This window comes from Drosophila serrata, unplaced genomic scaffold, assembly GCF_035046125.1.
Source record: "Drosophila serrata isolate PLE 108 unplaced genomic scaffold, ASM3504612v1 contig_37, whole genome shotgun sequence".
In the NCBI taxonomy this organism is placed as follows: domain Eukaryota; kingdom Metazoa; phylum Arthropoda; class Insecta; order Diptera; family Drosophilidae; genus Drosophila; species Drosophila serrata.
In genome coordinates, this window is record NW_028256935.1 from 4,175 (window position 1) to 75,676 (window position 71,502).

Consider the following 71,502-nt stretch of genomic DNA (forward strand, 5'->3'; position numbering starts at 1 on the left):
TTTTACGATGCTGTGGTACAGATCACAGACTGTCTAACAGTTCCCATGCCAGAGAAAGATCTGGTAGAAACTCTTCGCCGGAACTTGCGGCCGGAAATAAGGCACGAGCTGTTGAACGTAAGCGTAGACTCAGTCCAAAAGCTTCGAGATATCTGCAGGCGTAGGGAAGGTTTCCTTGAAGATGTGAAGCGTACTTATGGGTATCAGAAACCTGTTCCTTTTCGGAAACAAGTATCTGAACTTGTGCAGGAGTATCTGTCGGATGATGCAGCTGAATTCTCGGACGTCGAGCAGGTAGCAGAGGTAGATGCTCTAGCATTGGTATGCTGGAATTGTAGAAAGGAAGGGCACCGGTATCACGATTGTGAGGAAAGACGGAAAATATTCTGTTACGGTTGCGGTACCCCTAATTCTTACAAGCCGTCCTGCTACAAATGCCAAAAAAACGGGAAGTTGAACACACGACCCCGACAACAGCCGTGTGTTCTCCGAAACAAGCCAGCGAATTCCGATGTCAGTCAGCAATGAATACTAGCTTAGAGGAGGCAGCTACTGATGCAACAGTTTTTTGGCATCAGCAAATACAGCACAGACAATTACCGGACTTATCAATAAACCCAGTTAGAACTCATTCTCGAAATGCAAAAAGAATGAGAGACTTTTGGCGAGCGGCTGAAACGATAAATGCTATCAGATACAAAAACATGGATAGACGGCCGTACGCAGAGGTTCAAATTCTAGGCAGATTGGTGCTCGGTCTTTTAGATACTGGTGCATCTATGAGTGCCGTCGGTGGGAATTTGGCCAACCAAATTATTAAACAGGGAATAGCGTTCAAAAGGGTGGCAACTACAGTGAATACAGCCGATGGCCAACAGCAAAAAGTGGTAGGCCGATTAAAGACTCCAATTCAGTATGAGGGAAAGATACATGAGCTTGATTTGCATATTATTCCTTCTCTGAGTCAAGACCTGTATTTGGGTATTGACTTTTGGACCCATTTCGAGCTTTTGCCCCCTGAAATGAGTATAGATGAATTAAGTAGCGATGCCCATGTTTTGTCTGACATCCAGCAGTCTAAATTGCAGTCAGTCATTAGGCAGTTTCCATCTTTTGCGGTTTTAGGTTTGGGAAAAACGAGCATACTTTCTCATTCTATCGATGTTGGAGATGCCAAGCCTGTGAAACAGAGACATTTTCCAGTTTCGCCAGCTGTGGAAAAGTTGCTTTACGAGGAAGTCAACCGTATGATTCAGCTAGGCGTAATTGAGGAATCAGATAGTCCTTGGTCTTCACCCGTCGTTTTGGTGCAGAAGCCAGGAAAGGTACGACTCTGCCTCGATAGCAGGAAGGTAAACGCCGTAACTAAGAAAGATGCGTACCCTTTGCCACAAATTGATGCTATTTTAAGTCGTCTTCCCAAAGCAAATTTTATTTCAAGTCTGGATCTTAAGGACGCCTATTGGCAAATTCCATTAGATCCGCAGTCGCGCGATAAAACCGCGTTCACGATCCCTGGCAAGCCGTTATACCAGTATAAGGTAATGCCTTTCGGTTTAACTAATGCTTCGCAGACGATGACCAGGTTGATGGATAAGGTAATACCCGCAGAACTCAGAAATGAAGTCTTTGTATATCTAGATGATCTCTTGATTGTATCAGATAGTTTTGAGGGTCATCTAAAGGTTTTAGAAACGGTTTCCAGTCGCATAAGGGCCGCTGGATTAACTTTGAATGTGGAGAAGAGCAAATTTTGCATGAAAAGTGTTAAATATTTGGGCCATATTGTGGGCGAGGGAGTAGTTCGAACAGACCCCGAAAAAATATCGGCAATGACGGATTTTCCACTGCCACGATCTTTGAAGGCACTGAGAAGATTTCTCGGAATGGTCGGATGGTATCGGAAATTTATCAGTAATTTTGCAGCTGTATCAGCTCCTTTGACAGACCTTTTAAAGCCTAGGCAGAAGTTTGTAATGACTCCGGAAGGAGAAGATGCGTTTGCTAAATTAAAGGAAATGCTTTGCTCGGCTCCAGTGCTTCGTAGTCCTGATTTTAGTAAACCATTTTACATTCATTGCGATGCTAGCAACTCCGGAGTGGGAGGAGTTTTGGTTCAGAAAGCTGAGAGTGGTGAAGAATGCCCGATAGCCTTTGTATCGAAAAAGTTAAATAAGGCTCAAAAGTCGTACACGGTTAGCGAAAAGGAATGTTTGGCGGCAATTATTTGCATAAAACGTTTTCGAGCGTATGTGGAGGGCCACGACTTTACAGTCATTACGGATCATGCGTCCCTCAAATGGTTGATGTCCCAAACGGATTTGAACTCCAGGCTTGCTCGGTGGGCGTTGAAACTTCAAGGATTCACGTTCAAAATTGAGCATCGGAGTGGTAAGCTGAACGTAGTCCCTGACGCGTTATCCCGAGTCAATGAGGAAGAGATAGCTGCCGTAGATGCGAGTCATGGATTGTTAGTTGACTTAGAATCTGCACATTTTCTTGATCCTGACTATATAGAGCTGATCAAAAAGGTTGAGGCTAACGCTAGCAGTCTGCCAGATTTAAAAGTAGCGGACGGATTTCTCTATAGGAAGACAGAGCATTTAACAGGAGATCCTATGCATGACAGTTTTTGTTGGAAACTATGGATTCCGGTGGGCTTGGTGCCCGAAGTTCTTAAAAAGTCTCATGATGATCCTTTAGCGTCACATGGAGGTGTCCATAAAACTCTAGAGAGACTAAGGAGGTATTATTATTGGCCAAGACTGGTGAAGGATGTGAAGGAATATATTCAGGCGTGCGACATCTGTAAGACGACCAAGGCTCCCAATAGCACTTTAAGACCACCTATGGGAGTAGCACCAGAGTCCGCGAGGCCTTTCCAAAAACTTTACGTGGATTTTTTGGGCCCGTATCCTAGGTCAAGAAGTGGAAATGTGGCCATATTTATCGTGCTAGATCACTACAGCAAGTTCGTTTTTCTGAAGGCGGTGAAGAAATTGACAGCGGACGTGGTTGTGAGATATATGCAGGATGATTTATTCCATACTTTTGGGGTCCCAGAGACCATTGTTTCAGATAATGGATCTCAATTTAAATCGGAATTGTTCCAAAAGCTATTGAGGGAGTACAAAATTTCACACACTTTTACCGCCGTTTACTCGCCACAAGCTAATGCATCCGAGAGGGTAAATCGATCGGTGATAGCTGCCATACGATCGTATGTACGCAGCGACCAGAAGGATTGGGACGAGCAGCTAAGCAGCATCTGCTGTGCGCTCAGATCAGCGGTTCACTCTAGTTTAGGCACTTCACCCTATTATATGATTTTCGGGCAGCATTTCATCTCATCTGGTGCAACGTATAAGGTGTTGAGAGCTCTTAGTTTGCTTGAAGATAGGTCTTTGGCATTCACGAAAGAGGATTCTTTAGAACTTGCTCGCAGCAAAGCATCGGAGATAATGAAAAACCAATTCGAAAAGAATGAAAGAAGATATAATCTGCGATCGAAGGTAGTATCTTTTAGTGAAGGCCAAGAAGTTTATCGAAGGAACTTTAAGCAGAGCAACTTTGCAGCTGGTTACAACGCGAAGTTGGGTCCGTCTTTCATTAAAGCTAGAGTAAGAGATAAGATTGGACAAGTTTACTATGATCTTGAAGATTTGCAGGGGCGTTATGTAGGGCGATTTCACGCCAAGGATATAAAGCAGTAGCCTCGCAAGCTGTTTATCAGTCTTGGAGTGTTGATCCCCAAGCCTGATCTTGCTAGGGGGGTATTTTGTAGCGCTTGCTCGGTATAAGATACTTTTTATTAGCGCCATCTGTTGGTCGATCATATGTCGAGAGGCGGCTTTGCCAGTGTAGCAAGCGTAGGTCGGCTAGGGCACGAAAGATCGGGTGAGAGAGTAACAGAGGCATTTGTCAACGGTCTCCCCGTTTCCCCCACTTTCACATTGGGTTACCGCCACTTTTCCGGCGTCATCTTCCAGCATTCCATTTTTGGCTGCTGAAGTGTAGTGACTCCTATATTTGGCGACTGGCGACAAAAATTCGAAAAAAAAGTAATCGCGAGTATTCAAAAGTGTTGAGAATATAATTTTGCTTATTGGCCACTGAGCCACGAATAGAAAGGTGAGCGTACAGATAGGGAAAAGCATAGGCAGCTTGAACTTATTTATGAATTTTAAAGGCTGCATTTGTACCGCTCGAAGGCCCCAGGAGAGGAGAGGGGCAGGCAAGATAAACGACGCCGGCGCAGCTTCTTGGATTCTTTTAAACGCCAGGATCTGAATTGTAGGAGGAGGACTTCCCCGTCGCCCCGCTCACCAGAGCTGGGGAAAATATTACTTTTTTATATAATTTTATGGGGGTGAAGAATAATTAATTGCCGAATGCATTAGAACGACCTTTGTCCCCTTGGCGAACAGCTCTAGAGAGCATAACTAAGCAGAGAATTCGGTAGCAGTCGTACGAGCTTTCATGCCAGAGTCGGTGTAGGCGTAGGCTTCGGCAAAGCATTGCGATTAGTTTAATGTAATTCTTTCGGGCGTTTTGAACTCGCCGCCGCAATGCGATCCCGGCCAGAGTGCATTTAATTCGAGCCCCATGCCTCATCGCGATGAGCTATTGTAAAGAAAAAGGGAATTTTCGACCCCCATTTTGTTCCAGGGTCAGTGAAGATAATATGAAAAATTAGTGTAAGAAAAAAATAGAAATTTTAAGTTAGGTTAAATTTCGGAAAAATTGCAAGGGAAAAAAAGAATGATGTGAAGTGAACTTAGGCATATGTAAAGAACAATGTGCGGCAAAGAGAAATGTTAATTCGTTGCATTCCGGTGAAAGTTAATGAGAAGATCGATTTAAATAGCGCGGGCCGTATGCGTCTTTTTTTTTAGTTTCCCCCCCCCCATTTTCGTAATCTCTTTTAGGGATGTGAATTTCTTCTTTTTTTGCATGTATCATTTTCATCCCAATTTTCAGCTAGCTTCCGAGGAAAGCGCTTTCATCGGTGGAGTTAAGAAAATGGTGAGTGTCGAAGTAATAATTTGAATAATTTCAAGTACAAGAAAGAAAGAACAAGAAATAAAATGAGAAGAAAGAGAATGCCCCAAATTATGAGCCGTTAATATAAAAGAAAGATCGAAATTCAACCGAACCAACGGCAGAAAACGAAGAGGGAAAGAGAAAGAAAAGAGGAACGCTAATACATAAGGCGTTGGCGTTTAAGGCTATTTATGCTGAGAGCTTTTATGATTCTCCAAATCCAATTATTATTTTTGTTATTGCAACATGTAAATTTAACTTCAGGCGGCGCGAATAATATTTTTCTCCAACTTGCCAAAAATTGTTTTGCCATCATTTTTATTAAGGCCCGAAATTGAGTCGAAGGGCGTATATTCATTTATCATTGGTATTCTAAGTTTTAATGTTTAATTGTCTATCTACGTTTTCTAGTTTAAGTAATGAATTTATATTTTTCTAGTTTTAAATAAAATTATTATAATGTTTTAAAATGTCGAGTATTGGCCGCAGCTGGCATGCGTTGTGAGGTAGGGTAGCACTTGTCGAAGGGGTCGCTCAAGCTATATAGCTTTGAGGATGGGAGCGACCATAGGAAGGGTGGGCAAACTAGAGCCTCCAGAACACCAGGAGTGCTAAAAAGGGCAAGTAAGCCGAAGAGAGTTAAATTTTCCTCAACTTTTATTTATGTGTTGTCTGTATCTCTGTCCCGGTTTAAGCTTGTTGTAGCACGCAGTTATTTCTGTTTAAAATTATGCAAAGGCAACCCGAGATCTGAGCAAGACCATCACTCCCGTAGCCGACGAGCCGAAGCCGGAAAAATATCTTGCGTGCGCTCCGATCTCGAGCTAACAACTTGCCTGTGACATTTGTTTTGAGTGTAGCGATTCGTTACACTTTAACTATTTTCTAAACTATTTACTATTTTGAAGGCAGGAATTTCATAAAACATTGGCGAAACATTTATTCTACGTTAATAGCAAAACTTTTAGAATGAAGGATCAATAAAAATGCAAAATGTTGTTTGTATATGGTATTTGAATTGCTTTGCTTTTCTAACCAGGCTCAAAATTTAAGAACTCAAACGGTTCTACTGTTCGACGGGTAAGCTCTTCGGTCATTCTGCACGGCCCGCAGACATCAGATATGTTACCAACTGTTGCACCTTAACCTCCAAATGCGATTGCGAAAATGTTTGAGCAGTTTCAAATGCTCTTACAGGTCGAGTCTCTGACGTCCGCTGGCCAGTCACTGCTTAGGCTTCTGCCGATTATGTTCCGGATAACTGTTGAACACTTGATGAAGCAATAATAGTGCAGAGCTCAGGCCGGAAACCGTGGCCAATCAGTCGGGAGGCACGGCCAAGTTTGTGCTCTGGTAACGAGGTATGGCAAGCCGCCGCTGATTTCGGCATATAATTTCGTCCATTACCATAAACGGCAACCCGATCAGTTTGGACACAGATTATTGGCAACTATTTAGTCGGGACCCAAAAAGGCGGCAAGCTGCCATCCGAGGCGAGTCTTCACGTCAGATTGGGCTCGATGTGCATGCGGCTGTCCCAAAGCCATGTTTCCTGGTCATGCCCAATCTGCGTTCTGGTTAGCGATAACATGGCTCTCGGCCTGTTCGTTAGCCGACTAGCCAACAATGTGTGTATGTTCTTGTTGATTGGCCAGGCCGGAGACTGTCCGCCAGCTCGTCCCGTCCAGCCAGTTCCGTCCTGCAGCCTATCTCTTAGTTAAACTCCTTGTTTTGATTGCAAAGTCGTAAAATGATGGATTACCGAGTTGGGATTTATTTCTTGTTACGGTCATAATAGATTATCTTTGCTCACTCATTGTCAAAGCTGCTGCTGCGCTTCGGAGCCCCTCCCAACTGCAAATTCCATCCTCCGCCATCCACTGACTCTCCTCCGAGCCATTCGTTAGGCTCTGACAGACAGTCAGAGCCTACCGTTTGGTAAGCAGCCTTCGGCCGGCATCAGCCCAAGATTTGCTGTCGTATAGATTTGGCTTGTTGATGGAGCATGCCTAATACCATGGTCATGGATCGCGAGGAGCCAACGAGCAGGCGCGCAATTAAACGCAGATGCATCTGCAGATGTGCCCGAACCCCGAACAGTACTTTCGGCCGTAACAATCAACTTTTATTGCTCAAATGCTTAGCTCTAGCCAAAGTAGGCGGAGTAGTACTGGGGCGTGGCCCCGTAAGCGGACACCGGTTCCGGTGCGGTGACGATCTTAGCGAATGTCGCTGGGCGGACGAATCCTACGGCTCCGGCCGGATAGTAGGCAATGGTGGGAGTCACCGGGATGGCCGGAACTGCAGCAGGGACCGGAGCCGGAGGTGGAGGTGAAGCTGGAGCGGCATTGGGTCGCGGCGTCAACTCCTCAGCGGCGTCGTCGAGATCCTCCTGCGCCTCGCTGTTCGCAACCAGGCGAGCCGGCTTCGGCTGATCCGCCGGCAGTCTAAACTGTCTAGTTGGCTTGTAGCCGGCTGCCGGGTAGGAAGCCACCAGCCGGTGTTGCCTTTGGGGCAGGCCCACCTCCGCCCGCACCAGGCCGAGCAGAAAGAGACCGGCGAGCAGACAGACAACCGTATAGCCGAGTGCCATTGCGTTGACTACATGGCGCTGGGGCGGTGGGTCCGGAATTTATACGATCCGCTTAAAATGCGAGTTGTGTGGCCATCCGAAAGCCAGGCTGACATTGACCCCAAAAGCAAAGCAAAAACAAAGGCTGAAGTTCGGAGCAATCACCTGATGCACTTGCGGAGCAATGCAATAGCCGCCACATCAATATGCAGCCAATGTTCTAATGTCGCCTCTCGAATTACACACATGGGCATTTTCCAGTGGTCAGTGGATCACGCAGATGGTGGCAGCAGTTTAGTCACGTCCCGATCGAAGCCGTAAATTAAGCCATTTGCGAAGGGGAGTAAGGGCACCTGGCATAATTTATTGGGTCAGTCCATACGGCCTGCCCTGGAAAATTGCTTAGATCGTTTGGACCGCCGCGGCTGCTCGCTAATCAATACAAAGCGCCTCAATTTGGACTCTTGCCGGGGGATACATCCACGTATATGTATAAATGTGCCATAAGTTAGGCTCTGCGCCAGCGAACGACGATGGGAAATACTCCATGGCCCCAGGCGAAATGGCTGCACAAGTTAGCAATATTAACAGCAATTTCAATAAAAATGCAGCAACTAATTGATATAATCAATTTATTAAATTACATTTCCCACTGTTTCCCGTCACCCGTTTCGACTCTACGCTCTCCTGCCGCGTATCGGCATTTACGAGTGGACAAGTGGAAACGGTACACTGAAAATAGTTCAGACTCGGAAAATATATTAATTAATCTGTGTGTGAGATTTATTGTATCTGAAGATAAGGTGTGTAAATATACCTTGAAATTTTTGAACACAAGCTAACATTTTAAACTTTAAGTAATGCCAAATTTATTCAAGAAACTTTTTTCTGTTAGCAATTAATCCATTAGATGTCTCTTTATAAACTACCGCTTTTTATAAAAATCCTGTATCCTGAGATAATAATGGCGTTTTGTAGAGTTGATTATTTAGTTTTAATTTAATTTTAATAATTTATAATTTTTAATAATTTAGGCATATTTGCATTTTAACTTAAACTCAGTGATAAATATTAATATTTACAATGTATTAAAGTAATGGAACTAAATTCATGAAACTACATTTGAGTTAGAAATTTGATTATTAATACCTAAAACACTCGGACAAGGTGAATTTGTGAAATTATGCTGAAAATATTGAAAATAGTGGCAAAGGACTAATGAGGTGGGTAGGTAGTAAGGTACATGGGTACATAGGTACATAGATAGGTAGGTCTACCTTTTGTAGTCTGGATTCACACAGACGGACGGGCGGAAAGAACGGCATTAGCTAAATCGTCTCGGCTGGTGATGCTAAATATATGTAATATATTTAGGGGGTCGAATTTGCCTCAAGCTTATTTGTACCTTAGGAATTCCGGGTATAACAACTGACTTTTTCTGATTTTTCTAGATTGCCAATTGGAATATTACGTATAGGAATTTCTTATACCAACTTAATTTAATATCATAATACTTGATAACTGCATCTTCAAGAAATACCTTATTTGGTAAGAAAATTGGTACATCCAACCAAAGATTATATGCCAAATCGATTTACCCGTTGATGCTGATCAATATTTTTTATGAAAAGACTTCTTCCCTGATTGGGAAATTTAAATTAAAGAATTATTATTTGGTGAGTCAATAAAACTTCTCCATTTAAGCATTTTTGAAATTGTATACTTTTCTACCGTATTTTTTATGTGTAGCACATGAGTAAACAAGAAAGTAAGCCGAAGTTTATATCATTTCATTTCATTCACCTATATCATATGATACATATTATATTTGCAGTTTTATATTCACAGATTTGCATTTATGCTTCACATCTAACGATCGTTTGTATGACACCTATATGATATAATCGTCCGATTTTCATAAAATTTGACACAAAATTTAAAACTGATATAAAATGGCTATATCTCAAATTTGACGTTAATCTGCTGAAAACTGAAAACGTAATAATTTTTAATTGTATTAATTTTTCGATCGTTCCTATGGGAGCTATATGATATAGTTGTCCGATTTTCATAAAATTTTACATAAAATGGTAGAATAATAAAAAATGGCTATATCTTAAATTTGCTATATGTTAAATTTAAATTCTGTTGAAAACTGAAAATGCTATAATTTTTTTTGTAAAAATTTTCCGATGATTCCTATGGCAGCTAAATGATATAGTCGTCCGATCCGGCCCGTTCCGACATATATACGAGTGAGAGTATATAGAAGGCTAACTACAAAGTTTCTTTCAGATAGCTTCAACACTGAGAAACTAGTTTGCGTAGAAACGGACAGACGGACAGACGGATATGGCTAGATCGACTCGGCTTTTGATTCTGATCAAGAATATATATACTTTATATAGTTGGAGGTGCCCCTTTACTGCGTTGCAAACTTCTGACTGAAATTATAATACCCTGCAAGGGTATAAAAAGAGTTTATTTTTCCTCAAATTGAGTTAATTTTCGCTCTCCTCAATTCCCTCTGTGCATAAATAATTTTTTGCCAGAGCAACTGCGTTTGGGCCGAGAAAGGAAGCAGGGAATGCAGCTTCAGCATCATTAGCATTGGAGCCGGTAGCCCAAACGGGGACCAACTGTTTTAGAGGTTGATTACCGTTTTGCCTTTGTTTATTGGCCAAACTAGCATCCAATCTACTGTCAAGAATTGGTTTTCCGTGGCATTGTCTGAAGTTGGAGCTCGTGCTAGAGCTGTAGCTGGAATTGGAGGTGCGTAATTGCGTCAAATTCTAATCTGGTTCGCATGCAGCTATCTGGCGCTCATTTGCACAAATCGAGGCTGCCGCCCATGTCTGCGGCTATTCTCGAAACTACAGCGGTGTCCACATCCATATCCATGCTGAAAACTGGGCGTCATATTTCAATGGCAATCGGAGGCCGCTCCAGAGTCGTGGCAGGCGTTGCTGCTTCCAGCTCCAGAGTCGTGGCAGGCGTTGCTGCTTCCAGCTCCTGCCCAAGCTCATCCGCGGGATTTGTGTGGACTCTGACTCTCGGAATTGATGCGACCGGTGCACTCACAATTAATATTCGCGCAGGCCAAGGAGACGGTAGTTGATAGTTGGTGGCTGGAAGCTAGCCATGAGATTTCCTTGTGCCCGCCCGGTTTGCAGGAGCTGCCTCGTGATTTATTTTCGCTTTTAGTGCGTTTTATTTTATTATTTATAATTTATGCAGCCTCAATTTTTACATATACTATGAATGTATGTATGTATGTATGTATGAATATGCACTGCATACACACATTGCAATTGGCGCGTGGGACTCGATAAAGTGGCTAAGAGTTATGCCTTTGCACTGTAAGTAGTGTGAGTAGGGTATACTTGTGTTTACTACTGTACTCTGCCGATCACTACTGGTGATCATCACCGCAACTCCCTGATTGACTTCCATTGTACTGCTTGTCACGTTCCTGGCTAACGCCGATCTGCTGACTCAATATCCCTCCGCACCTGGACAAGAAGTGACAGAAATAGACAAAGGCGGCGTTAACGGCAATTGCGCGCTAATTATCGCCTTATGCGCGTCTCCGGGATGCGGAGCAGCTGCTGCTAAAGTCGGAGCCAGTGTATTGGGGCTGGACCTGGGGTCTTTTGCAGACATTCCTGGCGGGCGTGAATCAAATTCCCTGCATCATGGCGACGATGATGGTGATGAACTACCGCCTTTTGCCTGCAATTCAACTGGTAACTACTTCATTTGGAGTCGACTATGGACAGGTGTTGGCGGGGTCGCGATTTGATTTATGGCGGGGAGAATAAAAAGTGCTGCGCACACTTCTCCGGCCGTGAGTTGCAGGAATGCGGCTCACTCATTAGCCAGACAATGCGTTGGTATTTGGGTCCGTCATGGTAACTAACGGCGAGGGCTGACACGGAAGCGTGTGGCTCAGGATAATTGCATTTGAATGGGCTGAGGGCTCCGTCTCCATCTGAGCTTTCTGCAACTACATTTCCATCTCTGGATGCACAATCAAATGCCCAAAAAATAGGAGAGAGGTAAAATAGGACTACATGAATACTTGGGCTGATGTAAGGTGTCAGTTATTCTCATTGGCAACTGTCAGTACGATAATACCACACATGTACCAGCTTGGATCTTGAGCCCAATCCCGATCTCGATCGCCAAGAAAGGTCTCATGTTCCGAAACAAGCCTGAGACACGCAGCTTTTCAATTAGTTCGCATGCAACGGAAGGCGGGGAAGCGGATTGACTGGAACTCGCAGGTACATAATACTATTGTAGAAAGAATTACCACAGCCAGTGGAATTGTGCACCACATACTTGAAGAAATAGTTGCCTTGGTCGACACGCCACAAGCTCTGAAGCTCTTGCTTCAGGCGAAAAAAAGGTGATATGCCTTTTCTGAGAGAGTGGCTCCCAGAGTGGGCCAGACCTAATTAGCCACTTGACAGGAGGTCAATAGAGCGTGGACAAACCTGCCTGCCACGTGCCCTTTTCCGGCGGCGTGTTAACTCAAGTGTTGCCACCGTCCCCGAGGGTTGTCACTTGAGACCACAGGCATCATGCGGAGCCATTGTCACTGCCTGGATTCGTACTATCCCAGTTTTAAGCTCAGCTTGCTTTGGTTAATTTTCTGGTTGTTTATTTCCTTTTTTCCTGGAGTACATATATATAAAATTAAATTGTTACAAATATTTTCAAAATTAAAACGTAAGCTTTTGATTAAAATTGGATTATTATTTCATTAAGAGGTTTAAATACAAACTTGGAGACCTAAGACATGCCGAGATTAACCCATTTCTTCCTAAATAACGATGTAACCCATGAAGGCAGTAGGCAACAGGATAACAATTAACAATTGGCCCCTTACATGAACTTTTTCGAGTCCAAAGATTTCAATTTGGAAAGTTTCAATTTGTTTTATTTGGTTTCACATTATTGTCATTTGGTCGACCGGACTTGAAATTTGATCGCAACTTGTTGACCGTTACCTGAGCTAAAACTGGATTTGAAGAAAGCTTGCCGCCAAACTTTGCTGTCCTGCCCACTTGGTGTCACGAACTTGCCTATTCATTTTGGTGAAAACCAACAAGGAGAAATGCCTGTGTAAAATGTGTTAATAGCGCATCTAAAACTTAGAAAAGATAGACCACCAAGAGAAATCCCTTAACGAAGTTCTATACTTTCATTTTAGATCCGAGGCTATCAATAATAATTCGAGATCTTTCTAATCTATGTGATTATGGAATATCGATTTTTTTTATTCCTTTCGTGTATCTGTATCATTTCAAAATAGGGTACAAGACTGGTTTTTACTCTTATTAATATATATATTATATGTAAATATAATCTACCAAATTTGGTAATGCTTATTTGTTACATCAAAATTTTTTTGTCATTTTGTAAAATTTTCTTTCTTTTTATTATACCCTTGCAGGGTATTATAATTTCAGTCAGAAGTTTGCAACGCAGTGAAGGAGGCACCTCCGACTATATAAAGTATATATATTCTTGATCAGGATCAACAGCCGAGTCGATCAAGCCATGCCCGTCTGTCCGTTTCTACGGAAACTAGTCTCTCAGTTTTTAAGCTATCTGAATGAAACTTTGCAGTTAGTCTTCTATATACTCTCACTCGTATTTATGTCGGAACGGGCCGGATCTGACGACTATATCATATAACTGCCATAGGAAGAAAAATTATGACATTTTTAGTTTTCAACAGAATTTGATCAAATTTAAGATATAGCCATTTTATATTAATCTACAATTTTGTGTTAAATTTTATGAAAATTGGACGACTATGTATATCATATAGCTCCCATAGGAACGATCGAGAAATTAATTTAATTAAAAAGTATAACATTTTCAGTTTTAAACAGATTTTCATTAAATTTGATACAGAGCCATTTTATAAGAAATAAAAGAAATTAATAAAATGAAAGATTATAACTTCTTCAGTTTTCACCAGATTTTCATCAAATATCAGATATAGCCATTTTATTTTAATCTACAATTTTGAGTAAAGTTATAAAAAACGGGACTACTATATCACATAGCTGCCACAGGAACGATCAAAAAATGAATATAATTAAAAATTATAACGTTTTCAGTTTTCAGCAGATTTTCATTAAATTTGAGATATAGCCATTTTATATCAGTCTTAAATTTTGTGTCACATTTTATATATACGACTATATCACATAGGTGCCATACAAACGATCGTTAGATGTGGAGCAAAAATGCTAATCTGTGAATGTAAAACTGAAAATATAATATGTATGTGTGAATGAAATGAAAGCAGGTATCACTTCATTGTTTTTTAAAATTACTATATATATTTTATATTGTATGGATTCCTAGTCATCGAAGTTCTATCTGCAAGGGTATATAAACTTCGGCGTGCCGAAGTTAGCTTCCTTTCTTGTTTTTATCATTATTTTTTTTACCCTTGCAGGGTATTATGATTTTAGTCAGAAGTTTGCAACGCACTGAAGGAGGCACCTCCGACCAAATATCTTCTTTTCAAATATTGTCATTCTTATCTTTTTTTCAGTCAGTATCTCTGACCTTCGCCAAGACTCCAATAGATGTCCGAAGTTTAAAGTACTATATGGCTAATAGGATTCTTCTACTGGATATTAAATGCGGTTTCTATGAATTGTGTTTAGAAATGCGATGACACGCGGAATGTGGGGCAGGCAAAAACTAATGATGTTAAATGTCTTGGAAGAAAAATTATTTATAATAGCTGTTTTAATAAAATTTTTCCTGTTTTTTTATCAATGAGCCATTGAATTTATCAATTTATTATAAACATTCTCAAAGTTTTTCTTAATTTTAAAGTTAAATAATTTAACCGACCTCTATTAATTTATTCTATACAAAATTTAAACAATATTATTTTTATTAAAATTGTTTAGTGGCAAGCCGTATTCGAGTTTACCGTTGAAGGACTGGTTTTAAAGATATATGTTCCAAAAGAATCATTCCTTTGACTATGTCCTAATTCTTTAATTCACAAAATACTTTGCGTACAGCTATAGCGATGACAATTAATGGAAATAGATAAGATGAAAATTAACAATATCCCTCTTATGCAAAAGTTCAGCATAGTCCTTATAAGTCAATGTGTCTTGAAATATCCTTCGTAGATAATGACCTACATACATATATCTGATTCTTTTTGAGCACAACAGACTAACTCGATATATAGGTTAGGCAAGAAGAAGACCGTTAAGTGCCGAAGAGCGGTAGAGAAATGCGAAACGTTTTCATCACAGGTAACAATTGCAGGAAAGGAGAAGGGGAGAAGTTGGCCACCGGCAAGTGGCACTTATCTCGAATACGCCAAGTATGAAGAAAATGAAGCACCGGAGAAAACGCTGCGTATTTAATGGACTGTAATTACTTCTTGCTGAAGAGATGCTTACCTCTTGTCTTCTGCAGAAAATAAAGGGCTGACTTTGCGAGTGCAAAATTTACGACGTGTTTACGATGGCACAAATTATTGGTTGTGCTAATGCGATGCAGCAACGCGAACTTAATTAAACTAACTAAGCTCCCGGGTCGGCTATCACGATCTCAGACACACCACAATCACGGCCCACCGACGGGGGCTGGGAGAGAGCAAAGAGCCCTGGGTTCGAGCTTGTGATCTAAGCAATATATCAGTTATATTTCGGAGCTGATTTTGGTACGCACGATCGTTGTTAATAAATACTAAATTGTCTGTATAATGGAAATGAAAAGTGAACTGCCTACCGACGATGCCTCCGTGGAGTTAGATGGCGACGGCCCGAGGGGGGATGCGAAGCCATCAGAAAGTCTGCTCACCCTGAAGCCGACCTGGAGCGAAATGACTTTGACTGGTTCCTCTGATCTTTGCTCAGATGCCATCCACCTTGATTTTTTAGTGGAGGTTAGTACACAACTTTCCAGAGATCGCTAATCTGTAATCACGCTCCTCAGAAGGGTTGGATCGACTACGACTCTCTCGATCAGAAAGCTGTGGATGAGACGGGCGACTGTTCGAGATGCTTAACTAGTGCTTCAGATCTGGGGGGAATCGCGGAAATAGTCAATGAAATGCGAAATGAGTTTATCGGCAAGTTGAGCACAAATGTCAAGGGCCTTAAGAGAATCCTGAAAAAGGATAATGAGCTTCGTTTACGAAAGAGCATGACGAAGCCAGGAGAAGGTCAGTCAGTTTTTCGGGAGCAGGGTGTTGAGCCCAAGAATGTCTCTGACGTTGAGTTGGAGGTTCCTAAATTCATGAACGACGAAGAAACCCCTAAAGAGGAACTTTCAACCGAAGACGACAATCGAGTTGATGATCAGCTCATAGGCGACATTAAAGAATTTGCTAGCGATGTTGGGAGGAATCCTGATAGTGTGGACCGTAATAGTGAGCTCGCGGCTAAGATTATTTCAGAGGTTGAGTTAAAGATTCCTAATCTCATGAACGACAAGGAAAGTCCTGAAGAGGAACTTTCAACTGAAGTCGGCCATCGAGATGATGAGATTATTAAGCTAATAGGCGACATTAACCAATTTACCACCGAAGTTGAGAAGGATCCCGATAGTGTGGACTGGTCGAATTTTCGATCTAACCTACTTAAAATTCACAGGCACTATGTACAAAATCCAGAGACTAAATCGCAATTCCATGTTGAAGTGCCTTCTTCTGACATCAGCGTGCCTGTATACGACCTTAAAAGTCAGTCTAAGTATCTGCGCAGAAAGGTTCAAAGCCTCGAATCTAAGATCCTCAACCTGGACGAAACCTTAGAAGAGTTTTCTGAAAATTTTAGACGTAGTCTCGTCAGCAAGGAGAGTGTGGAACACGAAATGGTGACCCTTTCGGTAATGCGGGATAGAATCGGGCATAGGCTTAGCGAGTTGGAGAATGAATTTCGTTGGGCCCGGAGACAACTATTTATGGCGGCTAAAGACGAAGACAAAAATAAGCAGCGGGCTCATTCCTTCCACAACTGAATGCACCACGAATTCCAAGTCTTTTGTGGTGTAAATCCAAAGTACATCAGCAAATATATATTGCTAAAAAGGCATGCTCCATTTATTTTTAATTAAATTAGCAATAAAAAGTATTTTCGTTTCGATATCATAAAATTGTAGTCATATATATAAAGATATATGTGACCTCGCAGGATGTTATAGTTTTAGTCTTGATCAGCATCAACAGTCAATTTGATCTAGTCATGTCAAGTCAAAGGACACGAGAAATTGTAAGTAACTTAGTGCAAGAACTTACAGAAATATTTTCTGTATTTCAAATTTGGTAGCTTATCTTATAGCATCACCAGTCAAGTCGATTTAGCTATGTATTTCCTTCTCTCTATTTGTACATCCGTTTATGAAACATATCTCATAGATTATAAGAGCCTAAGCTACCGTATTCGCTGACAACATTCTGATCAGCTACATAATTTTGCTTTGGTCACACCGACTGCCTTACCTATAAATGAAAATTAAAACTAACCGTAACCGTAAAATAGTAAAATATATATATGTAAACACATTTTTTATGCGGCGTATATTTGAAGCTATCTATCTATAATAAAACTTTGCACTCTCCTCGTATATAAGTCGAAACGGGCCGGATTGGACGACTATATCATGTAACTGTCATTGGAACGATTGCAACATTTTTAGAAAAAAATATGATTACTTTTTAGTTTTCAACCGATTGTTAAATTTGAGATTTAGCCATTTTGTTTTATTCTACTGAAAATAAAGTATGCTATGGGGGAAGTGCCAATTTCGATACCAGTTAGGAGTACAACCTCCCAAATTTCCGGAATTGTAGGTCCTCTTGAGGGATGTACCCATCGCCAAGACCCGATCCGTGATCTGTCTCTGGAAGGTTACTAGACAAAAGGCGGAGAATGAACAGCGAAACATGCGACACCAAGGAAAGGGTCTTACGACTGTTGCAAGAGTCTGTCCCATTGACGGCGGGCAGTGAATCGATAACCTGGCTGACCCCGAAAAATTCCTTGCCCTTCTGGAGCCGGCGATTAAGCTCCAACCTGGAGGGCAGCCAGCGGTATCGCGGCAGTAATCGGTATCGAGAGTTCGACGTAGAGATACCGGATCGGGTATGGTCCCTTTGGGGTGGGCTGCATCCAAAGGCGCCTATATTCGACAAAAGGTTGCAGGGCCGTCAGGCTCTAGGTTGCTGCGTGGTGGCGTGCTGCGTGGCCAGCACTTTCTGCCACCTTGGCCACTGGAGCGGGAAGCTGCTCGACGCGATCGTACTTAATGGGGATCGCTACTACCGCGCTAGTGTGGAGAAGAGCCAACAATGGGAGCTGCCCCTGGGTGTGGACGACATGTGTGCCCAGTGCGACTTTCAGGACCTTCGCTACCTGGTGCAGATGGAGCTCGTGGCCTTCGGGTACATGTACAGTGACCCAGCCAGTGCTACCATGAGCTTGCTCGAGGGCTTCAAATACTTCTTCACACGCTATCAATCTGGCGTGCTGCAGTGCGAGGATAGGTACTACGCCTTTGGATATAGCTCGAGTCTCGACGGCGGCTACTTCTTTTTTGATTGCTACGCATGGGGCAAGCCTCTTTTTCCCGATAATATGGGTGCCTCCTACGTTCTTTTGATTAAACATCTTCAGGGGCTGCTCTACTGCGTTGTGGGAACGCTCAACGTGCGGCGCCGAAATGTTGAGTTCCGGATATATAACGTGGATTTAGCTCAACTTCCCCCCAGTGACCCCCAAAAAACAAAGAGGACTTCGCTAAAAAGACAAACAGCCTAGATGTCAATGAAAAGAAGCTTTTACTCTTGCGGGGCATCATCATTTCGAGCACAAATATATTCCGAATCCACCTAAATAAAACCTTGTCTGAATGAACTTGATGATAAAAGAAGGCTAGTGGGAATAGTGTAATCTACGACAGGGCCGTTCTGAGTAGCTCAAACTAAACGGCCTAGATACTTGTCAGCCACAGGATGATCAACCAAACTAAGAACTGATATGAGGTAGATTTTCTCTAGCAGTTAAATCTATAAGATTCCTGATCTGATGGTGAAAGTAAAAGGAAACAATGTTGACGATACTTTCCGAATTTTCCCAAGAGATCTGGAGTTTCCTGTTCACCTGTTTCCTTCATCTTTGGGCCTACTTTGACCAGCAAAGTTTCAATCTTCTGAGATTATTCTTCTCCAACCATTTCTTTACAGATGTGAGATCTGTTCGCTAAATCAGAAATGTTTTTTTAGGGGATAGTGCTACAGGGGATCTACACTTCAATTTGAGAGCCTCTAGCTCGCTATTACGACGTCAGGCAATAAAGGTCGATGGCAAAAGTCTAAGGGTGTAATCTAAGGTTTCCCTATTTTCCGCAACGGCAATTATTCCGTTTGTAAGACATCCTCCTTGTTGAAAGGATAAAAGGATATAAACAGCACATTAAATATCTATTATATATATTTTTAGAAATGTTTACAAATAACTGCATGGTATTGATTGATGTATCCCTCATCCGAAAGAGACATAACCTACTCTCCTTTCCATTCGCCTTTGTTATACTTTTGTAATTAGCCAGGTTTGCAAAGCTTCGCCCGTGTCATTTCCCTTAATTCACCAAAAACCGACGGTCCACTCCACCACCCAAGGCAGCTACAAAAAGTGCGCAGCTGCAGTCACTTTGAACTTTTTTGTGCAAATTTCACTTTTTTATCTTTTCCTCCTACTGTACTATATATGTAGAAATATACATATTTGAGATTTCGGGCAAGAAACTCCTTGCAGGAGAAATGCCTATGAGGACGGAGGTGCGACTGATCAACGACCTCGAACTTCGGTTGCTGCGCACCTTGGAGGCTTTAAGGGATTTGTTGCACAATCGTCTAACGGACGCATTAGGTGCAGCACCTTCGGAGATTAAGTTTTGGCATTGTGAGGAAAATCGCATGCGATTTCGCCCTTTTGTGCATGTACAATAAAAATCAATAAGGTTCTCCATGGCTCCCAGAAAATGAGGGAGAGTGGGAGAGGGAGAGAGAGAGAAAGAGAGCTGGTGGCGCACAACCACAAGTTCAACCCGGCCATAAAAACTGCAGCAGCGAAGTTCGTGGATACTGCATTCACTAACACTCGCACTGGCGAGAGAGAACGGGAACACGTGAACGCCATCTGGAATGAGCTTCTGCGTCCGCTAAGCTCTCCACATTGACTCTCCGCTGCTGGCACGCTGGCTGCGGCGACTTCGCCGCGGCGCTCTCGAAATCTAAATTTCAAGTTCGTCTCTCAGGCAGTCCGTCCTGGCAGAGTTTCGGTCAACCTCACCTCCTCATCTTCCTGTCCTCCCGCGCATCGGCGGTTAATTTCTGCATCTATTCGCAGGACGGCGCAGCGAGCGAGCGAAGAGCCACAACGAAGCAATAAATAAAGCTGCAGTGCACCGCAGAGGGACGTTCCCGAGCCCTTGCTCTGGTTGAAAATGAAACCGGATTTCTTTTTGGTCGCTTTTCCCCGCCACGCCACACCGGGCTTCGTTTTGTTGCCCTCTTTAGAAGTTTAAAGTTGTCTCGTGCTGCGGAGCTGCCTCACTGCTTTTTTTTGCATTTGACTGAGTTTTTGGAATGCAGTTTGTTTTATTTCGCCCCCACTGTGGGTCTGGACGCCCTGTTCTCTCTTCTTGCTTTGCTGCACTGTAGTGTTTGCCTTCGTGCCTCCTCTTCGCCTGATTCACAGTTTCCGTGTAATGCCTTGCATATTTGCCTAGGGAACAGGTTTTACTTTTATTAATGTGTTTTTATGCTCTTATTTTGAACTTTGTGTGTTTGGAAAAAGCGAACAACAGAATCTTTTGTTTTGGTTTTGAAACGGAACTCGTTTCTGAGTCAGTTGGTTGCTTGCCAGAGCGGCACGCCTCGCGGGGAGAAGCGACACCTCCCCAACTCCTTTAAACATCTTTTGGGTATAGAGGAGCGCGTATTTAGTTATACAATAGTTATAAAAATGAAAATATCAGGGTATTGTAATTTAACTCACAAGTTATACAAGTCGTAACGGGCCGGATCGGGGACTATATCATTTAGCTGCCATTGTATAATTCTAGAATTGTTCTTGTTTTAACATATATTTATCTTGTTTGAGATATAGCAAAGATTAAGATTATTAATTTAAGAATTTTCGTTTCACTCTTATATGATGCCATCGAAACTATCGTTAAATATAGAGGAAACTTTAAATATAATATGTATACGAGAATGTAATAAAAGTAGGCATAACTTAAAACACAAATATAAATTATTTATATTGTATTAATTATTAATGATCGAATTGCAATCTGCAATGGTATATAATGGTATACAAAGTTCGGCGTGGCGAAATAAGCTTCCTTTCTTGTTTTATATTTTAATTTTAAAGGGTAGTTATGTCTTGAGAAAATGTTAAAGTTTTAGAAATGGGAAAAAATATGAACTTTATCTTAAGTTGCACAGTTTATAATTGCTTGTGTAATTTCTGTACAATTTTGTCTGAAAACATTGAACCTTTGCTGTTTTTTCTATATATATAATACAGAAGATAAAATTTGGAACATTATTATAAAATCGTAAAAAAAACTATCTCTGGTTTTATGCATATTTATATGTATGTTGAAAATCTTACATATCAATTTCTCATTTTGTATTTGAAGTTTTAGCTTTACAGTATTATATTAAGGGTTGTAGCCCTACAAATATATACTCTCTACAATAGAAACAAATGAATTGAACATTTTTATTCTGATATGTAACTCCAAAACTGAGGAGTTCCCGTAGCTAGAATCAGCTCTTGATGCTGATCAAGAACCATAGAAAACCATATAACAGATTTTTATCAAATTTAGGATATTATTATATTATTATTCTAAAATGTTGTTTAAAACTTAATACAAATCGGACTACTATATCATATGGCTGCCATACAAATGATCGTTAGATATGGAGGAAAATCCAAAACTGTAAATGTAAAACTGTAAATTTAATATGTACAGGTTAAAGAAATGAAAGCAGGCATTTATTGTTTTTTAACATGTATGTAAATATTGTACTAATTCCTAGTCATCCAAGTTCTATCTGCAAGGGTATATAAACTTCGGCGTGCCGAAGTTAGCTTCCTTTCTTGTTTTAGAGCTCAGAGTTAATTGAGAACACATGTATATAAATATACATATTATATATACATCGTTATTAACATACATATGTATATATTTTTGCGATTTTAAAAAAAATTTTATAAATCTATCAGAATTGAATTACCTTATCCTGTAGGTGACATCAGATAGATGGGTCAATTTATATAAGAGCCTATCATAATGTGAAAAATTAATATTTAAAAATCCAATCAAAATTTTACCATACTTATCAGTTTAGCAAGAGAAAAATATGAATAATACCTTAAATTTTGACATCGCTTAAAAAAAAGCTATAAATAAGAAAAACATGATTTATCAAGATGTTGAAACGATTAGGGTCTAACTTCTACAACACACTGATTATAATATTTTACGTTGCATTTTATTAGATCCTCTTTAAAAGTTTATATATGTACGTTGGAAACTTTAATTTCAGGGTACAAAACATTTTTAATTCTTTAATGGTGATAATAAATATTTTTTGAGTTTGGTTAGTTCAAAACTATGCCCAAAGATTAAAATAAAAGTTTGTCCTACCACAATTTGTTCACCTTTTTGGATTTTTTTTATTTCATTATATATTAATTGATTAGTTGAATAAAATGTGACATAACCTTAATTAGTTTTGTAATCTCTTGCATCTAGTATTGATAGTTCCCAAAGCCTAGATGCTTATCCAAAATTGTGGCAGAATAGCAGCGTCTAATTAGAAGCGGAAATGCCTGTAAAATTGTTATTGATTCGTTGTCTACGACAAAATGACAGAGCAGAAACTTTAGCGGCTTTTGGCGACAACATCGTTGGGTAATTAAAATTAATTTTCGTAAAATCTCAACCCCGTCGAACAGTGAACATCAGCGTCAGCGAAGACTGCCAGCGTTTCCAAGTCAACTCTAGTAGCTGCCGTCGTGGTCTGTACTCGGTCGGCGGCAGAGAAATCTAGTTTTCCCCGTTCGGCCGGCAATGATAAATGGTGTCTGGTTAGCGCAGCGCCAAAAGAGAAACAAGTTCACCTGCCAGGAGACGGACCCGAAGCCCTCTCCAGCCAGCAGTCTTCCGCGGGAGCGGAGGAACGGTCCAGTCCAGTACGCGACGTGTTGTATTTCAATTAGACCTCAGTCGTCCTCGCTTGCAATTAGCAACAAAGTATCTGGCAATGCATGTTTTCGCTATTATCATTTAAATTTATGTTATGGTCCTGCACACGTATTATGTGATTGCTGTTCTCCGCCAATGGCGATCTTTGGGCCTGGCAAGGAGTGCCTGGCGGTCTGTCTGTCCTGTGCCAGTCGTCAGTTCGGATCGGGCTCAAATTAGCCTGGCCGGAATTGCTGCCTAACGAAGCTAATTTCTGGTGGAAAAGCTGCGGGTGCCTGCGGCAATTGGTAATAGATTAGCTTGCTAACTCCGGCCAAACAATGCCTTGTGCTAATCCTCCCCTTTGCTGCTTCTGCTGCTGGAGCTGCTGCAGGTGCCCCACTCCCACATCCACTTCCACTTCCACTCCCATTGGCCCCCACGACGACTGCTCTTTTAATAAATGAAAATGTTTTTAATTAATATCCTTTAATATGTCGAGAGGCACTGCGAGCGCCTCTTGAAAGTCAACCCCTGTAAGGTGCGCATATCCGCACTCCCACCTCGCTCCAATCCCTATATGGCCATCCCTTATGTTCTGCTGAAATATGCATTGCATATGCATGGATGCACATATGTATGTAAGCATGCAAATATGTGCATTTTTTTCATGTACATAAGTTAAGTCCACGGGCTACAATTTCATATTTCATACGCACAATAAAATTGTTCCGTCGAAGCAAGAGCCGAAATACGTACACGAGTGGCCCTGTGATCAGCTCGTGCCTTTTTCTATAACAACGCAACGGGCAGCGTGGTGCCCGGATCACCCTGTGCTAAGTTTCTATTTTTAGAACAACCATATAACTCGGTCTGAGCAACGTCATGTGTTGATAGTTTAGCAATCGTTGCATATCCATCCCATATTGTCTAGTGGTTAGGATACCCGGCTCTCACCCGGGAGGCCCGGGTTCAATTCCCGGTATGGGAAACTGAGAAGTTCTTTTTTTATATTTTATTATTATGTGTTTTATTTTCATTATTTAATTTTTATTTTATTTTAGTTTTAAATTGAAAATGTTTAAGTAACTTTATTTTTGTTTATTTTGTATAATATACTATTAGTTATTTATACTTAATCATAAGAGCTAAATATTATATTCTTTCCCCCCGTTCTTCTTCTGCAAATGGTCATTATTTTGATGCATTGCACTTGCATCAATGACCGTTTCGTCCCTAATGAGAGTTTCCATACTCTTTTCCAGCTTTGTGTGGATATCTGTCCATTTGTCCGCATGCCCCTCAGCCTATCTGCCTCTCTGCGCGTGTCTGATGAATGGTTTCCCGAATGAGCTCCATCATCAGAGTTTCGATGGACATCGGCACTGGGAATCGCCATGATATCAGCCGGAGTTGGGTAGTGGGGCTGTTGACAGGCACGGCGGCTGCCATTACCATTGCCACTGATTGCCTCAGCAGCAGTGTGGCTGAAATAACTTGAAATGCATTAATAAACAATATTAATTGTAGTAAGCCTATTGAAATACATGTTATGTGTGTATTCTCCGCCCTTCCATTGCATCTCTGTTCTATGTCTTTCGGAGAAACCGCAAACTTCAGCCCCGAAATGACCATTCATTTGCAATTTTAATCGGGAAGCGGGGGGAGGAGGGGGCGCTTTCGATATTATTTAAAAATGAGCAGCTCTCTTGTTGCGGATATTGCACCTGACTGTACGCGCAGGATGTGTGCATGCTGTACACACTCGTCCCCGGGACGTGCATCCCAAATGGGTAATCGTCTGTGTGCGGTTGGATTGCTGACAATACATCGAACGACATCCATCCCTCCCACAAACAGCAACCAATGCGCACCATCCCAGCGCCCCATATCACCTGACAGAGGGTTGTCAGGTGCAGCTGACAAGCGGCTTTCAACTTCATTAGGCGTCTGCCTGGACGTTCGCCCTGACGGATGGAGGGGGGGTTCAGGATCTGCCTGCTCGAAGGATCAGATGCCGGCCATCATGAGAAGCACTCGCCCACAACCCTTATGGGTGCACTTAAGGCTGAGGCTGTGGACCAGGCCGTGGTCTGTTGCATCGCTTGTTTCGGCTTTGCAAATGGATGAGTCGTGGGGGTGGCGCATTTGCATTTTTATGCTTGTTCCATACATATAAACATCACTGTGGATATGTGCACAAAAGCATTGAAGTTCTCCTCTATCCAGCTCTCTCGCAACTCGAGCTACCTTTTTTAACTCCATGAAAATCGATAGCTACCAAATATGAAATGGACTCTATTGCTTCCATTGTTTGTGTTTGCTTTTTTGGGCCCATCCAGCCTAGTTCCTTACGCAAACCCAAGTAACGTTAGCTTCCTCAAAAGCGCGATAGAAGGTGGCAGTAAAGGAGGTGAATTGGTTTTAGGGCGAAGTACACTTTTATTTTTGGTAATTCAAATACAAATGTATTTACACAGCGAACAAATATATTCGCATTCAAACTTATTTCAGTTGATATTCTTTTTGTTGTTAAACAATATTCCTTAAATAGTCTTATTACAAATCTAGCAAGCCGAAAAATACTGCCAATGAAATCAGTTTATAGTACAATTATAACAGCAACTAATTAATCATTTTTTAATATTTCTATAAACTAGTCTCAGTTTTGAAGATACCTGATCTGATCTGATCTGATCTGATATGAACGATCGAAAAATTTGTAGTTTCCAGTTTTTAAAAGATTTTTATTAAATTTAAAATAGAGTCATTTTGTATTATTCTAGAATTTCGTTTTTAATTTTATGAAAATCTGACTACTTTATTATATAGCTAACTTTGTTAGTTTAGATATTGGCTTTTTATAATATTCTTAAATTTATTATTTAATTTTATATGTATGCATGTATGTAGCTACCATAGAAAACATCGTTAAATGTAAACGAATATGTCTAAGTGTGAATGCAAAACTGTAACTGTACAACTGTTAATATAATATTTATAAGTGACTGTAATGAAAGTAGGTATTACTTCATTTGTTTTTTAAGAGAAATATATATAATATATAATGTATTAATTATTTGCAATCGGCAAGGGTAGTAAGGAAGTAAGTTTCCACTCTTGTTTTTCTCCTTTTTTTTTTTTTTTTAAATTTTGAATGAAAATGCATGCTGAAGACATAACCCGTACATGAATAGAAGAGAATAATGTCAAATTAACCTCAATCTGAAATATATGGAGAAATAAAATTATTATTGAAGCTTCACAGCACCTTAAATTTACCTAAAAACCAAATTGTTTTGCACTTTTTGGTTGAAACGACTCGAAAACAACAAATAAAAAGGATTCGAGTACAGCTCATCGAAAATACTGTCAAATTGTGTAATTAAACTAGTTTCTAACACGGCATGTGGGTAGAAGTCACTAGTTTCTAGGCTTGAAAATATGCAGCGTATTGTCGAAAATAAAACCTACTAAATTTATTTTGGACTCGGATATATTTTTTTCCCGCCAAGTTAAAAATGAATAAATAATATATTTTAGCTGAAGCTGTTCAATATAAGAACAATTTCACTCAGACAAATAAAAAAAGAAACGAAAATAGGAAAAGAAAACAATCAAATCCTGTTAATTGAATATTTTGTAAGCAGAGTGTTGTATTGGAGGTGAGGCGAAAAATTAATTGAATATTCAGATATAGAAAATGACTAGAACTGGGTACTTTACTATACTAACACCAATTAAAAGAAATCTTTTGCTTACATATTTCTCTTAAGCCAATATTCTTTAAAAGTACGTAGTAAGTATGAAAGTAAGTTAGTAAACTTTTCCCTTTTATTTATATTTTGCTTATTATGATCGAACAATCCTAAGCTGCGATTCAAATTTTTTGTGTATGTATTAAAAGTATTTGCCATTATCGGTGTTGTTTTTTTCTTCTCACTGATATCATTGATATTACATTTTTAAATGCCTAAAATTTGAAAAAAATCATACTTATGTGAAATAATATTAATTTTGTAATATTCATCGGTTCTTCGAAAATTTCTTTTTAGAGCAATTGATAATTTGAAAGGACTTAAAAAAAGATCCCAAAAGTCCTGCCTTAGATGCGTTCTAAAGGAAAGTATGACTGGGGGAATGACTTAGAAAGGGTTTTTGTATAAAGACATGACTCTCATAGTCTTTTTGATATTACAGGTGCACCCCTCATGGTCGGGAATTCCTGCGCTTGTGATCCTTACTTAACAGAAATTTATGTCCGAACGGAGTATCCAGAGGGACTGAAAATTTGGCGGGTTATTCAGCCGCCGATAATCCAATTAAGGGGTCACATTATCCATTAGCTATCAGGCACTGTTCATCGAAAGGCAATGCGATTGCAGCCAATTTATTTCGTTGCTCGTCTGCAGCTGTGTCGGCGGTGGGAATGGCAATAGGTGCTCCCGACTAACGAACAATTAATTGAATATAACATTCAATTATTTTCGAAAAAGGATTGAAACAACAAACAAAGATCTGGTGCGGGCCAGGCGAAGGTGCGGGCCCGCTGCTGGCCGTAAACCGCATTGCATAAACATGCGAGTCCATGTAGTACATAGCTGGGTGCATGTACTTATATACCAGGCTCTGAATATATATGTACATATACGTATAAATATATATGTGCATATGGTCCACCATGTCCATGGTGTTCCTCCCACTCCCACGCCCCCTCGCACTCCCAATGCTCTGACCTGTACATGACGCACTTGAAGCCCACTCCAGCCCAGTCCAGCCCACTGTCCTCCCATTTCCTGGCCGTGTCGGGCGCGTCGCAGTGTCTGTTGTTGGATGTCTCTGTCGCACTCCCACCATCGGTCCGGAGGGGGAGGCCGGCCGGCGTATTAATGAAAATTTCGTACATCGAGAGCTCGCATCATTAAAAAAGAAAAACGCGAAATTCGCATATGTGAAACTTGGTGGGGATTTTTAAGGGTTGCAAATTGTTTGCGAAATAAAAGCATTCGAAAATGTTGTATAAAAATCAATTTGGTCTGTTGGCTTTTTTTGCAGTAAGTGGTAACAATGCAAGTGTACATAAGGGCAGCAAATAACAGCGACTGTATGTACACGGCCTTTTTCGCATGTAAAATTTATTTTTGTTTCATTATTTCTGATGGTGGCGCGAGGCTGTGTGCTAAAAATACATTAACCACGTCAAAATAAAAAACAAAAACAGGAAAAAATTCTTGTCAGAAGTGGGATTCGAACCCACGCCTACAGAGTAGACTGCGACCTGAACGCAGCGCCTTAGACCACTCGGCCATCCTGACTCTTATTCGCTGCATGTCCAATAGTCACTGAACCAAGTCTCGATCAATCAAAGTTCTTGGGCCCCTCAGGGAAGGCACTACGCCCCTGAACCAGCATTACGTTTAAATATATACTAAAGAAAACAAATAAATATAGCTAAGCATATTCGTGCAAGGGGGTAGGATGTTTGGACGATAAATTAAAGGCGTTATATTTATATACACCAATGCTCGATATAATCCAAACTAATTCGATTAGTAGTAGTTGCATTTTATTCAAGTTAAAATATGCGCTAAGCAATTACATAATTCAGGAAAAAAAAAAAAACAGTATAATGCTGGAATTTAACTTTAGATTTTATGTTTATAAATATTACATGGAATACAAATACGAAAGAATGTGTCAGCCAATCAGTTGACGATTTCCCTAGTTGCAATTAGCCAATGAGCGGACTTTCTGTTCGTTAATGCGGGTTATCATGTCCTGTCCATAGCGAATATAATTAAGAATATTTATTCAATTAATGTGCTCACAATGATTGGATACATAGTGAAATATGTATTGCGACATACTGCGGCTGGGCGCGAATCCGTAGAAATATATAAATTTGCGACAAAATATTTATACTCTCTCCACCTCTGATAAATCAGCCCTGCAACATTCAATTATTGCGTAGGCACGTTGGCCACTGTATAAGTACTGGCAATTTATGTACCCATAGATTGTGGGCAATGTGTGAATTTATGACCATCGAACAAGACCCTAGAGTGGTGGGACCCATCTTTCGGTGTTGTCAATAACCTTTAAAAAAGGGACGGATAGAAAAAAAAAGTAAACAGCAAATAATTTTATAATAATTTTTATTTTATTAATTATGGAAATATGAAAGACGAAATAGCGGTGCGATTCAATACGATCAACATAATATAAGAATGTATCCAGCGCAAGAAAGTGTCAACCAGCCAGCTTAAAATTTGGAAGATCAAGAATATATGTATATATATACATATACATATATACATAATAGACAAGATAGCAAAATAATAAAAACCTTCTTGATTTTGTATAGTCTGTAAGTTAGTCTCATTTTCTGCAGCACACTGTAACTATTATATTATTTATTTAAGATGCAAAATCAAACTTTGGAGTGCCGAAATTAGCTTCCCTTGTTTTATACCCTTGCAGGGTATTATAATTCCAGCGAGAAGTTTGCGGTGAAGGAGACTTTTTCGACCCTATACAGAATATATATTCTTGATCAGCATCAACAGCCGAATCGATTTAGCCAAATCCGTTTTTCCGCCCGCCTGCCCGTTGAAACGCAAGCTAGTCTCTCAGTTAGTTTCCATATACATATTTCCAATCGAATGTAGGTCGGAACGGTCCAGTTCGGACCACTATATCATATAGCTTTCATGAAACGATTGAGAAATTAATACAATTAAAAATTTAAACTTTTTCCGTTTTCTGCATATTTTTGCAAAATATATATATTTCCATTTATATTTTTCTAGAATTTCGATTTTAATTTTATGAAAATCGGACGACTATATCAAATAGATGCTATAAAAATGTTAATTAAATATAGAGGAAAATGCAACACTATGAACGTAAAACTGTAACGTTAAAACTGTAATGAATGTAATAATATGTAACATAAATCGATCTAGACATGCCCGTCTGTCCGTTTCTACGCAAACTAGTCTCTTAGTTTTGAAGCTATCTGATATATAGATAAAGATATAGAGGAAAATGCAAAACTGTAAATATAATACGTATAGGTGAATGAAACAAAAGAAGCCATTACCATATTGTTCTATTTGCAAGGGTGTACAAACGTCGGCGTGCCTTAGGCCTCCATTCTTGGTTTAGTATAAAAAAGCGGTTATTGGATAAGTAAAAAGAACAAGTACCCTTATGAAAGGATATACATATGTAAGTATCTGTCTAGAAAAATGACGAATTGACTCCACTGCTTTCCTTTCTGCTCACCAGGCTCCCTCCCATGTGACAACTAATTTCCCATTTGGAATCGAGTACATATGTAGCTTGGGGGCTCAGCAGCTCATTTGGACCGATGTCTGGTGTGGGCTACGCAAAATGATAATGAAATCGCATAAAACTCTATAAAAAACGGTGAACAAAAGCTGCACTGGCCGTGGTCCGAGAGGCGAGAAAATAATGCGTGGCTGCTGCTGCATGCGTGCGGTTGGCACGCCCCTTCAGAGGTGGGTGGCTTTTGCAATTTGGTTGGTCCGCGGGTCGGAATACAGGCAGGCGAAAAAAACCGAATAAAAAAAAATTAATAATAAATTGTATTATAATTTCTTTTTTTCGCTGGTCTGGGTGGGATGCAGCTGAAAGTCCCCCGCACGTGTCCCGGTTCACAGTGTCGCTAGCCAGGTGCAGTTCGACGGGATTCAGATTCGCCGCATGAAAAAGTAATGAGTGCGCTTTTTGTGAGTCGACGGACGACGCATCTAAAAAGGAATAAAAAACCAGGCAGCGAATGAAATGGCAGGCGAAGGGGCAGTAGGAGATTCACGGCCCGAATGCCGCCGCACAAGGGGTGGTAGTGGTAGGCAGCCTGTGGGGCAGGGCTGCATTACGGCACTGCTGCCGTTGGTGCAGTTGGCGCCGCAGTCGCAGTCAGCGCAGGCGGCCGTTGCTGTTGCTGTTGCTATTGTTGCCGCTGCTGATTATGTTGATGACGGTGCGCAAACAACAAAATAATCGAATAAATTATCATGTAAAAAAGAGAAATAACATACCAAATTCAATCGACACGCACTGGGAAAGGCCAGAAGGTGCGACAAGCAGGGGGCCGTGGGCGGTGGGTGGCGCTGTGTTGTCTGAATTCCACATTAATGTGGCTGCTAATTATTCACGGGCCCGGACGGAGCTGCTGCCCCAAACTCCGACCCACATTTGCGGCTGGGCGCTCTCGCAATGAGTTTTTTCTGGCCGCAGTTGGTGTTGCCGGGGCAGCGGCAAATGCGGCAGCGCGTCGTGTCGGGGCAAAATCAGTTTCGAAAATGCTTTGTCAACAGCAACACACATTCAAAATTTTCGGTTTAGTCGCATAAGTTTTATTTTGCCTGATTTAGTACCACATTACAACTTTGGCTCGCCACTTGATTCTGTGTTGGAAAATTCTCCTGATTTTCGGTCCAGCGGGGAAGTCCCTAAACATGAGTGAGTGAGTGATTGAGTAAATGAGTGCGTGCGTGGATGCCTCGGGCCCAGCATGCGAGTGAGTACCTGCGCCTGCCTAAGCCTAAGCGCACCAGATTAAGCATACGCCGGGTGTGACCAGCCCCAAATAATCAGCGGTCGGTCCCTGGGGAAGCCTGCGACTGTGTTGATTCGTGTGCGCGTGTGTGTTGTGTTTTGATGTAAATTATGCAAATACTACCCCTATTACAGCCCTAAACCGCAGAGCCCCCCTCCACCCCCTGCCCTATTTCTCTAACGCTGGCGTCGACGTCGAGGCCGCTGTTGTTGGTGCATTTGCTATTCCGTGGTTTTGTTGTTGTCGCTAGTTAGCTGCTCTGGCCGATGCATGTGATTAACAAAATTAGTTTAGAAAACTCTGCTCTCGCGTTCGAAACAAACAAAAATGTGTTCGCTTATTTCGATAATGAAAACAAAAAAAATATTAACTACAAATTAATAGCATTTCACTTTTAAGACCGCAAACCCAAGGATATGTGTTCGAATTCAAAGAGCTCAGTGCCGAAGACATTAGCTATGGTTTGCTGCGGTTTATTACCTCATAACTCCTTAAACTATAATAATTTTATAACACAATTAGTACTCTATTGTGAGTTCACACAAACAAAACAAAAAACCCAATAAGGGTGCAATGTGTCAAGTTTATTGTGTGGAAAAATAAGCCATTCGTTTTTTCCTATAGCCTAATGTTACTTATACTACAGTGCCATCATGCTTAATTGGATATTTATATATACAGGGTTACTATTTAGTTCGGTCTCATGTTCATTGCCAATTCCTTAAGTATTGCAATAAACAATGCAGGTTGGGCAAATATGTATTTCATATTTTCTCCTTTTTATTATATACTATAGAAAAAATAAGAAAGGAAGCTATGTTCGGCACGCCGAAGTTAATATACCCATGCAGATAGAACTTTGATGGCTAGGAATCCATACAATATAAATTATATATTTATGTTAAAAAACAATTAAGTAATTCCTGCTTTCATTTCATTCATTATACATATTCGATGTAGTTTTACATTCACAGATTTGCATTTTTGCTCCACATCTAACGATCGTTTGTATGGCACCTATATGATATAGTCGTCCGATTTTCATTAAAGTTGACATACAATTTAAGACTGATATAAAATGACTATATCTCAAATTTGATGAAAATCTGCTGGAAACTGAAAACGTTATAATTTTTAATTGTATTAATTTCTGGATCGTTCCTATAGGAGCTATATGATTTCCAAAAATTTTCCACAAAATTTTAGAGTAATATGAAATGGCTATATCTTTAATTTAATGAAAATCTTTTGAAAACTGAAAATGTTATAATTTTTTTTGTAAAATATTTCCGATCATTCCTATGGAAGCTATATGATACTGTCGTCCGATCCGGGCCGTTCCGACATATATACGAGTGAGAGTATATAGAAGACTAACTGCAAAGTTTCATTCAGATAGCTTAAAAACTGAGAGACTAGTTTGCGTAGAAACGGACAGACGGACATGGCTAGATCGACTCGGCTGTTGATCCTGATCAAGAATATATATACTTTATATAGTCGGAAGTGCCTCCTTCACTGCGTTGCAAACTTCTGACTGAAATTATAATACCCTGCAAGGGTATTAAAATGATAGGAATGCTTATCTTATTTCTTTAAATTAATTTGCATTCTTTTAAAGAAAGAAAAGAAAAGTATTCCCATGTTATAAAAGTGCAGATAGTGCCTTGAATGATTTAAAATGAGCAGCGATTCTTTTTCTCCTTTGTGCACTAACCATTTCAAATAAATAACATTTATTTCAAAAATATGCAAAGGTTTACAAATGCATTGAAAATTGATTTAAAAATATGCAACGATTTGAAATGTTGTTGTATTACTTGTATCTTATAACTTTGAGGGTTTCTATTGCACCGCTAACAATCTTTATATTAAGGGAAATCTAGAATAAGTTGAACTTTTGTAAAATTCTCTGACTAAAAAATCAAGTCAAATAAATCCCTAATCAATTCCCGCTTGAAATCAGCTTTAAATTAATTTCGAGCATCCTTGCCAAGTCTGTGGTTCGCTTTAACTTTAACTACGTTCCACGACCTCGACGCCGTTTTGTTAACCCTTTTGTGATCTATTTTCTAGCACGGACTGCTCCTAGTGGCGCCGGGGGCGGGGTGGGGTGCGGCAGGGCCGCGGCATCGGGCGACAGTCGGGCGGCGTTTCTGTGTCGCGAAGAGCAGATTCCCGACGCGCCGAAGACTGTTCTTGAATGAAAGTCAAAGTAAAAGCGGCAAAACAACACAAACCTAAACAAAGTACAAAATCGAAAAGCACGGAGCGTGTGGCGCGGCGAAGGGAAGAGAATAGGCCCGGAGAGCGCCAAAGTTTGATAAGGCCAAAGCAAAACAAAACCCCATGCTCGGGGCGGGGGTGCTGCGGGGCAGGGGTGGCACCGGGGGCCTGTCGCCGGCAAAAACAAACAGGGTACGGATTCAGTTTGGCTTTTCACTGCAAAAAGACGGAAAGAAAAAACTCCGACCGTGGAGAATGCAGCCCTAAAGGGGGAACGGGAAAGAGAACGAGAAGGGGAACCAGAACGCCCCATGGGTGGCGCAGCGCTGTTCAGGTGTGTTTGTATTTGGCGGGTTGAATGCACGCCGAGTGTGAAAGAGACGGAGCTACGCGCCAGTTCTGCTGCACTTCTCTTGCTGTCGCTCTTCCGCCTCTTCCGCTCTCTGCGCATGTGCTGCTCTCGCTTTGTGGGATATTCGCGTAGATGCTGCAAACAGGCGTAGGTGTAGGTGTATGGTGGGTGGGGCAGGGTAGGTGCGGTGCGGTGCGGTGCGGTGCGGTGCGGAACGGAGGATGGATTCAGGTGCAATTTATTTATTTATTTCGATTCATTTCCGCTTTTGTGCGGACCTCTCCGAAAACTCATTTACCTTTGATGTGTGTGCGCCCGCTTTTGTAGCTCTTCTTTAGCTTTCCCTCGGACACTGGCAGAGCGAGATGGCCATAGAAAAGCAGCCGCAGAGAGGACGCACGAGAGGCTCCTCTCTTTCTCTCTCTCCTCCACTCTCTTCGGGCGATAATGAAAAAGTGTAATGCACCAAAAAGTGACATAAGGCTGTAAATTAAGCAATAGCAACAACGAGCGGGCTTAAACTCTGGCCCGGACATTCATATACATATGTATGTACATGCATATGTAAATAAACACTTGCACATATAAAAATGTGCTGAGTTTATGTACTTGCCTACATAGCTGCGCACATATGTATGTATCATATATATGTATATGTGCATATAATCGGTTATTTACAGTTATCTGCATATCCTGTGCGAGAGCCTGAGGTGGGAGGAACTGTGGGGACGGCATTATCCGGAGGCAACTACACATATACACATATGTACATACATGCATATACATACAGAGTCCATGTGTCCTGGACGAATCCTTTATGCTCCTCCATCAAATTAAAAGCATTTTCACTGCAAATTACAAAAATGGTAATCGCCTGTCTATATGTAAATACATATGTATGTATATGTTTGTACGAATGTACGTATGTATGCATGTCGTGTCCACCTGGGCTCTATTGAATTTCGCTCTTGGCTAATCGATGCTCTTTGGCAGGAGTCCTGCGATAAGTGCACTGCAAGAAATTAACCTGAAATGTATGGGTAATTTCTTAAGTCTTGCTAACTACTTGGTCATAAATTACGAAAAAAAATTTCTTAGAACATTCCAATTAAAAATAGTAGTACCAAATATTATGTTTAAAATCCTTCAACATCATGAGATATATTTCATCATGTTGCTTTACCCAAAATAAAGTCATGTTTTTTCTCTGTGACTCTCTGTTCCATAGTATATTATAGTCTAGAGATGGCCCAAAAGTTACTATGTATTGAACAATATATGCACAAGCCAAATTCGTAATATTACTTTGTAGTAAAATATATTTATAACACCTTAAGTCATTCATCTTTTCTATTTAAGCTTCTATAAATGCTTTTTAATTCGAGCCTTATTTTAAAAGCTCCACAACAGAGTCTTGAACTCATACATTTGGTAGTTTCCCTGAGCTAAACTGGTTTTATTGTCCGTAGCGACCGAAAATACACAAAAAATTATTTCTCTATGAAGATAGTAAGTACATATATGTATATATACTCTCTATGTTAAGATGTCTCGGAAACAAAAACATTGTAAGCAATATTTTGTTCATTGTCGGATGGTATGGTTTCATGCAATTAGTAGCGATCTATTCCGATAGATCTTGTTCTGCTATGCAATTGCACGCACGATTCCTCCAATCTAAACATCAGTGCAAAGTCAGACGAAAGGCCATTAGGGAAACCCCCGAGGCTGCTGGCCGGGCAGGGAGCAGTGGGGGCACAGTGGCAGAACTCCCGCCTAATTCACATCTATTGCGTTTTAGTTCTCGGACCGCTCTTTCGACCGGCACTTGGACCATATGCTCGGCGGGAGAGGCCGGCTGGAATTTACATAGCCACAGCCAGTCGACCGAGTTGCGAAAAGCAACAGAGGGCCCAAACCGGCTTGCCAGCTCGCTCACACAGGCACAGGCCCGCGGACAAAGCTCACCCACATATGCAAGCTCCACTAAAGATAAGAGTGCGCCGCCAACAACAAGCACAGGCGAGCGAGCAAAACAGAACCGGCTTTTTGTGTGACCTAATATTTGGTTTGAGCTAACTACTTTTCCAAAGAGGCGAACCGATATCGCGGAGGGGAATGGCAATGTGTGCTCCATGAGCTGCGATTCTCGGCCGCGATAAGATAGAAGCCGAATCGAGCCGAGCGGGTCGGTATCGGTAAGTGGCGCCTTATCGGCCGCAGAAGCAAATGCAACAGGGAGAGGGGGTCTATGGCTGCCTCCTAACCTATTCAACAAAATCACAGCAATTTGTTGCCCATTTCTCTTTCATTGCTTCATGCTCGCTCCTGGGCGGCATCTCTAACTACATTGCTACAGTCAACAAACACCAGCATGAACTATTTGGAGTTGACTTTTTATTTCCATTGTGTATACGCCGCGTATGCTCTCCGACGCTGGCTGTGTCTGTGTCTGTGTCTGCGTGGGCACTGGCGATGACGTCGATGGGGGTACGCGAGCTCCAGGAGAAGGGGGGGTGGGTCGAAATCGCTCTCTAAATCTGGATGTGAGTCTCTGCATCTGAATCTTAATATGAAACAACATCGGAATCGAACGCTGAGTAGAGTTCAAGGGGGGGGGGGGGGGGACTTAAAGCTTTTGGCACCCGCTCGCTCGTCGTCAACTTTTTGCACCGGCAAAACCTAAGCAGCCGGCGAATGGTTGCCTGTGTGCCCGCTCATCGTGCTCATCCCAATCCCAATCCCGCTCCGACTCCGCATCGTGTGCTCTGCTCTCTGTGATGTAGAATTTTTGCTTTGTTGTCTTTTCGTATTGGCGCCAAATGGGAGAATCTATTGTTGCCTGTGCGACGTTGCCGTGCTTCACCGCTTAGATTACGGTTCTGGCCATTTAGCGAGTTTTGGAGCTCGGAACTGGCTAGTGGCTACTGGCCCTTTAACCTGGTACTTGGCATCTCTGGTGCTATTATTCAAGTTCGAAACACATCTTGCATTTTTTTTCCTCTGAGTCTTAAAAGCTAAGGAAGATCTTCAAATCCCCTAAAATCTCAGTCTCTGACATCGAAATTCCGAAGTCCTTTGACATCTGGGTAAAGAAAAAGGATTGAGTGACTCCTGGGCATGAGGCGTAGTCATAACACGGATGACTAGCTGCTCAACAAGGACTTTTAGTTCAGTTATAGCCCCAAAAACAAGCATTGTTGATCTACAAATCAGATGCCATAGAAATCCGAGAATTCTTGGATATTTCCATTATTTATTTCAATACTTTACATTCTGCTCTCTGAAGGGAAAGTTGTTTGTCCTTATCGGTTTGTTTTTTAATATATATGTATGTATTTAAAAATGATCACTTTTGTTTTCCCACTGATACTACCGCCAAGCGGCAACAAGAGGAACTGATTAAACTGGTGAAGCCGATAGAGAATTGTTTATAACTTGAGTGATATATACACTCAGAAAATACATTACATTTCTCTTTCTACGTGAAATATTTTTTAAAACTCCAAGAGTAATATTTTAAAAGAAACTTTGTTATCTTCTTTATATAGTCACTAAATGGTTTTAGGAACGATGATTTCCATTAATATCAAAGTCATTTCATTCTCATCTCATTCTTTATACGTTAGTTAAAACCAGAAAGAAATTTATCTTCGCCACGTCGAAATATGTATACCCTTTCAGATTGCAATTAGATTAACCAAGAAGTAATGCCTCCCAACATTATATTCACTTACATATACATACAGTTTGTCAAGTAATTCTTTGCAAAACGAAAAATCCCTCACAATTTTGGGTTTAAACTGAAAAATTTTTGACAAATACAAGAATTTTTTAAAATTTTCTTTTATAATATTATTAGGATAACTTTAATCTATAGATATAAAAAAAAAACTTAAATATTTTAACTTAAAACATGTATGTATTATATTTACAGCTACAGTTATTCCAGTTTGCATATTTCTCTACATTTTACGATTCTATGGCTGCTATATAAAATAGTTTCTATCTTGGTAAAATGAATTCCGAAATTCGAAAATATAAAAAAGATGCAATATCTCTGAGATATCTATTTTGAAAAACTTATAAAATATATATATTATTTTGATATTAATTTCTTAATCGCTTATATGGCAGCTATTCGATATAGTCGTCTGTTCGTACGATAGTGTAGTAGAAGACTTCCTGCAAAGTTTCATTCAGATAGCTTTAAAACTAAGAGACTATTTTACGTGAAATCGGACAGACGGACATGTCTAGATCAACTCGGCTGTTGATGTTGACCAAGCATGTAAGCATATACTTTATAGGTCGGGAATGTGTCCTTCACTGCGTTAAACTTTCTGACTAAAATCGACGACGAATTTTCAAACTTTGATTATTCTTTTCGATAATTTTATCTAAGTGTACGTGACGTGGGCATACATTTAGGCTGAGTAATGTGAATGCCGGCAGGAAAAAACTGCGAGTAACTTGGTAGTTGGGAAGACGCGCTAAACTACACTCCTTGCTCCTTTACCCCTGGCAACTAAGACTGGGACTGCGACTGATTTACCCACTTCTAAGCTCGGTCGGTCGGATTTGCAATCGTAACACTTTCACGCCCTGCCGCCAAAAGGAACTATAAAGCCAGACAGTCCTCATCAGAACATGGGTGCGGGGTCTCGGGGTGGCCGAACCACCCCCCAAGCCAGTGGGCCAGACGCAGTTGCTCCTCCTGCCCTGCCCACCACTCGTCCTCTCCCAAAAGAGCGGAGCTTGCCAGGCTCTCCAGCTCTCCTCTCACACTTTGCCGAAACAAAACTTTAGCTGCAAAGGCACGCGACGCCGAGGCCGCTGTCGGCAGCGACGTGTGCGACGGCAGCGGAACTCATGTGAGCAGCGCCGCGCGACAAACAGGCACACACAGAGCCACGGTACGCAGCGCACACAGATACTGCTCACTGGTGCACAGATGTAGATACAACAGTATCCACACCGACATGCACACGAGCCTCCACCATCGCCAAATGACTTTTTGCGAACTTTTTGCCGACACTTTTGTTTGCTTTGCCTTGCTTGTCCCTCTCTTTCGCTCTTTCCTTCTCTCGCGCCGTTCCTCTCTGTCCGCCCCACACGTATACGCATACGCACACATGCGTCTTAAGCAGCGCTCTCGCAGCACTTGTCTCTCTCGTTTGGGGACTGTGCTGGGGGTCGGTCTGGAGAGGGAGGAACGGATTCGCGTCGTCTTTTGTGCTCGCTTCGTTTCATTTTCGCTTCGTTTTTGTTGTCTGAGCGCGAGTGTCCGTAAAAAGCTTTGTGCGCCAACCGTACTGCCCGCCCCCTACCACCCCACCGCCGTCGTCGCCCAAACCCCACACGTCCCGCATTCACCGAAGGCTTTTTCGATTTCTTTTCGACTCTCTCAGCTCCCAACTCTCGCGGGTGCTGCTGGTCTGCGCCGCCAACGTCGACGCCGGCCGCGACTGCGGCTTGGTCGTCGCGCTTCCATGGGGTTCTTGAGCGTATGCAAAAGATTTTTGCACATATTCATCTTTTTGGCCGTTTTCGGTGCGTTTCGCGGAGCTCGATGGCTCTTAGCGTGCCCGCGTGAATTTCCATTATTTTCCGCGCCCAAAGAAAACCTTGCTAGGAGTCCACCTAGCCGGGGTTGCGTCCAGCGTCTTGCCTTTGTGCCTTGCCCGCTCCTCCGCCAGTGCCTTCTCCAGCTTCCCGAACAAGAAGATGTGTCTGTGCAGGGTATCCGTGGTTTCAGTGTGTGTCTCGCGGGGAATATGATTCGGGAGTCGGTTTAGGAGATTTGGAGTTCTGTCAGCTCAAAATCGATCGGACGCTATGTGCCTTCCAGAACGATTAGATAGATAGACTTTACTTGGCCCATCCCGAAAGCAGAGCTATTGTACATCCATTGTATCTGCCGCATCATCGGATATCGACTCTCCCCGATGCGGTTCAGCAGTTCGCACAAAATACAAACTATCCGCAACTTTTGCACTCCGCGTTCGGTGGGCGGAAGTTGGCGATGCCGGCGGTTAATACCCATAGTTCCCGTAGTGCTCTACCAAAATAATTCAGTGTGTGTGTGTGTGTGTTGTTACGTTGTTTATGCAATTAACTTTATGAATTCGCAAGTTCATGAAGTCGAGCAACCCAACAAAGATCGTTCCGTAGACTAAGTCCATCTGGTGATTGTACATAATTCTCCACTTGTGATCGCGTAGCGAAAAAATCCACTCTAAATGAAAATCCAAGAACTACTGCTTTGACATATGTGTGAGAGTGTTTTGGAAAATATCAGGCTTTTTAATATATCTCTTGAGTAAATCTGTCAGAAATGTTTAAAATATCAACTAACTCACAGTGAAAAAGAGCTCAAATGTGGCAATATCAAAATGTTGTTAATTTTATTTAAAAAAAAAACCGAATGAACTGATAGTGCAATTACACGTAATTCTACAAGATACCTCAAATATCTCAAATGTGAAAAGAAGAGCTAATGAAATTAGCCCAAAAACGATTAAGAAACTATATCCTTAAATACGTGAAATCTAACTGAACCCTTGAGGGAGCGGTAAAGAAAGTCTTCTATCCCATAGGACTGTCAGCTGGGCCTCGTCCTTTGTATTCTGTTTCAATCACATGAACACACATAAAATAATTACACAAATTTGAGTAACGCATAAACGGAGTATTTGTAGTTATCGCCATCCATAAATCTGCCCCGAACTAAGTGCAGTCACCGTCGGCTAACTTTTATTTTGTGCAGCTCCTTCGTTGTTTCCTGCATTAGATCACATCACAGTTTGATTGTCTGTTTTGCTTAGTTATTGTTTGGTTTCGGCTTTCGCTTTGCTAGTTGCAACGCCCACCCACCCCTTGATTTCATCAACTGGCGGCGCTTTGAACTTGAAATGTTGTTGCTGTTCGCCTAGTTCTCTGCCATTTCCCATTTCCCACTTCCCATTTGCCATCCTCCCACTCTCTCCCGAGGCGACTCTTGTTCGCGCCACGCTCTCTCCGCGCTCTCTTTGGCGCTTAGACAATGCGTGTCTCTACACAAAACACGCGTGTCTAGGTTTAGGAATAGGGGAATGGGGGAGCTTTGTTTGCAACGATGTCTGTGTGTGCGCCTGTAAAGTTTATTTTGGCAACAGGAACCGCGACAAGGCTGCGGCGAGAGCGGGAACGGGAGCCCAGGCCAGAAGCACGACGAACTGCATTTTCTTTGCGATATATTTACATCCATTTATAAAAAGTTTTGTTTTTCTAATATGTCGGCAGTAGTTTTCAGATACAAACTTATGTACATGTATGTAATTGTGCATATGCATATGTATTGATCAATTTAATAGATGAATTTTTTGTATTGAACCAGGTTATCTTAAATGAAACATACATATATACTTACTACTTCTGAAATCTGCTGGCGGCATAAACTTAAGATGTATGGATGTGGAAATCTAACTGGATTTATTTATCTCTTTCGCAGGTGCTTTTTGACTGTTTGGAACATTTTTAAACATTACGTTAAAACGTTGTTGATACTTACTGAAATATTGTTTTGTTAAATCAAATCATAATATAACCACTATAATACCAGTATAATACCAACGAACGGGGAACCCAGAGCCCATAATATAATACAAATGTAATAATAATAAAAAGCGACAACGATAAAAAACTTAAGTGCAATCATTTCAATTTTGATTTAAATCTTCTTATTAAGAAATAATTAAATAATTTCCATATAATTTTGAAAATATAAAAAAAAAACACTTCAACGACAAACAAATTTATATAACATCAATTACAACAACAACAACAACAACAGGAAATAGTACAACAAATTAAAATTAACTTTCAGTTGTATGGAAAAAAACAAAAAGTGATTTTTAGTTAGTTTCTCAAAATTTAACAACCAAAATTCACAACAAAATTTGGAATACAATAACTACAAAATACCGCAACAACAGCAACAACAACAACAACTACATTAATAACAGCAACAATTCCAACCACTGCAACAAAAAACCAACCGATAACAACAAAATCAGAAAAATAAAAACAACAACAACAACAAAATAAAAGAAACAAATAAATAATATAAGAGCAAATAATAAAACCAACAATCGTAACCATAATAGAGAACCTAATTAACGAAAACAAACCGATAACAAATCAAAGCGCAACAAGGATACAAATAATAAAACCCAACTGAAAACAGGCCAGCAAAACAAATCAAAGCAAACTAACGAAAATAGCAACACGAAATAGAAACAGGATAAAGCAACTGAAATCAATAAAACATAAAGCAGCAACAGAAACCAGACACCAGAAACCAGAAACCAGAAGCCACAAGCCGAATCGATACAGCATCAAACCCAGAATCGGAAATAGCCTAGCCATCGATACCAATCCAATAGCAGAAAACAAAGGATACAACTGATACCAGAGCCAATAACAGGATAACAAAAATAGAAAATAGAAAATAGAGAAACAGAAACAGAAACTGAAACAGAAACAGGAACAGAAACAGCTATAGAAATACAACAGCAGAAGTGAAAACTGAAATTCAACAGCAAATTCCAAGTAACAAAAAGAAGAAATACAAAAAACGGAAATAGCCAACATTTGTTAAATTTCTTTAGTGTGTTTTTAAATGGGGAAAATCAACAAAAAATACGAAATCTAACGGAAATAAATAACGAGCAATAGAAAATATTTGTCGTTAAATAAAATTGAACTCTTCGGTTGAGGTTTACATTTTCGTCTTAGTCTTTAAATTTTGCGTTCGTAAAAAGCGGTCGAGAAAATGTTCTGAAAAAGTCTGGAGTGAAACGAGCTGAGAAACAGTTTACAAACTTTCAGAGGTGAAGAATCGAAATAAAGAAGGAAGCAAGGAAGGCAACCATAAACATTTCGCCAGTGAAGGGAAACAAACTGTGCCAAAGTTGCGCAACCACAGGTGTAATTTGAGTGTGTGGCACGTGTCACGTCTGTGCATGCGTGCAGCTGGAGTTTTCCCGCGGCGCGGACAGATCGGATTCAAGAAAATCACTATATCAATATATATCCATATAAAAATTATCTTCAATTAATCATATCGTGGAAAAGCAAAAAACAAAAAAAAAACAAAAAAATGATCTAAAACGCATGTTAAAACCGTTATCAAACGCATTTCGTACTTAAAAAGCAAAAAACAAACAAATAAAAACTAAACTAACATTAGTAGTGAAAAATTCCATTCGGATAAGAAACACGTTTTAAGCTAAAAACTAAATTATATTACCATTAACAAGTAACTCAAGTATTCGAGGATCTTAAAAGTTTAGACAGGGGTCAAAGTCACAGTCACAGTCACAGGAAGAAGGCGTTAATCTGGCATATGGCAACATTCCCCACACACCCATTAGTATCGTGGAAAACGAGCAAAAAATCCTCTGACTGAGTAATCCTTGCGAGTCAATTCGGTGAGTACACATCTTGAATACCCTTCTATTTCCGCACAATTCAACTATGCCACTTAGTGATACTATATAGTTTGGGGTATCTCCTATATCAGGAATATTAGTAGTATTCTTTTAGTGCAGATCAGGCGAGGAGTATAAGCGCACGCGTCAAAATATATGCAATGAGACTCATTTTAATGCCGGCCATTTACCATGTGTATGGATGTCCGTGTATGTGTGTGTGTGTGTGCGTTAAAGTGACGGTGTATCCTTTTATGTACACACGTTAAGCCCATTGTACACGAGCCCATGTACTCGTATACTCATCTACATGCAAATTTCATTTACGCGCAAAAAATTAATTATTGAAAAAATGCGCCTCGAACAGCTCCATTGCCAGCCCAATGTCCCCCACACCCTTGTCCCTTGCCGGACGTTAAAGCACCGGTGGGCGATGGGGGGGAGGTTTGGGTGCTTCCATCGGTGGGCGAGTCCAAAGGATGAGCGACCGCATCAGCAGCATCAGCAGCAGCAGCAACAGCAGCAGCAGCGGCAGCAGGAAAAACGAACCATTACACATATTTTAAATGAATTGAAATGAAATTCGTATATAAAAACGGTGTCGCAAGTGTGTGTGTGTGTGTGTGTGTGTGTGTGGATGTCGAAGTACAGTTGACTCCACACGTTTTTTAACGGGAAATGGCAGGCACAGCGACCGCGGCAGAGGCAGCAAAGGGATTGGCATGGGGGGATGACTGGTGTATGTGTGTGTGTGGGGGGAAGGAAAGGGAGCGAGTGTGGGAGCCAGCGAAAGGGGTTGTCTGACCGAATGGTCAGTTGCCGAGCTCCATACACACGAAGGCGTGCGACAAGGACAGCGCCCGTCTGCCAATCCCAACCCCAGCCCCAAACAAGGCCCGAACTCCGCCCCTCCCTGGCCAGCAAGTAGCTGCAATTTTAATGCGTTGAAGCTGGCGATGGGTCGCCAAAGAGCGCCATTATATGTATTCGCTCTGCGTATCCGTGCATCTGGATCTGCATTAGTGGCAGGACCACGTACGTATGTAGGTGGGGACGATGTCATTAATGACAAGTTTAATTGACATTCGTCGAGCTGTTGTTATTTTTTTTACTTCTCGCAAACTGCAGCGCCTGCACTTGGCAACAGTGGAAGTTGCAGTCCAGCCCAAATCCACCGACCCACCCACCGAACCCGCAGAACCGCAGGGAAATTGCATTTTTCGGTTGCATTCTTCTCCATGTCATTTCGCTTCATTTTATTGCACTTGCTGCGAAATTTTTTCCGTCTCTGCGAATTTTTTCGCCATGTCATTGAAAGTAGTTTCTGGAGTACTGAGCAAACGTGACATATCATTACCGGGGCCGGAGGGGCGGGAATGGTTTACATTTATATGATCATAATCAGTTGTAAGTTTTTGTGCTGCAGAAGGTTGCTTCTGCCGCTTGCAACAAGCCTAAGCTCTAGTCCCACTTCCACTAATTATCCCCTGCTATATTTAAAGCGCTATTCATTATAAAACATGCGAATAACCCCCAGCTGAAGCGAGTGAATGTTGTGAATAGCAGCAGCCAGAATGGCAATCACAGGGATGAATTTAAAGGGGTTCGAGAATGGCGAGGAAAAGCAGGGGGTCGACAGCACCAGCTTTGTAGATAGACTGGCGCCAAGCACTCCTTATGGGCGACATCCTACGGCCTTGGGAATGAGTATGAGCGGTATCAAGGATAGATGATTGAAAGAGAGCGAATAAATACGAATATTCGTGACAACTAGGCCGGAAGTCAGGTGACATCCCAGCCTCGCATCCAATTAAGGGTCCCAGTATGAAAGCCTTTCCAAAAGTTAGTTTGCGTATGTATATCTTCACTTCATATCATGTCGCTGCTAAACTAGTCATAGTTAATAAATGAGTTCAAAAACACCCTAGGAAACATAATTCTTAACGCATGTCTGGGCTAGTAATTAGGGGTTAAAGCCCTTGAAGAGCAGGACTCGTACAGAGAAATAAAAAAAAATCCATTCGGAATTCTATTCTATTATTTCTTTTATTTAAAACAAACAATATGTAATGATCAATAAGCATACTATAGCGAGTCATACGGAGCGTATGCGTAATATTTTCATACGCCCTGTATTCAAAACCCGCCACTTGTCTTTTCAGAAGGGTGAGTTAGATTTTGGGTTTGGTAAGGGGAAAAGGCAAGTGACCTTCACGATACACCTGGATGGGAGGTGAGTGGATTGCATGGTAGTTGTTGTTCACATGACATTGTTGTTGCTAGTTGTCCTGCAATGAACTCTCCAAGCAGGTGAAGAAGAGGGGCTTAGAATGGCATGGATTGAGTGAGAGAAGCTATGTTATTCGGATAAGGTAAATACAGATGAATCAATCAAGATACTTAAATATTTTCAACTTAATACGTCTATTGAGATCCCCTGTAAGGCTGGCAGGATTCTGTGACATCACCAGTGCTGCAAATGTTATTTGATTGGCAAGATTTAAAGATTTATGGCTACGAATAGGTCCAAATACTCAGGTTTAGCAGACAAAGTGCCACGAAAAGTAGAATTTAACATATTCTGAAATCTGCACTCCTGCTCAAGTACGCTTTTTGTTCCAGCAACTGCAGGAATATAGAAACAGTGTTCGCATTTATCGGCATTTTCCGAGGAACAATACACACACTATAAGGTAGGTAGGTGGCAGGTGGGGCAGGGTTCTCGGGGCGTTTCGGAGGCGTTGGCGACGCAACTATAAAATTTCAAACCTGCAACTGCATTTAACTGCAATGGAAACTTTGTAAGCAGCCAATTCCATGCTCATGCCTCATTTCATTCATTACTGCCACAAAATTTGGCTGATTTGATTTACGGCCGGCTGTTGATGAAGCCAAAGTTTTTGCGATTCGATTCAGAGCCGCTAATTGGGAAACGCCTGGCTAGAACAGAACCAAGAGAGACTTTCACCCGCATCCGTTGGTGGTTTCTTCTCTCAGAAAATTGTTTACATTTTAACTGCCATTTGTCTGGCTACTGTCTGCCGAAACTTTTTTGCCCATAAAAGACTTGCCTTCCACTGAATTGTGGAAAATTAAACGAAGAGACGCCTTCAATGGCGTATCTTGTAGTTTTCACTTTCAAGCCAGGCAAACAAGGCGGAAAATGGGATAAAGTTTATTTAGCCGTTCTGAAGAGGCGGGAAACGGAAGTGAGCAGAAAAAGAGAAACTAATAAAACAGGAAACAGAAATCCGTGCGAATAATGGAGGTTCAAGTCGGGCTTACATTTGAATTTGACACACTCCCCAAAGGGCCCCTAAAAAGTTGCCAGACGTACAACACCCCCCTGCTTCAGCCACTTCGGGCTGGAAAACTATGTCAGAACTCATTTAGTTCCCGAGGAAATGTTTGGCACAACATCTAAAAGTGTTTCCGGTGCCGGAGTGGGAGTAGCTGGGAGGCATGTGGCGAGTGGCGAGTGGGAGGGAGCTGAGTGATGGCCGATGTCTGTCAGTTACTTGTGGTCGGTGAAAAGGTGTGCGACCCTTGGTCCCAACTAATCCTATTACTTACATAAATTCCATTAAACGAAGAGACCCGTAGGAGGAGGCGGAGGAGTAGCGGAAAGAAGCAGCTTTGCAGAGCAGCCGGGGTGGGGTCCAGCAGTTGGTGCGTTGAGCGGCTTTTCCCGGGTGCGTACGGATTTTCACACTTTACGCATGGCTTGATCGACGGGCGGGAGGGACGGCGCCCTGGGGGCGGGCTAGAATTACGCACAAGCTTACTTCTTACACCTGCTGCACCGTGCTATAATTCATGCGGCTTTTAAGCTGTTGGCCATTCGCTTTCCCGCTAGATCTCAACATATTTCTCTAAATTGCATTTTTGCAGTCATTTAAGGTAATTGCATTAGACTCGTTTGACATGCTGCATTAGTTCGCCGGAGGGAGAGCTTGGCAGACTGAATGACTGGTAGACTGACAGAGAGAGAAGCCTTTCCATATATTGTACCCACATATGTACATATAGGCAATCATCGAAAGTTCTGTCCTTATCGCCAGTAACTTCCCTTATCAGGCAAGCCGGCATATAAATAGGTTTGTTTTGAAGCGAAAGCAATGGAAACAGAAAAACGTCAATGCTTGATTATTATCAATAATCGGATGAATGCGAGCATCTCAGAGGCTATTCCCCATTAGTCCTCCCAGTGCACATTCGATTTCACCTGTCTTGGCGTTTACAGTCTCTTTATTTCCCTTCCTTTCGTTTCGATTCGATTCGGAGGGAGAAACGGAATCAAATTGATAGGTGAGTGAACCAAAAGGCTACCGCCAGCACACCTACGCAGAGGAAGATACAAACACATGGTATCTGCAAGGCACAACTGCTGTTTGCATGGGTAAACAACACACAGGAACCACGAGGAGACGAAAATGAGCAGGAATCTTGGCAACTATGCGATTAAATGCTAAATTTAAACTGCAAAATGCACAACAGATGCACAAACAAAAAAAGGGGGTGGGGAAGAGAGAGCCTGAGCTAGCGAATTACAGTAAATGTTCGATACAGCGAACCAATAATAACCTCGGGCAAGACACTAAAAAATAGTAAAATCTGTTTTATTGTTTTCGATTGATATGCTAGTAGGAATATTTTTCAGGAGGGTGCAGTTTAAAGCATACCCTTTAACCGCAATATAAGATGTAAAGCAAAAATATAAACAACATATGTTTTTTCGTGCATGCCAACTGAGTTGATTATTTTTAGTGAATCAATCAATGAACTATTTCCTATAGTTATAGGTTGGATCGAATTGCAAGCTGCAACGGTGCACGAATTTCGGCATCCCGAAGATGCCTTTATTTGTTAGTCTTTATATAATAAATATAAATAAATAAATCAATTAAATAATCAATAACATGTTTAAGTGTAATGCAGCAACTTTCGGGATAAGCAGAAAGCACATGGCTAGATCGGCTCGGCTGTTGATGTTGGAATAAAACATAATATTAAAAACTCCTACTACCTTTTCTTCTGGTACCTTTTGATCGGTTGCTCTTACCATGGGACAATCGTAGGTGGATTTAATTTTTCTTGTATATGTATAGTGTAGTACACAATATATTTAGTTGTCTTGCGCAGACTCTCGGAGATCATCGTCTACTGTGATTCTGCTCTATATGCTCAAAATTTCGGTTATTCTTGGTAAATTTAATCATTTAAATGTACTTGCACTTGCATTCTCTTCAAAGCGACATTTTGATTTATTTTATTTCGAGCAGCATAAAAAATACCTTGTAAGTTTTCGTGTTTTGCCCATTCTGCAGCGTTGCAGAAACCCCAGAGGGCAGCAAGAACCCAACGAAAGTAAACAACTAGCAAAAACGGCACAAAAGACACGATGTCAGCAGTGAATATGTACATGAATATAGTTCACTTGCACTCGTGGATAAGGCGTACAGAGGGGATCCGTTCCCCTTGGTTTTGGTCTTTTGTTTATAGAGAAATAAAAAAGCTCTGTTTATTTATACAATAATGCATACACATCATACAATAATTTATCTGTTATTTGTAAATGCTTCACTTTCCGCTTGCTCTCGTGGTGAACCGCACCTGTCGACCCTTTTCTTGTCGGTAACCTAATTGAGAATAAAGCCAGAAATTAAAGAAATGAATTTAAAAAACGTAGTCCTTTTACTAAAGTTAACAATATTTTTGGGAAACACGATTATACATACCTATGGTTTGGTTGCAAAGTACATTATGTTTTTGGGTATTTCATGGTAGGTCTGAAGATCAATTTGATTATGAGATTAAAGTCAAATTCATACGCCACCAGAATCGCGAATAAGCTTACATCAACTTTAGTTTTGTAATAAAAGTCAGATATTATAAGTCAGTAAAGAGTAGTATGTTAAACAATGTGAGAAAACGTAGTCTTACTCTCATTTTGTTACTGTTACTATTTTTATATAAATTATTAGGATTACTTTATCGGTTTCTTAACCACTCTACAGCCGTTAGCAATACCGTTAAAAAAATTTAAGCCCTCCTGGGAATCCTGACTTGATCGCCAACTTAAAACTTATTCAATTGTATAATACCGTGACATTTCCGTATACAGCAGCATTTCTATAATAGCCACTAAAAACAAGAAGATAATTTGATCAGAATAACGGTTTTAAAGATAGACTCTTTGGAAAATTTCAATCCCTTCGTTGAAACTATACATAAAATAAAAGAAAACAAGAAGGAAGCACGCCGAAGTTTATATACCCTTACAAAGAGAACTTTGATGACTAAGAATAAATACAATATAAATTACATATATTTATGTTCAAATACAATGAAGTAATACCTGCTTTCATTCCATTCACCTATACTTATTATATTTGCAGCTTTAAATTCACGGTTTGGCATTTTCCTCAATATCTATCGGTCGTTTGTATGGCACCTATATGATATAATCGTCCGATTTTCATAAAATTTGACTTAAAACTTTAGAATAAAATAAAATAGCTATGTTTTAAATTTAATGAAAATCTGTTGAAAACTGAAAAAGTTATAACGAATCTACTATTTAATATCATTAAAGTATTTATATATTTTGAAATTAATTATCTATTTTTATTGAATTAAATAAAAATTAAATAAATAACAATTCTGACGATTACATCGTATACCTAACATGGGAACGATCAGTTAAAGTATACAATGGAACACAAACTTCGGCTTCGAGCAGTTTACTTTAATTCATGTGGTACTTTTTTTTTTAAACCGACCAAGACCTTTGTACCGGGTATTTCACATTCGGACACACGGGGATGTACATAACTTTATTAGTCGTTTGTAAATAAAAGATAGAAACATTGAATGGCTAAAACTGGAGCTAAACTCATCCGATTTGTTAGAATATTTATAATTTCAGTCTGACGTTTTTAACATTTTATAAAGACGTATTCGACCAAAAAGCCTCCTTATTATGTCTGTACCTACGTACTGCATTCATGTGTAAATATGTACATACATTTTCCTTTGACCCAACATTATAAAAAACCCGATGGATGTTAAAAAAAAAACAGAAACATTTTTAATGGAATGAAAATATTGTTTTTGATTGAGAGTTGAAAAATCATGTTTTTATGCAGTTCCTTCTGCTGAATTTCCGCAAGGTAACACTTTTGTAAATATTGGGCAAAAACGAAAACTTTGAGTACACAAAATAAATCGAGTCGTCGAAGAACGGTGGCAGTGGGGGCAGGGCAGCGGTGTCGCCACGCTCCCCAGCTGTAGCACGGCTGAGACGCCGACTGCGACTGCGACGGCGGCGTCTCTGCCCCAACATTAGAAAACCCACAACAGAGCGCGAGCGGGAGCTTTGCGAGAGACTACACTAACACCTAGACGATTGTGTAAGACGCTCACGCACACGCTCGCTGGCCGGCAAAAAGGGGAAAAAATTCGCAAATGTTTTGACTAAAATAGCTTAGAGAGGCTCTCTCCGCCGCTCTGCGTGTGGAGACCACTCTCTCTCTTGGATGCCGCCTTCGAAGCTAAATATTGGCGCGCTTTGCTCTCACACACACATGCACTGGCGCTGGTAAGTGTGCACAGAGCAGGGACAAAAAGAGAAAGAGAAAGAGGCGAAGGCAAGACACAGATACTGAAACAGACGACGGAGGCATCGCTGAGAGGCAAGTCGAATTAAGTTGGGTTGAGTCTCGTTTCGGATTCGGACTCGAATTCGCGTTTGCGTTCGCGTTCGTTCGGTTTGTTATTTTTTGGCATTTTGTTCGATTTTTCGTGCCGACGTCGACGACATCTAATAAAAAAGCTGTACACAGCCGTACGTACACGGGCGAGAGCGCTCCCATCGAGAACTTGTGAGGCAGCAATCGAAAATAACTAAAAATGTAGTCGGCCATCGAAACAAGCCGAAATAAAACGCAAAAGTGCACCGAAAACAATCGCGGAGCAGGAAAGTGTAGAATCAGCAGTCGCTAGTTTGCTAATTTGCCCCCTTGCATGTGTGCCCCGCGACGAGGCGTATACGCAACGTTGTCCCAGCAAGAAGAAGAGGCTGGAGCAGCAGCCAGAGAACAACTAACCGAAGAAGCGCCAAATTAACAGTTTAAACTATCCTTTTGGCAGCGGAAACTGCCTTGTGATCGTCTGCTTTTTTGCAACATTGCAACTTGCAACATTGCAACTGCAGTCCAGCAGTGTGTCTCTGTGTGTATCTGCCGAGGCACTGCACTGGCGGAGCCACATACATACGTAAACCAAACATACAAACATATCTATGCATTCGCCAGCCACGAATTTCGGTTAGTTTCGGGGGTGTCTGTGTGAGCACGTGCGTCGGTGTGAGCAGAAAGCTGCGCCTGTGTTCGCGGGCCGCTGCAATTGCAGTTTTGCCCCTAGTATCTCCAGCTCGCGTCCCCGCCCTCGCGTCCTCGCTCCGAGCTTCGACGAGTGTGCCCATTGCCTGCCGCAATCAGCATTTGAGGTTAGTGTCTTCATGCACCGCATACATACTGGGAACACACACACACACACTTATTAACACAAACACACACACACCCGCCTGGCAGAGTCGAGAATGTCGATGGTTTTCTGGCTGAACAAAGCTGTCCTCGGATTCCTCACGAGCTACCATCCAGCTGAGCTGCAAGCCCCCAAAAGAGATGTGACGCCTCCCTCTACATTCATATGTATGTACATGCATATGTACGTATGTATATGTATATGGGATCGATTAGCAGTATCGGGGAAATCAATGGCATCTCCGGAGGTGGCTCGTAAACTAATTCCAGCATCAACTTATTCAAAAGTACGCAAGTTGTGACTACCAGGGTTCTCATTACCTTGCGACTGTCTCTCTGACATACATACATATGTACATATGTATGTACTGCTACTTTGTATAAGTGAGCATCACCAGATGAATCGATCTAGTATGTACATATTTAATCTTCAGGATTTAAGCTGAAAATGGATTACTTAAAGGATTACTTAAAGCTAATACAGTATTATTAGAGATAAAGCCAATACAGATTCAAACCAATTTAATTTATTTCAAAGCGATAAGGACCAAAGTGTCCGGTTTTAAATCTCCTTGATGTAGGTTTCGTTAATCTTATAATATTCATATGTGATTCATACAAAACTACAGAAAGGATTGACAGGATCTAATAGAGAATTTAAAGTACATAAATACATACTTATGAATATGTATTATAAGGCTTATTTATTTATTTGCATTGAGTAAACCTTAGTTTATGTAATGCATGTAATGTAGTAACTTGTACAATAGTGTTGGGAGGACTTCAATGGGAGTCACAAGTGGAGTTAAAGGATGTAAGTAAAGTGCAGGCAGAAAGTTTGAACGGTGTTAATAAAATCTTTGTCCTTGGAAGACCGTGGGATGAATTCCCTTACGCAGCACGATAAAAGTATTATTGCTGAAATATCTGACAGACGCCAGCTTATGGGAAAAAAGTTGTAAAGTAAAACTCTTTTAGAAAAATAAATATTGCTCGCAGGTCAAACAGGTGGAGAGAGGTTGCGAAAATCGAATGGAAATGAAATTAAACTAAAAATAAAAAAGATACACAACTAAAAATGTTTGCGCGTAAATCAAATTGACAAAATGCAAATGAGATCCGCCTGGCATGGACCGCGGGCGCTATTGTGGGGGGGGGAGAACACAAAACGACACTAATGAGCAGAGAAGCTCAAAGAAGAAGGCGCAAACTGAAAGCGAGACCAACAACAAAATTCGCCACAAATCATTTGCAATTTTTATTTGCTTTTTCGCTCTCCGATTTTTTTTCTTTCTTTTTTTTGCGAAATTCTCCCTGGGGCTAAATTCATTTATATTTTTGGTGTCTGTGGGAGTGAAATGACTACGAGAGGGGGGTGGGTGAGGTGGTGTATCCGAAAGAGTAGGGCATCTGTGTGAGTGCCCCAGGCTGAGTGTGTGCGTGTCCGTGCGTGTCTATGAATGTTGTGTGCGAATGTCAGGCCATAAGGGAATATGATGAATTATAAGCAAAAACGTTTTTTGTGCAAAAAACTAAAATCCACACAATGTTCCACGATAAAAAACCGAAATCACTTAATTGTCTGTGTGTCTGTGTGCCCTGTGTGGCTCTCTGTCGCAGCAGTCACTCCAGTTTTTTCGGCCTGTGTATCTAACAGATACATCTCCGACTCCTAATGCATGTGTAACGTGCTGGAATCCGTTCATCTGCCTCCGAGCCGTGGAGTGTGTTGTGTGTTGTCACACGACGAGCCCGCCATAGTCGGGCGTTAATTAAATGGACAGTTATGGCCAAAACACGAATTGAACACCGCCAGAGTACTTCGAGTACCCTTTTAAGACCGTCCCCCGGAGTTTTAGAGCCTTCTAAACGACCCAAGAGGAGGCAGAGAAAGCCAACAGAACGGGGATCTTATCTGAAATCCCCTATTAAAATATTTCGATGGGCTTCAAACGTACGAGCTACACAGAGATAACCCATGGCAGAAGCCATTTTTGCGAAACACTCTCTAAAAGCATATAAATAGAGGAACAATTTTTCATTTCGATGTTTTTGTGAGTCACTTTTTTTGCCTTCTTTTTATATTTGTGGCGCGAATTGTTTTTATTTACTTGTAACTCTCACATCTCTATGAATACCCGTCGTTGTAGTTTTAGCGCACGCTCTCTCCCTCTCTCAGTTTACCCCAAGTGCTCTCCCCAACGTTTGGCTCTCTCTCTCTCTCTCTCTGTCTCTCTCCTTCTCTTTTTTTTTCTCTTTATCTTTCTGTCCCGTTCCCCTTTATCCCCATTTATTGCCTCGCCCCGCTGGCAGAGCTTTTGTGCATTGAATTAGATAGCTACACAAATTACGCTAAAATGTTTTGGCGCTCATTTTTTGTGCTTTCTGGCGGAGCAACAAGCGCAAACAACTTTTGGCAATTTAAGTATTTTCTTCTTCTTTTTCTCTGTGTGCTGCCTTAACCTTGAAGCTGGATTCTATGCGGTCGTTTTGCGTTCTTTCCACACTACTGAAACTCTTTCTGGGAGTTCTGGGTTTCAAGTCGCTTCCGTAGTCCCGATTCCGGAATGTGTCATTTGTTTTAGATTGGCAAAATTAAATAGTTATTGTCACCTAAATCGAGATTATACATACAAACATATACAAATCTCACAGAGCACATGGAGATCGGTTTAAACACTGAATAAACACTGTAAATACATATGTAGTTTTCAGAAAGTAATTTTTAGAATGTGGTAGAGAAATTTAGAAATAAAACACATGTGATTAGTCGTTACAAACTCGAGATCGAGATGCGGCCTCTCTGACGGATTAATGGGCATTGCCTCCAATCGAGGGCCGAGTTATCGTTGTTCTAGAAACCATAAAATCTATATATTCTCTATCTACTGCATCCTATAATTGTTAAAGACCGTTTAAATGTTATGCATTTGTATCAAAACACTGCTTAATTATAAACAAAAATACTGCCATGGTTCTAAATCCGCACGTTTCCAAAGAGAGATCGATTATCTCATATTAAATTAATTCAGGGATTGAAAAAGAAGAGTCCTACTTAGTTACCCGTATCTCCACTATTCCGAGTTTCTTTTGTTTGATTAACAGAAAATAGATTCGTATAAATTCTTATGAAAATAATACTGTTTTGAGGACGGCAGGGTGGCGTAACCCTCCAAGGAACTGAATAGATGGGCAGCAGACCCAAACGAGTGGCATCTCCGCTGGCAGAGTGCAGACTCCACCTACTTTACACCTGACGGCCCAGGCACACGGCCAGACACGAGCTGCACCAGAAGACGCCATACAAGTTACAAAGACACCAGATACTCGCACCGCACTTCAGATGCACAGAAACACATGGCCATCCACATGCACATATCCACGAGATACGAGCACGAAAACTGCAAGCTTCGCTAATGGAAGCGCGCAACGGCGTCATTGGCTGACTCGCAGCGGCCGCCATTCCAATAGAAATGGAAACTGAAATATCAAGCTCCGGCTTAAGTGGACCACGACTTGTGGGTGGCGCGGGGACTGGGTGGCTGGGTTGGGGGCTGGGTGCTAGGTGTTAGGGGCTGGGTGCTCGGTTGACAACTTTCACTGCCAGCGAAGCGTGAGCCAGAAATTGGCAACTCCAATTCGCTCTACGATAAGCCACCGAAAAGTGGAGCATATGCATGCTACATACATATACATACATTTGTGATGCGGATACTACATGAATGCTGCTAGCCGCAAAACGAGCTTCCTGCAATTGAATCATGCCAGCAAGTTCCCAAATTTCATTCGTATCAGTCAACTCTCTAAAAATCGAACTTTCATTTAAGAATTCAAGTGATCCAGCATGGGTAGGCATTTCTTCGCTACTACTACTCTACATTCCGGACCATTACTTCTTTTCTAGTTTGGTAGGATATGCCCCAAACTTATGTATATTTTGACCAGATATAAGTTCATTGTTAAGCACCACAGGATTTTATTATTTACATATGAACATTAGAGCACATTTAGAATAGGTGCAGAATATAGATAATTCCCATATTAAACTAAATAATATAGTTCTGTTTTCAAAACGTCAAGACAAGTTCAAATAATTCAATATTATTAAGAGAGATTGCGCATTACGCATACTCCCACTGGGTGAGGAAAGAGCCTTGCTAAGATCGAAGACTAAAGATAGTGATACTCGAAATCGAAGTTCTAGGAGACCTGCATCGAAATCGAACGGATATATGTATTTATGGCAAGTTCTCTCGCTCTGCAAATTTCTTGATAAATAGCAACAGAAGATAGCGAATACTTTACTCTGCATTTGACACCAAGAGCACTTCCTCCCTGAATCCTCCGTTGTGGCATTCATTTCCGTTTGAAGGAAGCCTGGCTTCGCTCTTTTAAAATTTTGATGACAATATCAAATTTATTCTACAAATCCTTATCAAAATTGAGTGGTATTCCTTGTGCTTTGTGGCCCAAATATTGAATATAGCAATTCTTATGGACTCTCAATACGAACTACTGTTCCACACTCGGCACTTCGCTGGGATACTTTTCTGCTGCAGTGTGTATCTGAGACCCTGCCTTTGTCTGGGCATGTGGAAGCGGCTGTGGCGCACGCTCTCGGAGACCTTGATCCCGCATTAAACAGTTGGCACGTCGGCGTCATCGTCGTGGGACAACAAAAGAGCGAAGCACAGCGATAAAACCAAAACCGAACCCCAGAAACGAAAGGCAGGCAGGCAGGCATGCTACGAGTGAGTTGAGTCAGGCGGGCAGGGCGACGGCACAGTCGCTCTTGACAGCACAGGAGTACCATGTGGACAACCGCTTCGGGGGTCGGCAGGCGGAGGATGGGGATCGGGAGCGGGAGCTCGCCTGCTTGGCATGCGGTGACGGTTTATGCGCCACTCCTCCCAATCAGCCGCTGATGATCTTCATTGTTTTAATTCGCTAGGCATCTCTGTTAATGGCTCTTCCATTTTCTTCGCCAGGCTTCGAGGTGAAGATCTGAATGCGTTTTGAAGTTTGTGCGATTCACAGGTGAGCCACTTGGCTTTCCGCAGGAATAGTGTGAGAAGCTGGTCTAAAAGATCCCATGCTCATCACAGCAATCGATTATGTCAAGCTTAGCTTGGCGTCTGCGTGACAACTTCTTTAGCCATTAAAAAGGATTTTGTACAGATAAATAGTAAATCAATACTTTGCACATAGCTTCAAAAATACAAGTTAATTTTCCTGACATGACCTTTCCTCCTATATTCGCTAATTATCAATCTCCCCATTTCCCGTTGCAGTTGAACGAGAGGAAAAATCGCATCCCTTAAAATATCTTTGGAACCAATTTGGAATTAACCAAGAAGGCGGAGAGGTAAAATTTAATTTCATTACAAAATACTGGCGAAAAGATCAACGGCAAAAACAAGTTTATAAATAAGAAAATAAATGAGACACTTAAGAAGAAAGGAATTTTAAATTTGACCAACATGAAGAGAAACAAATGAAACAAACAACACTGAAAAAAGAAACAGCAGAGACAAAAAGCAAGAGCACAGCTAAGGAAACCAAACCACTACTGCTAAAATGTGTTGTAATAATCAATAATAAAGGAAGAAATCAGAAAGAAACGAAAGCGATCACAAGGCTTTCCCTTCGAGATCAAATCACGGCTAGGCATCAGCACCTGCATCCCTAATCGAGCAACAGCTAGGACCTCCGGCCAGCCGATTCAATAGATAAGCAGTAGCGACGAGAATGGCCATCAACTTCTCGGCCTCGTTCGCGGCCTGCATAGCAGCCGGACTGAAGGTGCCCCGCCAGATCATGTACTGCATCACCCAGGACACGGGCCAGCCGTACGTGCTCTACAAGGACTCGCAGGACGCCGAGCGCAACCCGGCCGCCATTGGCACCAGTCCCGCCCAGTGGGGCAGCGACATGTACCCTAACATCCAGCAGCAGGCCCAACAGCACCTCACCGCCCAGCAGCAGCAGCAGCAGCAGAACGCGGCGCAGGCAGCTGCCCAGGCGGCAGCCGCAGCGGCGGCAGCGGGTCAGCCGCAGAGTCCGCCGGGTGGCGCCCAAGAGCCTCGCGACAACGGCAGCGGCGATGGCCGCCAGCAAAAGGTATCGCCTTCGTCCAGCCCATATCCCTCTGTGCAGCAGCAGCAGCAGCAGCAACAGCAGCAACAGCAGCGGGCAAACGGTGGCCCCGACGAAGATGCCATGAACCAGGTGAGTCCTTGCGGCAAAAAGCTGGCCTGGGCCCAGTTTAATGCATGTCATCATCCATTTGCAGCTCGGAAACCAGCAGAACCCTGCGCCCAACCAGAACCAAAGCAGTACCGACCCCCAGCACTCGGGCTCCAATGCTGGGGAGCCCGGAAACCCACATGTGCAGCAAAACGGAGGCGGCGGCGGTCCTCAGGGCGATCCCGGGAACAGCTTCCAAACACCCGATTACTATGCTCCCCGTCATGCAGCGCCGCAAGGAGCAATGCTGGCGCCACCCGGCTTTCCGCCACTTCATTATCTTAACAAGGGAGTGCTGCCCATGGAGCAGTCTGGTGGCGGCGGCGGTGGCGGGGGAGCCGGCGAGTCCTACTCGCTGCCCGAGCTCCTCCCGGGCCAGCAGAATGGCCAGCAGAGTGCCGGTCCGACGAATGCCAATGCCAATGAAGGCGCGGCGGCAGTCAACGGCGGAGGAGTGGGCGGTGCCCCCGGCGCGGGCGTTGGACCTGGCGGCGGCGTGCCGACTGGAGGGCGTACTGGCAACGGGCCGGGGCGTCCGCACAAGAACAAGCCGCACAGTGACCTGCGGCTGTTTAAGTGCCTCACCTGCGGCAAGGACTTCAAACAGAAAAGCACGCTGCTGCAGCACGACCGAATCCACACGGACGCTCGTCCGTTTCCCTGCTCTGAGTGCGGGAAGCGGTTCCGGCAGCAATCGCACCTCACGCAGCATCTGCGCATCCACGCCAACGAAAAGCCCTTCACCTGCCCCTACTGTTCGCGCAGCTTCCGGCAGCGCGCCATTCTCAACCAGCACATACGCATCCATTCGGGTGAGAAGCCCTTCGCCTGCCCAGAGTGCGGCAAGCACTTTCGCCAGAAGGCCATCCTCAATCAGCATGTGCGCACCCACCAAGGCGAGCGACAGATACAGATAACTCATTTCTTACGATGCAGATGCAGATACAGATTCGAACAGGCATTCAGAAAGGGCTAGTGCTAGGAAGACCCGACCCTGGTTGAGCGCAACCATAGCAAGTTCATAACTAACGCTCGGCTTGTCTGAGTCCTTTTTGGCAACTGAAATCCTTCCCTGCAAAATTTAACACTCTGCAAATCCATTGCCTTGTAGCTATTATCCAAAATTGTCCCCATAATTAAGTATTCCCCTTTTGGCCATTGGAATCGCTGAAGGCGAACTATATTATTGATAACATTGATTCGCCTAAGCAATACCAAAACCAAACCAAGCTAAAATCAAATAAGAAATGCATCTTATTTCGGCTAGCCGAAATTTGTATACCCTTGCAGTTAAAATATTAACAATGTGTGCGAGTATGTTAAAAAATATTATTTTCGAATTCAAATTCCGATCGCTTCTATGGCATCTACATGATGTAGACATCTGTTTACAATGAAAATTGTAACGCTGAAATTTAATATCGGAGTAGATTTAATAATTTGTGTTAACTTTCCGCTTGTTCAAACGAAATTTATTTGCTGCAGTAAAACCATAAATATTTGTAAAGCTTTGGATAGCTCTAATCTTAAGAGACAGACAAGGCTAGATTGAGTCTGCTCGACTAAAATCATATTATTATCCTGCAAGAGTATAGAGTAAAGAGTCCCGTCCGTAGATTAGCAAGAGAGGCTAGGCAGTTCCTTCGAAGATTTGTATCTCGGCTGCGTGCCAAGTTTAAGCGCTGCTAACAGTGTCTCTCTATCGCTTGACTACTTCTATGATCAACTGGTGCGTCGGATGCGGATCAACACGTCCCCCACACAGACGTCTCCCCACACCTCATCTTTAAGAACGGGCCACACCCGACGCTGTGGCCCTCAGACGTTCCATTCCCGGGCGAAGAGAACGACACCAAGGGCGACATTGCCAGTTCCGGCGGTGGATACCACGACGAGGACTCTCAGGGTACACCGGACGGTAGCGGCGGCATGCACTACCCATCGTACTTCAAGGATGTTAAGGGTGAGTAGTCGAGGGGCGTGGGTTTTGGAGACGGCTACCTTCTAATCAGATCCACGCGCAGGCCAAAAGATACTGCCCGAGGTGCTGCAGCACATCGGTGTCCGGCCGGCGAACATGCCGCTATACGTGCGCTGTCCCATCTGCGACAAGGAGTTCAAGCAGAAGACGACTCTGCTACAGCACGGCTGCATCCACATCGAGTCGCGGCCGTACCCCTGTCCAGAGTGCGGCAAGCGCTTCCGCCAACAGTCGCACCTCACGCAGCATCTGCGCATCCACACTAACGAGAAGCCCTTCGGTTGCATGTACTGTCCGCGCTTCTTCCGCCAGCGGACCATCCTTAACCAGCACTTGCGCATTCATACCGGCGAGAAGCCGTACAAGTGCGCCCAGTGTGGCAAGGACTTCCGGCAAAAGGCCATTCTGGACCAGCACACTCGCACCCACCAGGTAGTTGTAGCCTAGCCACAGGCCCTTAAAAGCCTGTCATCGGCCCAGCGTCTTAACCCGAGCATTCTCGTTCTCTTCTTCTTTCCCTTTTCCTTTCAGGGGGATCGTCCATTCTGCTGCCCGATGCCCAACTGTCGCCGTCGCTTCGCCACGGAGAATGAGGTGACCAAGCACATCGACAACCATATGAACCCCAACACCACCAAGGTGCGTCGCCAGCAGCAGCAGCAGCAACAGCAACAGCAGCAACAGCATCAGCAGCAGCAGCAGCAGCAACAGCAGCAGCAGCAACAACAGCAACAGCAGCAGAACAACAACAACGCTGTTGCGCAAGTCGCCTCGGTGGCCAACCACTTGATGAACGACGTCAAGAGCTTGGCGGCCCAGCAATTCCTCAACAATAATAACCCGTCGTCGGCGGTAGATAACAAGGCAAACATACTGCCTGTGCGCAGCATAGCGGCCAACGCGGCAGCAGCCGCTGTGGTGCAGCAGTCTGTGGTGAAAAACGAGCTGTACTTCCCGCAGTGCTACGGGCCTCCGTTCCAGCATACCTTCCAGACACAGCAGCAGGCCCAGCAGCCCAGTGTCGCGCACGCAAATGGGGGCCCGACGCCGCCGGTGACCGTGACGGTGGCAAACCCTGTGGCCCCCGGCGTAGTGGTCCAGCAGAATGCGTCTGCCTCCGTGGTGGCCCAGTGACATCCCACCACTGGAGCAACTGGAGCACCACAGCAGCAGCAGCAGCAGTCGTCGGCAGCCCAACAGCAGCACCACTCGCACCCGCCTCCTCCACCAACAACGACTGCTCACCACATCGCGGCAACGGCGGCGGCTGTTACAGCGGCCACGCCCACCTCCGCACACGGCTCTCCAGTGGCAGCGCCGCAAACAGTAACGCTCTCGATCACGCTGCCCCCGCCGCCAACGTCGCACGCAGTTCATCCGGGTCATCCAGGCCACCCCGGCGTGGCCAACGGAGCAGCGCCTCCCCCGCCACCGCCGACTCTGTCGCACGCAATACCCATACATCCACACATACACTCGATATTCGGATCTCTATGATGTCATCAGTGAGGAGACAGTTAGACCAGGAGCAGTAGCCCCAGGAGGAAATCAAAATTGAGGAACACACACTATTCACAAAATATCCGATAGGTTCGATAAGTTTATTTATTAGTATTAGACGCATACAAATTCTCCTAGTTTTTAAAACGGATCTTTAAATTAAACCACAAAACACAGTTTTGTACTGGCAGACGACGAACCAACTGAGAACAAAGCTGGACAGAGGAGACGCGAACGAACACGTGAACACAGGACGAGTACTAGTCTTTTTGAAAAGGACTCTAAACTCCTTTGACACAACCCATACACATGAAATGCGAATGGTCGATGTTTTACAAAGAAGGGATAAATCGGAAATGAAGGAGAAACGAGAGCCAAAACACAACGTTATACGATTCCTTTTTGACATAATATTTTTTAAGGACCCCTCCCACTATCCCCCTACACATTTAAAAGACTACAGAGATACTTCAGATCTTTATATGTATGTGCACACGGTCACACAAAAGAAAGTAAGTACATATGAGCCCGCAGAGTTCGTCAAGCTGGATTTTTGATACCACCCACAAGAGTTATACGATTAGGCGTAAAGTTAGGATGGCTCAGACATTAGGAGTGTGAAGTGATAGTTAGGGCAGCAAGACACTTGTTGGGAGGAAGTGTGGATGTTGGAGGAGGAGGAATAGAATGAATGGTGGAGGAGATGATGGCGTCGAGCGAGTTTTTGTTTTGTTTTTATTATGACAGGCAGCAGCTAAGTTTTAGTTCAGTTCTTCGATATGTTAATGAATTCGAATTTTTGTTGACGAATGCGACGATTCACGGACGTCCGTAAATCAGTCTACAGGGGCCACACAAATATGAATTCGATATTTCTCTTTTATTTTGATTGAAGCATACAAATGTGATTTCTTAAAGTGTAATATATATTACTGAATGCAATTTAAAAATACTAAATACCCATAATTAGTTACGAGTCCCTAAGTAATGCGAACTTGGATTCATTTGTTGTCTTCCCCAACTAATCATGTGTAATTTATGTTGAGTTTTTATTTAGTAATTAGAGATGCACACGTTTAATCCGGACAAATCCATACAAAGCACACAGGCACAATCAGCAGACAAAGCAAAAGGACATACATAGGCAGGATCAGTATACATACATACATGCAGACGTGTTTATAAAGCAGGCAATGTGACTCTCAAGGTGCCATACAATCGAACAATAGTCAAAAAGGTAATAGATCAACCCTCCCCCTTAATGCTCTCAATTTACACTGAACCCGAATCGAATCTGAATCGAAACAGACAAAGCACTATTTGACCACCCACCCACCTCCTGCGTTTTCTTCCCTACCAATTCAGTGTGGATATAACCGAAAACTTAGTTTCTTATACAATTTTCCAATGTACCGTCAAAGCATTTATGATTGTTATTAATATTATAGCATATGTACCCTACATATTTATGTATACAAATTACATATATTTTATGTATTGTAAAGAAAGATCGTGGCAGAGCGAGGATTTACTTTTAGACGTTTAGACGTTTCACTTTATCAAGTATCTACTCATTATTTAATACACTTAGTATGTAGCCAATTATCTAAGTTTCTATTGAAATCAAAGCAAGTGCTCGCAATACGATTTTGTGTTTACCGTTTTAAACCTACAGTTTATCAATTATGTTTGGATATATTATTTAATTACTTCAATAAAACATTGATTTATCTGACTTTCAGTTAACGTTATGTTTTTAGTTGCTTTCAGTCTTACCCCTTCCCCAGCCAGTCTATCCCCCGCACACGGGACAACCTGAACATTTTGGCATTACACAAACAAACAACAAATGGACTACTTAGGCTGGGCAGCGTCTTTTGATTTTGTGATACGAATGGGGCTCAATTATAGGAAATGTTTGGCAACCACGGCTTAATCAAAATTGTACATAGCAAGTTTTGGCATAACATGAATGTAAATTTCGCAGCAAAAGTTTTATAACTAGTTTGAACAAATTGTTTGGCATTGTAAAATATGTATTAACTACTACGGTTACGATAAAGTTAGTCAAAATTTTAAAAACACCCTTTAGGCACATTGAAAAATCCAAATCTAAATCAAAATTTATAAAGAAACACAAAAGTTAAACACCAAAAAAAAAAAGAAGAAAAAAATTGCATGTTTTGGCACAAAGGCAACCAACATCCAAAAATATTGTAACCCATGGTGGCTTTTATTGGAATTAGATTAAGGTACTTGATCTGCATGATCGAAATGATCAGCATGATTTGCTATATGTAACCCAAGTTTAACACTAAGCTGTAGCAAACTTTTAGGCCTTGTAGACCAAATTTTAACAGTTCTTTTTGGCTATAATCAATCGAAAATCGAAAAGAGAAACGACGAACATACATACACGAACCTTTTGGCTTTAAATCAAAATTATGTTTAGTTTAGTTAAACGAGGTAATGGAAATATTTACCAGAACGATGATATCAAAGTAAATTATGGCAAATTATGCTATAATTCCAATAAAAGCAAACTTTAGACTGAATGTCGCTGTGATAAATGCAAATTAAAAACAAAACAATTAAAACGTAAAACTTTTGTACATTTTAGGCATTAACACAAAACCAAAATTTAAAGCATACACCTAATCAAAAACAAAAACATAAATTTAGGCGCAACAAAATCTAGCATAAAGACAAAGTCTAAAACAAAATTTTAAACGCTCCAAAAACATTTTGCAGACTGACCCGGAGATCTTTAATTCTCCTATAATGTTCTGTAAATGATTATAATTTTCACTTTATGTTTCACCATTAGGATTGGTTTATTCTTTTAACTTTTCCGTTTTCTTAAATATTTTTTTTATGTTTATTGATTGACTGTTTTTCAAATTGTTTGTAAAAAAGTTCACAGCAAGGATAAGTTAGAAGAAAGCTGAAAATGGTGTATACCAGCTGCTACTGTGGAACTACATATGTAGCTCTTTGAGTTTCGCCTCAGAGCTCAAGACCACGTCGGCCGAGACAAACCAACAATGTATATCGGATATGTAACCAGTCATGAATCGGGGGAAGTCCCTGAAGTGACAGAAAGCCTAGACCGAAAAAGGGGCTATTACTTGACAGAACCGAACAGACCAGACCGTAACCGAATCGTACGATAGGGAACCACGAAAATAGTCGTGGTAGATATATACATAAATAGCAACAGATACAGACAGCAGAAATCAAAAGCTGCTGAGGAAATAAATAAAACACAAAGTTACCAGCATACCTAACAACCAACAATAGCCCAATTAAATAACCAAGAGTACAAATACAAGTAATTTTTATAGCAGAAATTTTAATTGCAGTATCAAAAGCCCTAATAAGTAAACATAAGTAACACATAACTACTATAACTCAACCACAAGAAACACAAACAGCAAAAGGCATGGCATATTCAGTCCTTGGCACTTCAAAATCAACATGCAAAAGTCAAATGTGAGAAAAGTGAATAGATCTCGACAATGTTTTTGGTGAGAAATCTTGAGACCCTGCACGACGAAAAACGATAGTAAAGACCCAAAGTAAGATCCTTTCTTCTTAAAATTAATAAAAGAAATGCTAAAGATGAAATTATAATAATTATCATAATATTAAACGTAACAAATTGACACTTTTCCGGCGTTAAATTCACACTCAGAAACAATTAAGGCCCAGATACAACCCAAATTGACAGGAAATGCCTACAACAAACATCAAACCACAATGAAGTAATTTCGAAGCAGAAAGGTGAGGAATGGATGGAAGAGTAATCCGCGGGTCTCTCGACCATCCATTCCACAATTTCCAGAAGCGAATGCATTATAATTGAGTACAGCCGCTTTCTGCAATAGTGATAATAGTTTTTAAGTCAACCACCAAGCATCAAAGCAAACCACTAACAAACTAAATAAATAACTCAAGAGAATCAACAAGCAAAATGAAAGTGTTTAAAACATAGATAAATAGCCACTTAAAAAATGGTGAACAGCAATTAAAGCAAACCACAGAAATAATAATAATAATTATAATAATACAATTCAGAGTAAAAGTGAGAAATATAATACTTTTAATGATATATGAAAGCCCAATCACCAGCTTCTTGATTAATTTGATTGAAAATTGTGAGTAGCACACAACTTAATTGACGTATCTCAAGGTCCGATAATATGTTTGTTTAAATTTTCAAGTATTAAAAAGGGAAGCGATTACCAAAGGATGAAAGCAAATATTGTCTTTTCAAATGATGTCTGAAAAAAGAAATAAATAAAAAAATAAACCATAACGCGAATGAAGAATTAAGATGTAAACATTGAAAAAGCAAACCAAAGTAGCATACAGTGCATATGAAAAACCCTAAACTCTTAAATTATATGTATGGTGTATTATATTTTGTAACGTATTTAACAAATACTCCCTATATATACGATATATCTACTTATATTTGAAGTAACCCAAAAAGTTTGTGAGCGCAGTCAGATGAAATATAGGAGGAATTTCAGACTTTTCGTTGAACTGAACAGTCTAGAAATGGATTCACGATTAAGAAACTCAAGCGTAACCTGAGGAATCCGAAAACGATAGCCTCGTTAGTTTTTACCAAGCTGATACAGCGATATTAATGAAATATCTCTATTGAAATTATTACAAAAAGTCGAACCACGTAGGCATAGGTTCTGTTCTGTTCCCGTTTATCTCACTTTTAAAATGTGTATTTGTTTTGATTTCCAAATGATTAACAAGTCCCAGAGTATTTGCAGTATAAACAATGTGAATCACCTCATTTTTCTCTCAATATCTGGTTCGTAAAAGAGAAGCTAAATTCTGATTTGATTATATTTTAATATATTACACTATGTATATTATATATTAATATATTTTCAGATTACAATTAAATTAAACGAATTTAAATGGGGTCCCGACCTTGATCTATGCCTATTACAAGAGTTCGCCTTATGCAATACACACAATGTGCCCATAGAACAAGTAATTTATAACAGACACAAATCAAATGAATTATTTATAATATATACGAATTGTTGTTTTTGCAACATGAACAAACTACAAACAAAATGAAATAGTACCGAAATATTTTACAGATCTTTTTACAAGCAACCGACAAACAAGATATAAATGCAGCTAAAAAGCTAATCCATAGATACGCAATTCAAGTGGCAGCAAACCATAGAAACAGTACTTAAATAAATCAATCAGACAGCATACACTGAAAAAAATGCAAAAAAATAGTAAAAGTCGACATGGATCGACGGAAAAGCCGAAAAAATAAACCAAAACTGAGAAAATATAGGAACATTACTTAACGGACATAAAGCTATATTCGATTAAGTGTTAAGTGAAGTATGCGATTGCAAACAAATATTTTTAAAACTTGCGCTTGCCGACGTGTAAAGCAAATACTTAAACGAGGAGATCATCAGATAAAAATAATTTACGATAAGTTCAATAACCCGAAGGACACAATAGATTAGATGAGAGAACGAACCGTATGCAATTTGTTGTTATGTTGACATTCCTTTGATAAAATGTGCGTTTGTAATTATTATGAACAATTGACAGGGACTACCATTTAATAACTACATACCATAGAAAAAATAACTGAGCAGAGGCAATAGAAACAAATTTTATTTATGGAACAATCGGCGTCGGCTCCGACAGTGAACGTGCACTTATTATTAAATGTAACTCAACTCTAACTGTACATAGGCAACCACAAACTGCAACTGCAAATGCAATAGTACCAAAGTAAGTAAATCAATTATTTCACTCAATTTAATAACGAATGCGTAGTGCTACGACAGATACATACATAGATGAGCAGAAGCATTCAAACGGAACGGAGACTTGAAAGATAGAATCGATTTTAAAGAGTTTTTGCTTTGAGTTAATCAGCTGAACGCAACATATCCACATCGAAGTATGAGAACCGCTCTTATAGCCAATTATATTACTTTTCTACATACCATACCATACCATAAGCAACCATTTTCGATTTATTTGGATCAAAAAGTGAAATCTTTAGTTTTTTTTTTAAGCAGAAGATGAAGCCACATCAAATCAAACCAAATAGAATCAAACAATGACAAGCAATAGTGATACTATACTGCCAGGATCAGGAACAGGACCCTGACCCTGACCCTGAGCCAGCCAATAGCCTGATACAACTAAACCACAATAAACCAAAAATCTATTAATTTACAAGATATACAACAAATGCAACGGATACCGCAGCAGCAACCATAGTACAATAACACTTTTTTCTTATTGAACGTCTTTTGTGCAACAGATCACATGAAAACCCAATTACGCAAACGGAGACGGAGACAGAGACAGATAGACAGAGAGACAGAGAGGAGGATATAATGATTAATTAAACGCAAGTTGAACCAAATCAAAAGATGATTAACTGAATAATAACGAGAGGCGATTTTAAGTATACAACAGAGACAAACCGAGATCAAGCCAACTACCTATATACATATATTTTTTAAAGAGGCAAACGCCATACCAAAGGCAGAACTAACAATAGCTACAAATTGTTAAACATCTTGATATTTGAATTTGTATAATTTTCAGTCGATTGAATGTAAAATAGTATATATATACAACATACATATGTGTGAAAACAAAAATAACAAAAACAACGCAGCGAAAATCAAAGCAAAAACTCAAAATGGAAAGGAAAACTTTTTTATATTACAAGAGACAAAAACACCGATTAACAAACATGAAATAAAAACATCTCACTTTCCTGGTAAAAATTGAATCAATTGGTACAACGTGAGCGATTAAGATTACAAAGCAAAACAATAAAACTGGCTACCCAACGTTAAGAAAGAGACACGGTATTCCAATTAAGTTCTTACATTGTTCTAACTTTTCCTATCTAAACCAATCCTTAGTTGTTTTTCAAAAAATCGAATTTGGTTTTACACTAAACAACTACCATCTCCGAAAGAGGCAACAATTAACTAAGAATACATCAACACTGGCATGCAAGTTTCGTGAACCAAGTTTAAAAAATATTTGTCTTTAACGAGAACCCTTTATTACTTATAACAACCTTAGTTTCGGCTGAATCAAAAAAGGTTTACAATACCATACACCTTTTTGGACACGGTAAACAACTTTTCTCTAAACTACCCACAAATCATATTTACATTATTATCTAGAGGGCAAACTTTCAAGAGAACATTGAATATGTTATGAGAGATATGTTTGGTGACTAAAACTCGCACGTAAGCGAATGGAAATAAGTTTAGATATCAAAATCTAAATAAGAAATGGTGGCTTGTCCAATGGCAATGAAAGCAAAAATAAAATACAAGAAATGCAAAATAATACAAATTAATAAGAATACCTTCTCGGCCAATTCGAAACCAAAACAAAAGCGAAAACAAATTAAAAAAGATCTCGGCTAAAACAAATATTCTCGGCCATATCAAAATTGATTGCATAAACAGGGAACACTCGAGTCACGGCACTATTCAAAGGCAAATCACATTTAATTACATTTTTCGGAGCAACCAAAAAATAAAGTTTTATTTAAATTTAAGCCAATTGTATAAGCATCATTTTTTACATACAAATTAAGTAATACTAAAATACATACTTTAGGTATTAAAAGTAAGAGGAAATTAAATAAAACACGAAAGAGTCCCAGTAAAAGATAAAAAATCGAAATATGAATGCAATGAGACAGTTGAAGCGGAAAAGCGATATAAAAGTATTCAAAAAAACCAATTCACTCTTAAGAAAAAATTACCAAACCCAAAAACAAGCAAAAATTCAAAATTGTAATTGTTGTAAGCAATATATATATACAAACATACATACATATATCCAGAACATTTATTACACAACCGAAGCTAAATGTAAGCGACTCCCCCCAATTACACGTACACTACACTCATAAAAACACCGCAAAACCGATTAAAAAATAAAAATCAACCACCAAAGTACACACAAACCTACACCACCACACGCTCAGCCCGACACACCTTCCATTGGTTTAGATTTTAAGCATAATTTTTAATATAATCGTCAGCCTGAAAAGGGGAAAATATAAGAAGGTACAGAAAGCAACCTATCATGGCAGTCCAAAATTATTCAAAATAAACAAGTGTTTAAGGCATACTTATATTACCGAATCAAAAATAACGTACTTAAGCGAGTATACATACATATGCAATACGTTGCGTCGTCTAGTTTAATGTCGTAAAATTTTACTTTTTGTAATACTTAATTAATATTAAAATATGTATTCTATGACAAGGCAAAAGTCAAGGGTAAAAGCTAATGTATTGTAAACGTCTTTCGACTTACTAATTTTCAAAATGAAAACCGAAATCAAGCCAAAAAAAAAAAAGAAAACAAAAAAAATAGCTCTCAAAAGAAAATGAAAAGAAAAGAAAATGCTAATGTCACGGCATGTGCACCCAAAAAAATTAAAACCCAATGATTTTCTGGCATCTAAAATATAGAAATACTTAAAATACGAACCTATATTATTACACAAGAAAATGATTTGAAATAAATTGAATCTTGTAATATAGACGTTTATTCTGTAGTCTTTAAATCGGGCAACAACACCCGCACCGAAGGATTTGTTACCGGGCCGGATTCTAGCACGTCAAGTCGAACTTAACGACGCCATCGTAGTCTGTCCCATACTCGTAGATTGGCTTGCTCTCCCATGCACGGCTGAAGGAGGCGGAATAGGTAGTCTGCATGTTCTTGAGCTCATCCAGGAGCTTCTCGCACTTGAAGCGCCAGAGATAATTGTGGGTTTTCGTAAGATTCCCGAAGGCACTCAGCCTGTCGACCTCCGCCGCTTGCTTTGGAGGACCACACTTGCCGTCCTCCCCCTTCGCGAGCAAAAGACTCTGTCGCGGTAACTCCTCGAAGTCCAGGGTGTGGGTCGTGGTAAAGTTCCGTTTTAGTGACTCATGGTCCACTAGCTTCAGGCCTGACCGCCCGTTCCTTAAGTAGTTCTGGTAGGCCAACTTGCGCTGCTCAAGGAAAAAGGGCACGGTATCGACGCAAACGAAGGGCGCATCCGTGTAGGTATCCTGGCTGAGTGACAGATGGCTTTCACAGCCTTCCACCCGAATCCCTGGCAGAATGGCGTTGCTTTGCTCCTCGACTGCAAAACGGCGTTCTGCCCAGTTGCCAATGAGCACCGCCGTGCCATATGGAGTGAAAGCCATGTCGTCCGTCAGCGATTTTGTACTTGTAAATTCCATGCCGCCACAAGAGAAAAAAAAAAACAAACGAAAATTTGCAATATTGTTTAAATGTGTCGCCTAATACAAAATGACAACGTAATCCCAAAGCTTGCCGTGGTCAAGTCAAGAAAAAGCACCAGCTCCCTTTACAAGTTTTGTAAAGCTATTCGTATGGATTCACCTCTTCCAGCTTGTGTTTTCTCTGTATAAATTGGAAATTCGTTTTGGAAAACGAAGAAAAACTTTCAAGGTATTATATGTAATTTTAGCCATACTTTACTTTGATCTACTGTGTGTTTCCATTCTCCTACGATAGCTGATACAAAAACTTTATAGGTGTCGTATAATTTTGAACAGGAGTGTATAAAATGTGAAATTAATATTAATTCGAACGGAATTACTATTTATTGAAGTATTCGCCGCTATGAAGC

General features: G+C 41.1%; 5 protein-coding genes, 2 long non-coding RNA genes and 2 other non-coding genes across 16 annotated transcripts; 4 read left to right on the forward strand and 5 right to left on the reverse strand.

Annotated features, from left to right (window-relative positions):
• Positions 1-7,146: 7,146 nt before the first annotated feature.
• Positions 7,147-7,661, reverse strand: LOC110190315 (uncharacterized). The gene has a single exon (XM_020960703.2). It carries the CDS (start codon positions 7,634-7,636, stop codon positions 7,190-7,192), a length of 447 nt encoding a protein of 148 aa, XP_020816362.2. The 5' UTR covers positions 7,637-7,661; the 3' UTR covers positions 7,147-7,189.
• A 6,526-nt stretch (positions 7,662-14,187) lies between these two features.
• On the forward strand, positions 14,188-16,771 carry LOC110190159 (uncharacterized). Of its 2 annotated transcripts, none has more exons than XM_020960494.2 (2): positions 14,188-15,560; positions 15,611-16,771. In XM_020960494.2, exons 1-2 carry the CDS (start codon positions 15,378-15,380, stop codon positions 16,634-16,636), a joined length of 1,209 nt encoding a protein of 402 aa, XP_020816153.2. In that variant the 5' UTR covers positions 14,188-15,377; the 3' UTR covers positions 16,637-16,771. The 2 variants fall into 2 exon arrangements, with proteins under 2 accessions (XP_020816153.2, XP_086691678.1); XM_086835552.1 differs by having other exon boundaries at positions 15,614-16,771.
• Positions 16,772-17,363: 592 nt separating this feature from the next.
• On the forward strand, positions 17,364-18,516 carry LOC110190228 (uncharacterized). Its single transcript, XM_020960588.2, has one exon. It carries the CDS (start codon positions 17,548-17,550, stop codon positions 18,433-18,435), a length of 888 nt encoding a protein of 295 aa, XP_020816247.2. The 5' UTR covers positions 17,364-17,547; the 3' UTR covers positions 18,436-18,516.
• A 5,285-nt stretch (positions 18,517-23,801) lies between these two features.
• TRNAE-CUC (transfer RNA glutamic acid (anticodon CUC)) lies at positions 23,802-23,873 on the forward strand. Its single transcript has one exon. It is a non-coding gene; the product is annotated as a tRNA-Glu (tRNA).
• A 12-nt stretch (positions 23,874-23,885) lies between these two features.
• On the reverse strand, positions 23,886-32,224 carry LOC147644990 (uncharacterized). The gene is made up of 2 exons (XR_015272266.1): positions 30,949-32,224; positions 23,886-30,872 (listed from the first exon to the last, which is right to left on the reverse strand). It is a non-coding gene; the product is annotated as an uncharacterized LOC147644990 (long non-coding RNA).
• TRNAL-CAG (transfer RNA leucine (anticodon CAG)) lies at positions 28,115-28,197 on the reverse strand. The gene has a single exon. It is a non-coding gene; the product is annotated as a tRNA-Leu (tRNA).
• Positions 32,225-48,688: 16,464 nt separating the features above from the next.
• On the reverse strand, positions 48,689-50,832 carry LOC147644991 (uncharacterized). The gene is made up of 2 exons (XR_015272265.1): positions 49,259-50,832; positions 48,689-49,159 (listed from the first exon to the last, which is right to left on the reverse strand). It is a non-coding gene; the product is annotated as an uncharacterized LOC147644991 (long non-coding RNA).
• A 353-nt stretch (positions 50,833-51,185) lies between these two features.
• Positions 51,186-70,398, forward strand: jim (zinc finger protein jim). Of its 7 annotated transcripts, none has more exons than XM_020960838.2 (6): positions 51,186-52,029; positions 57,358-58,294; positions 58,359-59,208; positions 60,078-60,275; positions 60,325-60,728; positions 60,825-70,398. In XM_020960838.2, exons 2-6 carry the CDS (start codon positions 57,815-57,817, stop codon positions 61,425-61,427), a joined length of 2,535 nt encoding a protein of 844 aa, XP_020816497.2. In that variant the 5' UTR covers positions 51,186-52,029; positions 57,358-57,814; the 3' UTR covers positions 61,428-70,398. The 7 variants fall into 7 exon arrangements, with proteins under 7 accessions (XP_020816497.2, XP_086691598.1, XP_086691601.1 ...); XM_086835472.1 differs by having other exon boundaries at positions 60,325-60,725; XM_086835475.1 differs by having other exon boundaries at positions 60,337-60,728.
• LOC110190237 (uncharacterized) lies at positions 70,382-71,304 on the reverse strand. The gene has a single exon (XM_020960597.2). It carries the CDS (start codon positions 71,087-71,089, stop codon positions 70,469-70,471), a length of 621 nt encoding a protein of 206 aa, XP_020816256.1. The 5' UTR covers positions 71,090-71,304; the 3' UTR covers positions 70,382-70,468.
• Positions 71,305-71,502: the final 198 nt, after the last annotated feature.

Excerpts from the sequence above, each read along its gene's own strand:
- LOC110190159 (XM_020960494.2), top strand. The coding sequence starts at position 15,378 with ATGGAAATGAAAAGTGAACTGCCTACCGACGATGCCTCCGTGGAGTTA. Across the intron at positions 15,561-15,610 it reads ACCTTGATTTTTTAGTGGAG|AAGGGTTGGATCGACTACGA; the intron begins GTTAGTACACAA and ends CACGCTCCTCAG.
- LOC110190237 (XM_020960597.2), bottom strand. The coding sequence starts at position 71,089 with ATGGAATTTACAAGTACAAAATCGCTGACGGACGACATGGCTTTCACT.
- LOC110190228 (XM_020960588.2), top strand. The coding sequence starts at position 17,548 with ATGAACAGCGAAACATGCGACACCAAGGAAAGGGTCTTACGACTGTTG.
- jim (XM_020960838.2), top strand. The coding sequence starts at position 57,815 with ATGGCCATCAACTTCTCGGCCTCGTTCGCGGCCTGCATAGCAGCCGGA. Across the intron at positions 59,209-60,077 it reads GCATGTGCGCACCCACCAAG|ACGTCTCCCCACACCTCATC; the intron begins GCGAGCGACAGA and ends TCCCCCACACAG. Across the intron at positions 60,276-60,324 it reads GTACTTCAAGGATGTTAAGG|ATCCACGCGCAGGCCAAAAG; the intron begins GTGAGTAGTCGA and ends CCTTCTAATCAG.
- LOC110190315 (XM_020960703.2), bottom strand. The coding sequence starts at position 7,636 with ATGGCACTCGGCTATACGGTTGTCTGTCTGCTCGCCGGTCTCTTTCTG.